The sequence below is a fragment of the Malus domestica genome, chromosome 04 (assembly GCF_042453785.1).
Source record: "Malus domestica chromosome 04, GDT2T_hap1".
NCBI lineage: Eukaryota > Viridiplantae > Streptophyta > Magnoliopsida > Rosales > Rosaceae > Malus > Malus domestica.
In genome coordinates, this window is record NC_091664.1 from 24,069,428 (window position 1) to 24,125,484 (window position 56,057).

General features: G+C 37.5%; 2 protein-coding genes and 2 long non-coding RNA genes across 5 annotated transcripts; 2 read left to right on the forward strand and 2 right to left on the reverse strand.

Annotated features, from left to right (window-relative positions):
• The first annotated feature begins 10,208 nt into the window (after positions 1–10,208).
• LOC139195189 (uncharacterized) lies at positions 10,209–12,049 on the forward strand. The gene is made up of 3 exons (XR_011579823.1): positions 10,209–10,524; positions 10,917–10,983; positions 11,833–12,049. It is a non-coding gene; the product is annotated as an uncharacterized lncRNA (long non-coding RNA).
• A 1,695-nt stretch (positions 12,050–13,744) lies between these two features.
• Positions 13,745–16,376, reverse strand: LOC103408475 (probable LRR receptor-like serine/threonine-protein kinase At3g47570). The gene is made up of 2 exons (XM_008347323.3): positions 14,354–16,376; positions 13,745–14,157 (listed from the first exon to the last, which is right to left on the reverse strand). Exons 1-2 carry the CDS (start codon positions 16,374–16,376, stop codon positions 13,745–13,747), a joined length of 2,436 nt encoding a protein of 811 aa, XP_008345545.3.
• Positions 16,377–38,974: 22,598 nt separating this feature from the next.
• On the reverse strand, positions 38,975–46,271 carry LOC103408478 (probable LRR receptor-like serine/threonine-protein kinase At3g47570). Of its 2 annotated transcripts, XM_070820672.1 has the most exons (4): positions 45,127–46,271; positions 44,894–44,990; positions 39,829–42,551; positions 38,975–39,633 (listed from the first exon to the last, which is right to left on the reverse strand). In XM_070820672.1, exons 3-4 carry the CDS (start codon positions 42,545–42,547, stop codon positions 39,221–39,223), a joined length of 3,132 nt encoding a protein of 1,043 aa, XP_070676773.1. In that variant the 5' UTR covers positions 42,548–42,551; positions 44,894–44,990; positions 45,127–46,271; the 3' UTR covers positions 38,975–39,220. The 2 variants fall into 2 exon arrangements, with proteins under 2 accessions (XP_070676773.1, XP_028957104.1); XM_029101271.2 differs by lacking the exons at positions 44,894–44,990; positions 45,127–46,271 and having other exon boundaries at positions 39,829–42,859.
• On the forward strand, positions 42,859–44,454 carry LOC114824572 (uncharacterized). The gene is made up of 2 exons (XR_003772858.2): positions 42,859–43,204; positions 43,946–44,454. It is a non-coding gene; the product is annotated as an uncharacterized lncRNA (long non-coding RNA).
• Positions 46,272–56,057: the final 9,786 nt, after the last annotated feature.

Sequence of the window (56,057 nt, forward strand, 5' to 3'; positions counted from 1 at the left end):
CAATTTGTCGATTCATCAACCAAAACCATAAGTATTTATATGGTCCGCATTTTGGTTAGATTAGTCCACATATATTCCCTTGAATCCTCTGTGAAAAGGGAATCGTTTCGTATCTTTGCTAGGGATGATTTAGAAATCAAATTTCCCAAAATGAGCGGGTTTTAGTAAAGTGTGCTTGTAGGCACAAGATCCTTACTTCGGGTAAGGAGATGCGTAGTAGCATCATTATTCGACCTAAGTGTCCCAAAAGGTTATGCCAAAACAAGTAAAATGCTCAATCACCTAGCTCTAGGCCGGCCACATGTGGTGTATTCCTAGTTGGGGGATAACCCATTGCCCCCAAATCAAAGCTTCAGGCTTATTTTTAAAGGTGGTGCAAAGATATTTCACTCCATTTTCTTCAATGGTTCATTTATGATCATTGTCATCTCGAATATCCTTAAAAACTCAACGTCAGGGAGAATTTAAGGTCCCTTAAATGGTGATTCAGTACCATTCATACAGCGAGAAGCGTGCCAATGCTCTTAAACAGGTTGGATAGACCTGAAGTGATTGTTAGAGATGTGATTTAGGTGTAAAGTTAGTGTGCGTAGTACGCATTCATCCAGAAAACTAACTTTTCCACATTCCTACCTAATCACTTGTTTAATTGAATCAGTCACATGTATGAAGAAACATGATTCAATTAACTCATATTCGAGGACAATATCAATAAGATTATCCATAAGTAAAACATACACCAAACGTGAATCCAAGAACATGGAAAAATGTTCACAAAGCAAATGGTTTACTAAGGGGATTCGGCCATCAAGGCATCCATGTCAAAATTATGCTCTTCCAACGATGTTCGGTGGAGCAAAATTAGTCTCATATATTGACTACTAGAATGGTACTCCTTAACAACATTGATAGGGGCACGAATGGGTGCATAACCAATGGTCTATTCCATCGAGACGAAAATAGATTCTGCAGAGTTAAGGTTCGGGAATATTTTCCCTTATTCTTGAAGTTTTAGGTCTTAGGTACCAAGGATCATGCTTCGGGCATGATGCCACACCTTAGCAGGCCTTAATTCTACCATATGCTATAAAAACAAACTCGAAATTGGATTGTGAGAGAATTTGTCATTCGGTGTATCTCTGCCGAAGCAGTACATCACCATTCGATAGGCTTTGACCGAACTGGGTCGAGCAATTTGGTAGATTCCAGCCGAACTGGGTCCATACCTTTCTCTCACATTTGTGGTAGTAATCAGATCCGAGAATTTGGTAAACTTCTGCTTTCTACACTGTTGTTCTAGGGGCAAGTTAGAAACAAGGAAGGACGAGAAAAGCATTCTCTAGTCAAAATTCGATCGAATTTATAAACTTCAGAATTGTACTCATTCATGGACAGAATCATAGTGTGCTTCAGGTAATATCTTTCATGATCCATAAAAGCGAGCCAAAGAGCCATGGAATCCTCGATTGGGAGGTATTTCCATTTGTAATGCTTCAGGCATAAGTCTTCGAGTGAAGATCATGGAGGAGGCTTAGTCAACTCTTCCATGACATTGTTGGCTGCAATGGTGTCTTAGCTTCTTGATAGTCAAGTGGAGATTCATGTCTTATACCCCACATAAAGTGGTTTCTATTAGAAATGTACAAATCAGGAAAATCAAACTTGTGATGGTATGACAATCCACTGAATGAAGGGAACAAGATTGTGATTGGTGCTATGGGAAGGAATCATCCATAAGCATCAAAGTTAGAACGTTCGAGTTCTAAGACATGGTTTTCATGAAAAAACGTCGAGTTTTCATGGGCGTATTGTTTTATGAAATCTTCGGGTTTCAAAGGTACTAAATTTGAAACTACAAGTTCAATTTAGTTTATGAACATTTAGTTCATAAAGGAGAGGTTTCTGCAAGAACACAGAATGCAATATACAACTAAGTGTAGTGGATTTTGGTTGCTTCAGGAACTCAAGTGTGAGTGCTTCGGGACTACGAAAGTAAGTCAACGGTTCAAAGAAAAGAAATAAATGATTGAATCGTTAATGTCCAAAAGTGATATTGAGGTCAATAATTTTGGATTCATTATCAGATTAATGGACTACAGGTCACTTTTAATTAATTCAATAGATCGGGACCAAACAGGGTCGATCGTAGAAGCAAAATAATGACTTCGAGTCATATTCACTTTAGATGGCTTCAGGCTAAATAATGAAGAAAATATAGCCTAGTGAGGCTTTAACCAAACAACAACAACAACAACAACAACAAAGCCTTTTCCCACTAAGTGGGGTCGGCTATATGAATCTTAGAACGCCATTGCGCTCGGTTTTGTGTCATGTCCTCCGTTAGATCCAAGTACTCTAAGTCTTTTCTTAGAGTCTCTTCCAAAGTTTTCCTAGGTCTTCCTCTACCCCTTCGGCCCTGAACCTCTGTCCCTTAGTCACATCTTCGAACCGGAGCGTCAGTCGGCCTTCTTTGCACATGTCCAAATCACCGGAGCCGATTTTCTCTCATCTTTCCTACAATTTCGGCTACTCCTACTTTACCTCGGATATCCTCATTCCCAATCTTATCCTTTCTCGTGTGCCCACACATCCCACGAAGCATCCTCATCTCCGCTACACCCATTTTGTGTACGTGTTGATGCTTCACCGCCCAACATTCTGTGCCATACAACATCGCTGGCCTTATTGCCGTCCTATAAAATTTTCCCTTCAGCTTCAGTGGCCTACGACGGTCACACAACACGCCAGATGCATTCTTACACTTCATCCATCCAGCTCGTATTCTATGGTTGAGATCTCTATCTAATTCTCCGTTCTCTTGCAAGATAGATCCTAGGTAGCGAAAACAGTCGCTTTTTGTGATCTTCGCTAGATTGCTCCGGTCATTAGTGTGGATAAGTATATAAATGGATAGAGATAGGAAAGCAAACACAAGATGTACGTGGTTCACCCAGATTGGCTACGTCCACGGAATAGAAGAGTTCTCATTAATTGTGAAGGGTTTACACAAGTACATAGGTTCAAGCTCTCCTTTAGTGAGTACAAGTGAATGATTTAGTACAAATGACATTAGGAAATATTGTGGGAGAATGATCTCGTAATCACGAAACTTCTAAGTATCGGAGTGTGGTGTCGTCTTGACTTGCCTTATCTGTCTCATAGGTAGATGTGGCATCTTCTCTGGAAGTACTCTTCCTCCATCCAGGGGTGGTATCTTTAACTGGTGGAGATGCACAAGGTAATGTATCAATTTCACTTGAAGCTTACTTGTAGTTTCAGGCTTGGTCAAGCGCGATACAAACCATGTAGTAGGAGTCCCCCAAGTCGCCGAGCTAGGGGGTCTGCTGAAAGAGGTGACAGACAAGGTAAGCAATCAGAGCTCCGACTGATTGTTCACCTTCTCCCCATCTTGCAGCAGCATGAAGGATAAAGAGAAGAAAAATGAGAAGAGATGATATGAGATACTTTTGCTTTTGAAGAAGTAACTTTCCACAGGCTTATTCTTGAACTGAGCTGGAGGGTTTTCTGGTTTCCTCCAGAGTATAAGGCCGACTGAAGAATTTGAGGGTCAAAACAAGTCCATCAAATCTAGAGTACGTTCCGCCCTGCTGATATGGGATACTTTTGCTTTTGACAGAGTAATGGATGTATCGGCACGTGTGCTGTTACGCTTGTCTCCACATGCTTCCTTGTATCCTTCGCACTTGCCCTATCTGTTCCTCAAGCAGATGCGGAATCTTCCCTGGAAACATAAGATGTTGAACATGAGTACTCGAGAGCAATGCCAGGTAAGTAATCAGGTAAGGGGTTCCAGGCAGTCAGTTCTTGGCTGGAAGCTTGATTCCAAGTGCTGACTGATTGCTCTCTTTCTCCTTGTCTTGCAGGTAAAAACAAGGCCAAAGGAAAAGACAGGGAAAAAGCATGATATGGGATACTCTTGCTTTTAACCCTGATGATATGAGATATTCTTGCTCTAGTATAGCTTGTTTGCAGAGGTATTATCGGGGGGAAAGAAAGCTGAATATTTCGAAAGGCTTCGTTGGGAGTGCCCTCTCAGATATGATGAAGGGTTGAGCATTTTTGCAGGTCTGCCTGTCCGTTGGGGATGGAGGTCGACATATATAGGAGTCTCCCTAACAACAAGTAGTAATGCTATTCCTTTACCCTGTTTGGTCATAGCACGGTAGTGGGAGCTGCCAGTTTCACATGTTTTAACTCTGTCAGAGCACTTTGAAAAAGTGGTATGTGGTATCTGGCTCTCGAGATTCGGAGAACGATGCCTCATCGATTTTTGAGAAAGCAATCATGTTGGGGGTCTGACTCTCGAGATTCGGAGAGCAGTGTCTCTTCGATTTTGAGGAAGTAATCATGTTGGGAGTCTGGCTCTCGAGATTCGAAGGGCGGTGCCTCTTCGATTTTGGAGCAAGCAATCTTGTTGGGAGTGTTGTCTCGAATGTGAGTAAAGGTTGGGCATGTTTGCTAGTCTACCTTGCCACGAAGCACAAAGGTTGACACACAGGGACTTTCCAATTATCCAGCAATGGTACTGTTCCTTTACCCTCTCTTCGATTTTGAGAAAGTAGTCATGTTGGGAGTCTGGCTTTCGAGATTCGGAGGACGGTGCCTCTTCGATTTTGGAGCAAGCAATCTTGTTGGGAGTGTTTTCTCGAATGTGAGTAAAGGTTGGGCATGTTTGCTAGTCTACCTTGCCACGAAGCACAGAGGTTGACACACAGGGACTTTCCAATTATCCAGCAGTGGTACTGTTCCTTTACCCTTGTGGGTAATAATATGGTAGCTAGACCTTCAAAATTTATGTGTCTAAACTTTGTTAGTGCTGTTTCTTTGCTATTCTTTTACCTTTCTTGGTCAGAGCGATGTAGTGGGAGCTGCAAGCTTCACGTGCTCAACTTTGGCAGAGAACTTTGGCAAAGTTATATGTGGTACCCATGAGCTATTGTTGCGTGTGGGAAGTGGGTGATTGAACAGTAAGATTCATGTGCTTTCTACTTCACCAGAGGTCTTCGACAGAATGCCCATAATTTCTGCAAAGCTGAGTGTGCGTGTGACAGGTGCTGACAAGGCTAGAAAAGTAGGTGCCTCTTCGATTTCTGAGATTGGCCCTCGTGGTCTCTGAGCAGCCCAGCTTTTGAGAAAGCGAGCGCCTCTTCGATTGATTCGGAGAACGATGCGTCATCGATTTTTGAGAAAGCAATCATGCTGGGGGTCTGGCTCTCGAAGATTCGGGGAGCAGTGTCTCTTCGATTTTTGAGAAAGTAATCATGTTGGGAGTCTGGCTCTCGAGATTCGGAGGGCGGTGCCTCTTCGATTTTGGAGCAAGCAATCTTGTTGGGAGTGTTTTCTCGAATGTGAGTAAAGGTTGGGCATGTTTGCTAGTCTACCTTGCCACGAAGCTTCTCTTCGATTTTTAAGAAAGTAGTCATGTTGGGAGTCTGGCTCTCGAGATTCGGAGGACGGTGCCTCTTCGATTTTGGAGCAAGCAATCTTATTGGGAGTGTTTTCTCGAATGTGAGTAAAGGTTGGGCATGTTTGCTAGTCTACCTTGCCACGAAGCACAGAGGTTGACACACAGGGACTTTCCAATTATCCAGCAGTGGTACTGTTCCTTTACCCTTGTGGGTAATAATATGGTAGCTAGACCTTCAAAATTTATGGGTTTAAACTTTGTTAGTGCTGTTTATTTGCTATTCTTTTACCCTTCTTGGTCAGAGCGATGTAGTGGGAGCTGCAAGCTTCATGTGCTCAACTTTGGCAGAGAACTTTGGCAAAGTTTTCTGTGGTACCCATGAGCTATTGTTGCGTGTGGCAAGTGGGTGATTGAACAGTAAGATTCATGTGTTTTCTACTTCCCCAGAAGTCTTCGATAGAATGCCCATAATTTCCGCAAAGCTGAGTGTGCGTGTGACAGGTGCTGACAAGGCTGGAAAAGTAGGTGCCTCTTCGATTTCTGAGATCGGCCCTCGTGGTCTCTGGGGAGCCCAGCTTTTGAGAAAGCGAGCGCCTCTTCGATTTCTGAGATCGGCCTTTGTGGTCTTTGAGCAGCCCAACTTTTGAGAAAGCAAACGCCTCTTCGATTTCTGAGATCAACCCTCGTGATCTCTAAGCAGCCCAGCTTTTGAGAAAGCAAACGCCTCTTCGATTTCTGAGCAGACGCTTCTTCGATTTCTGAAGCTCCGTCGAGTGCAGATTTTTATAGGGGCTGGCATTAAGTTCCAAAGCACACTTGAATCTCCACCAGTAGAAGCTTCATTCTTGCACTTCTAAGATCTTGATTTGTCCGACCTCTTCTCTCTTCAACACCTTTGAAAATGTCTGGCCCCTCCGACCGTCGTTTTGACTTGAACCTTGTTGAAGAGGCAGCCCCGCCTTCTCCAGACAACATATGGCGCCCATCCTTCGTCTCCCCTACTGGTCCTCTTACCGTTGGGGATTCCGTGATGAAGAATGATATGACCGCTGCGGTGGTGGCCAGGAACCTTCTCACTCCCAAAGATAACAGACTACTTTCCAAACGGTCTGATGAGTTAGCTGTTAAGGATTCGCTGGCTCTCAGTGTTCAGTGTGCAGGTTCTGTGTCTAATATGGCCCAACGCCTATTTGCTCGAACCCGCCAAGTTGAATCATTGGCGGCTGAAGTGATGAGTCTCAAACAGGAGATTAGAGGGCTCAAGCATGAGAATAAACAGTTGCACCGGCTCGCACATGACTATGCTACAAACATGAAGAGGAAGCTTGACCAGATGAAGGAAACTGATGGTCAGGTTTTACTTGATCATCAGAGATTTGTGGGTTTGTTCCAAAGGCATTTATTGCCTTCGTCTTCTGGGGCTGTACCGCGTAATGAAGCTCCAAATGATCAACCTCTGATGCCTCCTCCTTCTAGGGTTCTGTCCAGTACTGAGGCTCCAAATGATCCCCCTCCGGTGCCTTCTCTTTCTGGGGCTCTACCGACTGCTGAGACTTCTCCTAAGCAACCTTTGTGAAGGCTCCCTCTTGTGTGTTTATTTTGACTCATGTATATGTACATATTTGTAGCTTATCGGGGATATCAATAAATAAGCTTTCCTTCATTTCAACGTATTGTGTTAAATACACCAAAGCCTTATTCGCTAAGTTCTTTGAATTTTCTTTTGTTGAAGCTTGTATGTTGAAGCTTTCTGAGTGGAGCATGTAGGTTGGGGTAGTGTTCCCTTAATTTTCCGAGTGAGGAAAACTTCTCGGTTGGAGACTTGGAAAATCCAAGTCACTGGGTGGGATCGGCTATATGAATCTTAGAACGCCATTGTGCTCGATCCTGTGTCATGTCCTTCGTTAGATCCAAGTACTCTAAGTCTTTTCTTAGAGTCTCTTCCAAAGTTTTCCTAGGTCTTCCTCTACCCCTTCGGCCCTGAACCTCTGTCCCATAGTCGCATCTTCTAATCGGAGCGTCAGTAGGCCTTCTTTGTACATGTCCAAACCACCGTAACCGATTTTCTCTCATCTTTCCTTCAATTTCGGCTACTCCTACTTTACCCCGGATATCCTCATTCCTAATCTTATCCTTTCTCGTGTGCCCACACATCCAACGAAGCATCCTCATCTCCGCTACACCCATTTTGTGTACGTGCTGATGTTTCACCGCCCAACATTCTGTGCCATACAGCATCGCCGGCCTTATTGCCGTCCTATAAAATTTTCCCTTGAGCTTCAGTGGCATACGACGGTCACATAACACGCCGGATGCACTCTTCCACTTCATCCATCCAGCTTGTATTCTATGGTTGAGATCTCCATCTAATTCTCCGTTCTTTTGCAAGATAGATCCTAGGTAACGAAAACGGTCGCTCTTTGGTATTTCTTGATCTCCGATCCTCACCCCTAACTCGTTTTGGCCTCCATTTGCACTGAACTTGCACTCCATATATTCTGTCTTTGATCGGCTTAGGCGAAGACCTTTAGATTCCAACACTTCTCTCCAAAGGTTAAGCTTTGCATTTACCCCTTCCTGAGTTTCATCTATCAACACTATATCGTCTGCGAAAAGCATACACCAAGGAATATCATCTTGAATATGTCCTGTTAACTCATCCATTACCAACGCAAAAAGGTAAGGACTTAAGGATGAGCCTTGATGTAATCCTACAGTTATGGGAAAGCTTTCGGTTTGTCCTTCATGAGTTCTTACGGCAGTCTTTGCTCCTTCATACATATCCTTTATAGCTTGGATATATGCTACTCGTACTCCTTTCTTCTCTAAAATCCTCCAAAGAATGTCTCTTGGGACCCTATCATACGCTTTTTCCAAATCTATAAAGACCATGTGTAAATCCTTCTTCCCATCTCTATATCTTTCCATCAATCTTCGTAAGAGATAGATTGCCTCCATGGTTGAGCGCCCTGGCATGAACCCGAATTGGTTGTCCGAAACCCGTGTCTCTTGCCTCAATCTATGCTCAATGACTCTCTCCCAGAGCTTCATTGTATGACTCATTAGCTTAATACCCCTATAGTTCATGCAATTTTGTACGTCGCCCTTATTCTTGTAGATAGGCACCAAAGTGCTCGTTCGCCACTCATTTGGCATCTTCTTCGTTTTCAAAATCCTATTGAAAAGGTCAGTGAGCCATGTTATACCTGTCTCTCCCAAAAGTTTCCACACTTCGATTGGTATATCGTCTGGGCCTATTGCTTTTTTATGCTTCATCTTCTTCAACGCTACAACCACTTCTTCCTTCCGGATTCGACGATAAAAAGAGTAGTTTCTACACTCTTCTGAGTTACTCAACTCCCCTAAAGAAGCACTCATTTCATGTCCTTCATTGAAAAGATTATGAAAATAACCTCTCCATCTGTCTTTAACCGCGTTCTCTGTAGCAAGAACCTTTCCATCCTCATCCTTGATGCACCTCACTTGGTTTAGGTCCCTTGTCTTCTTTTCCCTTGCTCTAGATAGTTTATAGATATCCAACTCTCCTTCTTTGGTATCTAGTCGTTTATACATATCGTCGTAAGCCGCTAACTTAGCTTCTCTGACAGCTTTCTTCGCCTCTTGCTTCGCTTTTCTATACCTTTCACCATTTTCATCGGTCCTCTCCTTGTATAAGGCTTTACAACATTCCTTCTTAGCCTTCACCTTTGTTTGTACCTCCTCATTCCACCACCAAGATTCCTTTTGGTGTGGGGCAAAGCCCTTGGACTCTCCTAATACCTCTTTTGCTACTTTTCGGATACAACTAGCCCTTGGACTCTCCAAAAATGTCCAAAAAATATTTCGGTATGGTTAAGAAGCGGGGGATGCCAAAATATGGCATCGGGTCGAAAAATGTATGCAGCCCAACATGTAATTGCGTGCTGCAATGAGTCACGGTCTTGCAACAATATGTAGGCCTTTAGGCTCCCTTATACAGCTGCACAGTAGCCTAACTGGACTGCAAGTCAGCATGCTAGGGAAGGAGGGCCATGCCCAGTAGAGATAGGCTTAAGAAAGGCTGCTAGTGCGCTTGGGAAAAGCACCGAGCTGGGGCGAGCTGAAGCCGAAGCTAGAGTCGAACAAAGTCCAATAGCAGCTGAAAGCGGGCCAAAACATAGAAGCCCAGAGCTTCTACGAGGCAGGCCAAGTCGTGAAAAAACCCAGCACGTTAGCTGGCTTCTTGAACGGTCTGAGGGCTGAAGCCCATGTACCAAGGACCCAAGTAGCAGGCTTGGTCCAATTCGAGCAGTAAACCTAAAAAGGCTATCCAGTTGCTTACCCAAGCTTCAAGCTTGGTGCGTTTCAGCGACAAAATTTTCCCAAAAAAAAAATGTAATTGTTTTTTTTTTTTTTTTTTTCCGACAATCTTAGGGTTTGAAAAACCCTAAATGCTTCTAATTTATTTTGATTATTTGACTCACAAATTCCACATAGCATGTCACAGCCCGTTCCGGGATTTTATATATCGGGGACATGAAATGACGGAATTACCCTTGGCGGGTATTAAGGTATGTGTGTGTGTGACATATTGGACTAAATGCATTCATTCCTAAACTTTTGGAAACATAGTTTTAGTGGGATTAAAATTTGGATTGTATTTTGTGGTTAGGGAGTTAGAAAATTAAATGGATGGTGATGGTTTGAGGTGGACCACACAACACACACACACAGTCAACCCTTCTCTCTCCCTCCCCCGTGCCTCTCTCTCTATCTCTTTTCCGTTCAGTCTCTCTCTCCCTCTCGAATTGTACGGACAAGGGTCAATACCCTCGAACTTTCACGGATCGACGCCATAAAGGTATGGTTTTTCATCCTTTCGACCTCCTGAATCGTTTGGTACTAGTTTTAGGACATGAAACCTTTGAAATCACGTGAAACCCGAACCCCAATTTTATGTCATTGTTCATGCAATCGTGATATGTTGATTTTCATGGAATTCTAAGCTTATAGTGAGCTTAGTGAGGTCCCAAGGAAGCTCGGAGTGCTTCGTTTGAAGGTTTTGGACGTCGGGATCACTGGGTACGAAATTGGCCGGTTTTCTTGGAATTTCTCCGGTGAGATTTCGTAGTTTTTAGAGCTTTAAAGTAGTATAACGTGAAACTACATGTTTAGGGCTTTATTTTGATATAAAATACGAAGAAAATGTTTGAGAAACGACGGAGAACAAGGAGATTGAAAAATCTCTAGTTTTCCAGCCACCGAAAAACTCAGTCCGGCGAACCGAGGTAGGAGACGAGCGTGGGGGGCGCATGAACCCGTGCCTGCCCAGGCGCGTGGAGGCGCGTGCAGCTTCAGAAATTTTTTTCTAAAAATTTCTCGACGTCTGTGACGTCGAGTAGGTCGATGTGGTATATTCGTATACCCAAATTGAGTACCGTATGAGAAGTTATTTCGATTTGTTGGTTATGTGCTTTAATTAACGTTGTTATAGTTGTTTCGCATATAGGTGACACCTATCCCGAGGACGAGCGCATCCAGGGACGTCACGGGGGTTACGACTCATCGACTTACCAGTGAGTGGGCAGTTTTGTTTTCTGTATATACCTATATATTATTGATTTTCCCATAAATTGAATTTATATGAAATTATGTTTTCAAATGCCATGCATGCATATTATGAGTTATAGGAATTGATAATTGATGCATATATATATATATATATATATATATATATATATATGTGAATTGGTGTTGTGGACGCACAGGTGAGTATCAGGTGAGTTTATGTTATTCATGTGAATCATTGATGATGTGAATTGTGTTGAGAGCTCATAACCTGCATCCCTAGTGTTAGTGCTTATATCATTCACTGCACCGCACGCTCACCTTGGATCCAAGTAGGTGCATGTCATACAGATCATGTGAGGTTTCCGACATGCTAGTCGTACAGACCACTAGAGGTGGTTCCGACTAGTAGGTGACCTTAGATTATGTGCACAGATGTTGATGAGAGAAGCACTAGAGCGTATTATTACACCATTCTTATCGTACAGACGACTTTAGGTAGTTCCGATATATGTGCAGAGTAGTGCCGTACAGGTCACCGTGGTGACTCCGGCTGGGTTGGATATTGAGTTATGGAATTAACCGTACAGGACCAACTGCAGGGTCTCTGGTTGATTCATTATGTCACCTGTTATTTTGATGCATCCATGTTTTCTTATTGACATTTATGGCATGGCATATTCCTGGATTTGTGATAGATTGGTGATTGGTGACGTATAAGGTTTTATATACTATTATGTTATTTTCTGGGAAAGTATACATGTTTTACAGTGAGAGGTTAGAAATGTTTTAAATGAAATGTTTTGGAAAACTTTGGTTTTACTGACCCACTCAATTTTGTTTTTGCGCCCCTCCAGGTTCTAGTTAGTAGTTGGTGGCTCACGAGGTTTTTCTTCGGCGTTCTGACAGACTTCCTGCATGTAGGACTCACCTGCAGGTGTTGTAATTTAATTATAGTCCTACTTGACTGCACCTAGTTCTTATGCTCTGAAATTGTGTACTGCACATTTAAACTCTCTTTAGTATGCTAGTTGGTTATTACTGCTAGTAGATTGCTAGTAGTTGTTTTTTTTATTCCTTCGTATTTTTCATATCTTTTGCTTCCGCATCGCACTTTTGGTTACGTCACGCTCACGTGACGGCCAGCACGCCTTGATTCTAGGATCGGGATGTGCCATAGCATATATGCGTAATGCATGAAACAAATATATATATTGACAAAATATTTGAAACATATACAATATATATATATCGGAAGGAAAAGATAAACATAGGAGGTTCACGCTTCATGGTCGTTTCAAATATCTTACTTTATTTTAAGCGTACCTGATTGGCATAAAACAATAAAAGCCTTTGGACTTGTAGAAGATCCTTCTCGGAAAGCCGGAATTGCATCTCCAATGCGTTGTATCATGTTCAACACAGAAAAATTAAATTGAATCAATAGCATGTAGATCAATTCAAAATAATAAATTAATCATAAAAAAATGATTAAAATGTAATACTCCCCTGATTGAAAATCAAACTCTCTTTAGCGCCACGTCAAGAGTGTGCTGATAACGTGTTGTAGGCATAATTTACTGAACAATTATGGAGGCCAGAGAGAGAGGGTAGGTGCGGCATAGATAGAGAGAAAGAGAGAGATATGTAATTGTGGGTGTGTTCTGTTCCACCCTATTGTGCCTTTATTTATAGTAGTAGGATAGGTAAAAACATTTCCCTTTAGGATTACAACATTTAATAGGTATCTATTCCTAATAGGAATAAAAGATACATTCACATATCTACTATGATTTACACAATCACATTCCTAATCTAATAGGACTGCAACACACATGTATAAGTTTACTAAAATAATACTTTGAAATTTGGGCATTATTTTAAATTTTAATATTTATTTAATCAATAATATGTTAAAAATATGGGTAAAATGCATGAATTTTATATGTATTATTGAAAAACGTGTGAAAACAACATGTTTTAAAAATGAAAAATATGTATCGTACATTGGAGTTTTAAAAAACATTTAATTTAACAAATCATTAATACGTGTATAGAAAACAAAACTTGATAAAATACGTACATACATATATAATAAGGATATTATACGCAAATTTACTAACTATGAAGTTAAGTGACAATGCTAAATATTCGAGAATTGTTATTCACACTTCAGAAGAAGAAAAAGAATTCCGTTCTTTTTCAAGTAAAACATATTGTAAGAAATGTTAGCAATTTTCATATTAAATTTATTGTTTTGTTTTATACAAGCGATTTTATGGAGTGACAAATCGATCCTAGAACTTCAACTACAACAAAAAAATGCTCCTAACTTGAGCGTCCCTTTCACTTTAAACCCATTGCACTAAACCTTAATATTAAGCTCTCACCATATCATGAAACTTTCTGCGTCATACTATCCCACATTCTCTCTCATACTCCTAACACCGGTTTCAAATTCTATCAAAGGTGATAACAGTTTGTGACTACTTTTTGCAGAGTTGGCCATTTAACAAAGAACATAAAAAAATTTATCCAACAAAAACCACTAATCATTAAAATTCTAAAAGCAACACACAAATTAAAATTCGAAAGCTTCAAGTCATATAAGTAAAACACACCACAAACGTCAACGAGACAAAATTCAAAGTGATAGCAAGAGAAAGAAACCAAATATAGAAAGAAAATTTTGGTGAGCAGATAGTGGAAAATATTATTGATAAGTAATCATGTCCCTTGAGCAGCATGCTTTGTCCTTCTCAAGTCTTCTTAAACTTTGAGGTACAAGTCTCTGATTGTGCTCATTTTTCTGACAACCACATCCATCAGCATCCGCTCACTTGGTGACATTGCACAGCAAGAGAGTCCTATCTGCATCACTAAAATCAAGCATTCCTTTAATTTCTTTTCTTTCATCGGGCCACCATTATTACGTTTGGATGGAGTTTGTTCCCGCACTATGTAATTGTTGACATCACCATCAGCTTCGAGGTCGAGGATAATTGAATGGTCAACAACGTCCATGACATGGTCAGGCAAAGCAATGGCTACGAATTGGTAAATGCTTAGATTGCCTTTGAACATGTCATCGATAGGTCTTTTTCCTGTGAACATTTCCAACAATAGTATCCCATAGCTATAAACATCTCCAAGTATAGAAACTTGGCCTCCTGTGCCGTACTCTGCCAGGACATACATACAATATGTCGTATGCAATTAACTATTAGAACAATATCTTCTTTAAATTTATAAGTTACTTTTTAACCAAGAAAAAAAGAAGGCAATAATGTGTTTTTCATAAATAGAGATTAATTTGTTGGAATTAGTAATAATGTACTAAGATAATAAAAAGGAAGTTAGAATGATAGAAACTCATACCTGGAGGAATGTAGCCTATAGAACCCTTTAGTTGAGATGACATTGTTTGACTGAATGAGGGATCATTTGATGTTTCAAAGAGGAACCTTGCTAAACCAAAGTCCCCAACATGGGCTACCATATCTTCATCAAGAAGTACATTGCTCGGTTTTAGATCACAATGAACAATTGCCATTTCACAATGGTGGTGGAGATAATCTAACGCAGAAGCAACATCAATGGCAATATTCAATCTTTGCATAAAACTCAATCTCTTGCTTAGAGATTGCTTCTCTTCCATTGGATACAACATTGAGTCAAGACTTCCATTTGCCATGAACTCGAAAACTAGACTTTTGAAGTCTTTACCCTGATTATCAATGCTTGAGCATGCAGTTATGATCTTGAGAAGATTACGGTGTCTTATACTCCTTAAAACTTTGCATTCATCCATGAAACTCTTGGAAGCTCCCTGTTGTTGAAGGTTGAATACCTTAACAGCAACTATTGTTCCATCACTTGGAATTACCCCTTTATAAACAGAACCGAAACTTCCTGAACCAATAAGATTATCCACCAAGAAACCATTAGTTGATTCAACGAGTTGTGAGTAGGAGACACCCAATTTCCAATCCTTATAAGAACGTGAAGTTGCAAGTCTATCTCTTGACTTTTTCAACATTGAACAAACACCAAAGAAGCATGATAGAGCAATTATGATTCCAAGTACACAGGATATGGGGATGACAACTTTTGGGGAATGTAGTCCTTGAGATGAATGGTGTTTTTTTAGGGGGCATGGAGGCAAATGTAATTGTGGGATGCCACCACAGAGTCTATGATTTCCAAGAACAGAGACTCTACTAACATTTGCAAAAATCCCTTCTTTAGGCAACTCGCCTTCAAAATCATTGTACGAAAGATTGAGATACCTGAGAGCACCAAGCTTGCCAATGAATTCAGGAATCTGACCAGACAAATTGTTGCTTGAAATATCAAGTTTTTCCAAACCTTTTAAATATTTAAGAGATTGAGGAATTGTTCCTTCAAACTTATTACCTTGCAAATACAAGCGCTCCAAACTAGCACAACTCCCGATGGTGCTCGGGATTTCACCTGATAAATTGTTTCTTAATACATTTATCTCCGTGAGATGCACTAAATCACCCACCTCAAGGGGCAGCGGACCAGTCAAATAATTATTAGACAGGTCTAAAGAAATTGAAAGGGTTGAAAGCTCCATTAGCATTTTAGGTATGGTGCCCGTAAGGTTGTTACTTGAAAGGTTAAGAAATAATATGTTTCGGTAGTTTCCCAGACTTGGAGGTATACTGCCTTCAAACCTGTTTGACTCCATGTAGAGATTTAACAATGAAGTCATGTTACCAAGGGAAGACGGGATTAACCCAGAAAATTTATTTCCTTCCAAATACAGTTGCTCTAACTTCTCTAGTTTCCCAATTTCATGAGGGACAATGCCGCCCAAATGGTTCCGATCTAATGTTAGAATGGTCAGGTTTATAAGATTTCCAATGTCGTTAGGGAGGCTTCCATATATCACATTACCCCCCATACTAAGAACTTTTAGTTGGGTCGAAAAGTTGGCTACGGATCCTGGGATTCCTCCTCCAAAATTATTATCGCCAAGACCCAAAACCTCCAAACTAGTGCAATTAGCCAAGAAACTGAGAAAATTCAAGTCGCCAACTTTTCTATTTCCTAGTTGATTGCTTTCAACGTTTAGCCAAAATAACCTTCGCAAGCTTCCGAAACTTTCACCAGGGATTGTCCCAGTGAAGCCATTTTGAGAAAGATCAAGTTTCAAAAGCTTAGAAGCATTGGACAACGATATGGGAATATTTCCTCTGAATTTGTTCATACCGCATAAAAGACGTACAAGATTAGGAAGCATAGTGCCGAGATTTCGTGGTAGCTCTCCATGCAACTGGTTCTCAGCAACACTAAAATTGTATATGGAAGAAATATTATAGATTGTGGAAGGGATCATACCAGATAGATGATTGCTCTCAACTACGAATTCCATCAAGCCTGTTATATGCCCCAGCTCATTGGGTATGCTTCCATGAAAATTGTTGTCGCCAAGAAAAAGACTACTCAACAAAGAAAAGTTTCCTATCCACGGTGGGATGGTTCCAGTGAGATTGTTACCATAAAGCCATAAACATTTTAAATTGAACAATGAACTGAGTTGGTTCGGAATGGACCCCTTAATTCGATTGACTTGTAGATTAAGCCATCTTAGTTGTGTGCATTGCGACAAATTAGTTGGAATTTTTCCACGGAAGGAATTATGAGAAAGGTTGAGATATTGTAGGCTTTGTAGACGACCCATTTCTTGAGGAATTTCCCCATGAAAGTTGTTGTCTATCAAATTGATTCCAATAAGATAAGTAAGATTTCCAACGGATGGTGGAATGGAGCCTACCAACTTTTGAGCTTTTAGGTTCAGCATCAAGACTCTTTTGGTGGAACTGTGGCACGAAACTCCAACCCAACTGCAGAAATGGATAGAATGATTCCACGAGCTCATGACATCGAAAGGATCTACTGTTATTCTTTTCTTGAAGTCTAGCAATGTCAAGCGATCAGATTCATTTCCAAGATAAGTAAGGCTGCGAAGTGCTACAGATTTGAGGCATGTGCTCAAGCATAAAAGAATGAACCCATGCATGAATTTGAACAAAACCATCTTATGGTTGGTACGTGAAGGCTCCATCATTGTTCTAAGACAGAGAGCAAAATAGGTTAATTAACTAAGTTGAATTTGCACAAATGCATAAAAGAGAAGAAATGCTATCATATAGAAGAAAAACTTGATTCAATATGTTTACAAAAAATGAGATGGCAACTGTAAGGACCAAAAATCATAGAGCTCCGTCCTAGGGTACATTTTACTAGGAATGGTGGGGATTTTTCAAATTGAAGGGGAACCTTGTCAATTCTTAATTAATATTTTGGCCACACAAGAGTTTAATCAAGGTGATCACTCACAAGTAACATTTAGAAGAAAAAGTTTGTAAGAAATTTGGATTATTAACCAGAGAGTTTTTGACAATTTAAGCCTCACTTGCAATGACTTCTAATTTTACCAAGTCATGAACTTAGACCTAACATTCGTGTCTTGTTTCCCGTGTTCGTATCGTTTTCGTGTCGTACTCAATATCTTAACGGGTCGTGTCCTGTAACACCCGTTAAAATAAAAGGGTAAAATGACCCTATCCGAATTCGACCCGATAATATTAACAGGTAATATGACCCGACCATGGTCTAAAATATTCATAATATCCCGATATTTTCATCGAAATTTCCGTGTTTTTGGACTATTGATATTTTTTTGGACTACCGATATTTCTGATATCATCGATATTTTAGACCTTGCTAAGTCACTCATGTATCTTACCATGCAATGTATAAAGTGTAAAATATTGTACTAATTCATTATATATAAATGATTATGGTGTGTTTAAATTTCTTTCATTATTACTACATATTTTCTACACTCACAATGTTTGCCAGCTTGCTATATAATCAACTTAAATAAGTTATATCTATCATGCAATGCATTTCCTTCCAATTTTTTGTGATAAACTAATAGATAATTAACTAAATAAACATCCTGCAAAGTTTCAATAAAAATTTCCAAGTTTTTCTTACAATTTCAGTTTTTATTCAATTTTTATCGATATCGATAATATTCCGATATTTCTATCGAAATTTTCGTGTTTTTGGACTACCGATATTTCCGATATCATCGATATTTTATACCTTGGACCCGACCCGTTACCCATTAAGGAAAATATATTTTAAACCAATAAATAATCAAATGAAAAACATAATAGTAAATAAGTATACACATTAGAACATTACAAAATATCAAATGTTCAAAAGATTTGAAAAATTAAGGGAATTATGTTTCAAGGTTTGGAACCTTGCACATTTTCTTACAATCAAACTCTTCAATTTTTATCAATCACCATGGGAAACAGTATTGGAACTTTAGCTTGATATATTCTCTTCAAGAGTTATATTGATGATATTTTCAATAAGGCTATCTACATTAGCACTCTCTTCTCATTTATCATATGGCTATTGTTTAAGTAAAGTCTTTAATAGTTTTTTAATTAATGTAGAAGTGTGAAAAATATAGAAAAAAATATATAAACGCTCGTAATGACAAGCTTTACAACTCTCGTGAAGGGCTTAACTTTGAAATGTGCCACTATAATCATATAAATCATAGATCAAAATTTAACCGTCGATTGTTGTTTACATTTATGCTTCATTTTTCTCACCAAATTTTATTTTTTCAGATTTTTTTTTTTGAAAACATGATCTATTAGAGGATACGGGAAGATGAACGGTTCGGATCGTTGCTATTATATTCAGAGTTTTACCGTTAGTGAAAATATTACTTGGTGTTTATAAAGTCTCTGCAAACTATATAACATCGACTCATATTTCAATTAACCGTAAATATCGGGACGTGATATCAAAGATCTGAACCGTTCATCTTCCTACATCCCCCAGAAGATCATGTTTTCAAAAATGAAATTCAATATAAAGAATAAAGCCTAAACGACAATCAGCGGTTAAATACAAATTTAAGGTTTATGGATTATAGTGTCGGATTTTGAAGTTGACCCCTTCATGAAAGTTGTAAAGTTTGTCACTACGAGTGATTGTATATTTTTTTTTTTTTACATTTCTTACACTTCTACAATAATTATTATTAATTTTATTACTCTTACACTCAAATAAAAAACTATTCATGACGGTTTGGAGAGTTTTAAAAATCTAAACGATAATGTAAGTGTAACTATTGTCTATTTGTGGAGGAATGATGAATCACGAGTGTTTATATATTCTTTCACATTTTTCATACTTGTAGGGATGTCTTATTGCCTATACTAATACTATACTGGTTGATTTTAATTTTGGACAACAACATGTTAAGTAAAATTTATCCTATTAATGATAATAAGAAACTCTCATAATAAAAATAAATAAATGAATAAAACTTAATTTTTTTAAACTTATATGGAATAATAATACAAAAATATATATTTAATATAGAATATACCAATATATACAATATGGCTATTGTTTTTTATAATAAATTTTTTAGTAATTAAACTTTAAAATTATAATTTATTTTTCTTAACGGGTCGAAATGAGTTACCCACATGTTACCTGCGTATATACCTGTTATTAACAGTTTCTTAACAAGCCATATTTGCATATATGGTGTTACAGCTGCATGAATTTTAATTTAATAGTGCTAATATTTGCAAAATTTCCAACTAACGTTGGTAGGGGCATTTAGATTTAGGTCAAAAAAAAAAAAAAAAACATGGCTCTTAGGTTAAGTCTAGTATGATATTTTCTTCATTTTTATTTCTTTTATACCCTTTTTATATTTTTTTTTAAATATTAAAGAAATGAAAATCTTCTAATTTCATGCATCTTCTAATTCCAACAATATCATGAACGAGCACTCAATCTGCCTTCAAAAGTTCTTCCAAATCATACATACAAAACAAAAATATCAAACAAATAAATAAAAAAAAACAAGGGAAAATTTGAAATATGTCCAATTTTATAGGCCTACTTTTGAAATAGGTCCAATTTTTAATGATTTTTAACTTTAAAATATGTCTAATTTTTAATTACTTTGAACTTATATCAAAAGATCCCAAAAAACAAAAACAAAACAGGCAGCGGTCACCTTTTTTTTTCTTAACCTTCGGCCGCTACAGTAATGTTTTGGGTGCCTACTCCATGACCAATCGCTTGAGTCACCGTGCGGTCACAAATAAAAGGACGGTAGAACTGCTCCCTCCTTGTCACGAGAAGAAAGGCTTTGAGGGCAAAAGCGAGAAATGGAGGGTGTGTGGACTATAGACTATTAACTAGAAACGGAAAGCAAAAGAAGTACGCAGAGAGGGAGAGAGAGAGAGATGGGGTTTAAATGTGAGGGCAGAGTAAGGAGAGGAAGCAAAAGCAAGAGTAGTAATCGATATATACACTCTAAGACCATCTCCAATCCTGACCTAAAATCTAAAAATATTTAGCCCATAAAATTTAGGTTTTAACCGAGAAATAGTTTTTCTACTCCAACCCTTTTGGCCTAAAATTTTAGCCTCAGATTATCAAAAAATGAATTAAGGCTAATTTTTTTTTAAATTAACTTTAAAAAAAATTATGTAGACTATCCTAAATTAATTTTATGAACATTTTAACCTAAAAATATTTAAATTCCGATAAATTTTGAAAAATCATTAAATCAATACATGAAAATCATGATAAACCACATAAACTTAAAAAAAAATATTATTCTAGCCGTTGGAAAAAAATATTTAAATTTCAATAAATTTTAAGATTATTCTAGCCATTGGATTTAAATTTGGACCATTAGATCTTTTTTTTTATCGTTAGATTTGATTATATTCGATTTAAGCCATTAGATTCAATAAATATATAAATATAAAACAAACAAAAAAAATGAATGTGGACCGTTGGTTAACGGTCCAATTACCACCACCACCCGATGAAGATAAGTAGTCGTTGGCTACATGACAAGGCCCACTTTTCACTCTCATCCGTGGGTTCTAGCAGCTTTTGTGGGCTAAATTTGTGACCTATATTTGCCTTCATTTTAAGTTTTAGTTTTTAGGTTTGGTTTAGGTTTTGGGTTGGAGTGGATTTGTGGGGGGAAAAAAAGGGGAAAATTTAGGTTATAAGCCACCATTGGAGATGGTCTAAGGGGGCAGAATAAATTGGTTGCAGACTTGTTACTTCCGAGATTCGAATCTAAGATCTCTTATAAGAGAAATATCATTAAATAGTATTACCATGTGACAAAATATTTTTCCTTTTAATATACCTTGAGTTTTATGAGTTAACCAACCCAATCTAAGTCTAGCACTAAACGAGTCATATTCAAAGAGGGGTGGCAAAGGACTTGGAATAAAGCGATCATCAACTCGGAAATTTCTATGAGAAAATGGGAATCAAGCAATGGAAACTGTTGAATTAGTAATTACTAAACAAAACAAAACAAAACAAAACAAAAAATCCTTTTTGAGGAAAATTTGAAAGAAAAACAGAACAACATGTTTAAGACTTGTTAAAAATATTAACTAAATTCACTTTCATTTTCATAGACTTGAGAAAGTGAAATTCTAAGGAGACTCTCAAAGTAGTATACTCCATAGATTCTCAGCCATCTCACATTTTAACATTAATTTTCATGCCAACATTATAAAATGTTGTGTAAAAAACATGAGACGGCAAAGAGTCCATGAAAAGTTCTACATTTAAGAGTCTTCTTAGCATTTCTACTTGAGGGAATATATGTTAAAACCAATATTTAAAATCCGTGCTTATGTCACATTGGTGAAATTGGGTTGATGTGTTGACTTTGGAGTCTTTGCCCTACTTGTCGAGAATTGTTGTGTCCTCACTCCTCACTGGAATTTGTGAAATCGGTAATGCGATCATGATCTTCTCTTTCTAATCAATTTAATCTGCAATTTTTTGGTGTATATTGAATTACCCATTGCAACGTGAGATCCACATAATCTCTTATATATATTTTCGCTGGCGTCCGGTGACTCGTCGGGAAAGAAGGGGAATATTCTGTCAGTTTTGACGGAATATGCTAACGGCGTTAGTTAACTTTAACGGATTCCGTTACTATTTGACGGAATATTCCTAACAGGGTTAAGGAATTCTGTTAGGGTCCCTGCGCGTGGGTGGTCGGAAAATTATTCTAAAAATATGGGGATATTCGTGGAGTTGTGTAGATCACATTGGTATATTCAAATACCCCATTTGAGTATTGTATGAGAAGTTATTAGCTAGTTTTGTCTATGTGCTTTAAATAACGTTTTTATAGTTAATTCGCATATAGGTGAGACTTATCCCGAGGACGAGCGCGTTCAAGGACGACTCGGGGGCTACAACCTTTCGACTTACCAGTGAGTGGGCTTTTGGTTTTTAGTATATATTTATATGCTTGATATTTTCCTAGAAAAATAAGTTTAAAATGAAATATGCCTTGAATGCCATGCTTATGAATTTATATTTCGTATATGAATTGGTATTTGATGCATTATATATATAATTGTGGTGCTGTTGACGCTCAGGTAAGTTCAGGTGAGTTATGTTTGGTTATGTGAATTATCTATGATGTGATATGTGATTGAATAACGTTGAGCTCATAAAACTGCACTTAGGGTAATTGTGATTTAGCCAGAGATATGACACAGGCTTGTTTATAATGTCACCTCTCACACCATATGCTCATATTGGATCCAATTTAGGTGCACAGTCTTGTCATACATACCTTATTTATGGTTCCGACTCGTAGGTGACTAGCAATTTATCGCCCAGCTATTATGTGAGAATAATATTGAGCATAATTATATTACACCCAGTATTGTCGTATAGACCTTTTCATTTGGTTCCGACTCTTGTGCAGTATAGTGTCGTATAGGTCATTGTAGTGACTCTGGCTAGATTGACTTTTGAGCTATGAATTCAGCCGTACAGACTACCACAGAGGTTCCGGCTAATATGTTATATTTCTATGAAATTATTCTCACCTGAATTACTTACTTTGTTATATCTTGGCATGACATACATATGAATATGATGATGTGAAGCATGATTTGAATTGATATATTACATATATATTTATTTATATGCTTATATGCTAATTTTGGGAAAAATTATACATGTTTTACAGCGAGGGGTTAGGAATGTTGATAAATGAAATGGTTTTGTAAAACATCTGTTTTTGCCCACTCATGTTTTTTGTTTTGCGCCCCTCCAGGTTTTAGGTAAGTTTGCAGTTGCTGGGTGCGAGGACTTCGGCAGTTCTGACATATCAAAATAATTGTAGGACATCTTATGGTATTGTATAATTAGTACTTGTTCTACTGGACTGCATCTAGACTTTCTATGCTCTGATTAGGAGTATTTACTTTTGTATCTTACTCCTAACACTTCCTGTTTAGTAGTGCACTCTAGTAGTTCCCGTTTTTAATTATTCATATATTTCTTATCTTTATTGCTTTCGCACTGTGCACATGGCTACGTCACCCTCACGTGACGGCCAGCATGCCTTGATCTCGATCGAGGTGTGTCAATTAATTAGGGCGGTAGCCAACCACCTAGCGCCTAGGCGGGGACTTTTAGAACAGTGGAGAAAATGCAAAGTCAAATGAAACATTTACAAGACATCATCAGAGATATGATCAACCCAAGGTGGGTGCCTTGTCAAAACTTCGTTATGTAGCAAAAACCTAGTGGGAAATCGTAGGGAAAAAGAGTACATTAAGATCAAGCAAGTATACTACAGGATACTCCCCCTGAGTTCGACATAATTCCAAGGAGAAAAAGTTTGTATGAAATTTGGATTATTAACCAGAGAGTTTTTGACAGTTTAAGCCTCACTTGTAATGACTTCCAATTTTACCAAGTCATGAACTGCTACTTAATTTGTATGAGTAATGCTATTCATACCATGTTTTTGTACCATATTTTAATACCACCTTAGGTGGCATTTGATGTGGACAACCACATCATTTGAATTAATCAGATTTTAAATGAGAGCTATTAGACCTACCTCGTTGTCTTATTTCCCCACCCACGTTATATTTACACTCACTATAAAAAGTTAAAAAATTAAAATGTTATTTCCCCACCCACTATTATTCCTAAAATAACCCTTTATATATATATATATTTGTTTTTTTCAATTCAGCTTTCTATGTTGCACGTTCACCGTTTCTCAAGTCACTTTTGTTTTATTTTTCTAATTGATTCACGTTTTCGTTGTTTTATCGAACTGAGTTTAGTCAAGTTAATTACAACACCATGCTTCATGTTTCTAGTTCAATTGATCACGATACACTATCCATTATTGCCAAATTGTACGACAACGTAATACGAAATCGTAGATACAACACATTCAAATAAGAATCAATTCAATGAATGATTCAAGTTCGAGTTGCCGTGCTGTTGAATTGTCTGATCGGATGGACATAAAGGTTAATCATAATTTTGACAACTCTTTACCCTATCAACAGGATTACCATCATCAGGAAATACCACAGAACTTGAACAACTTCCAGTCTCTAGGGCATTGAACTACTTAAAAAGTAGGTAAAATCCTATCAATAGATTTGACCATTGCACTTGACGTGAAAGTGATACTTAATGGCATTGAGTTACAAGACCTAATACATTTGTATTTCTCCGAGAATTAAAACTTTCATCAATTGCATGTAAAATAAAAACCCAGAATGGCAAATGTTTAAATCCTAACAAATTGCACACAAAAAAAATATTCTTTTACCTTTTCGATAGAAACATAATCCTCTACTTCTTCTATAAAAACGCCATCTTCTAAGTTCATTCTTTTTGCTTTCTCTGAATGAAAAGAGATGAGAAGGATGAGAGCAATAACGGAGCTAGGAATTTTTTACCGAGTGGGCTAGTTTAAAATTTTAAATCTTTTTAAATAAAGAAACTTGATACCCTATTTCTCATAGTATCAGCTAGCTTAAAAAAATTCACAAGGTGAGCCAAAAACATGTTAAAATTAAACAAATCCAAATTTGTACATGCACAAGAAGCGATGAGAAAAATAATGTAAGAAAAAGATATGGTTTGCAAACTGTATTATATAATTTTATATAGTTAAACCTAGAGAATTCGAATTAACGACTAAATATTTGGTGGGCTATATTCGAAAATCAATCAAAATTACATGTAAAATTTTATTTTTCACCACAAACTACATGGGCTACAGCCCAGGGCAGCCCTTAACTTGGCTCCACCATTGGATGAGAGATGAGAATGATGAGTTAGGGTTTAAGGAAGATAAATAGTCTAAAGAGTTATCAAACCCAAACTTTTCTTTTTCATTTTATATAAAAAAAATAATGCAAAAGAGGGTAACTAAGGTCCTTATTAGTCATTTTACAAATGAGGTGGGTAGGAAGATAAGACATTGAGATGTGAATAAGAGCTCTCTTTTAAATTTAGTTCATTATTTAATAAACTAATAATTAAGAAAAACTAGTTAATTAAATAATGATTGTGGTATGCCACCTAAGAGCAAGTCCACCCCTAAGGACTTTGCGCCAGCACCCAGCGTATTTATCCACTCAAGTGAACAGTAATAGACTGGAGTGAACAGTAATAGCCCAAGGCATCTCCACCCCTAAAAAAATGCGCTGCCATCCAACGCATTTATTTGGTGTGTTTTTTTTTAAGTTTATTTCGGATAAGATTTTTAACCAATTTCGGATAAAATTTCAAATAAACTTAAAAAAAATACACACTAAAATAAAATTACATACTCATCAAATAAACTTAAAAAAAAACACACTAAAATAAAATTACATAAACTCATCAAATAAATTAAGGATGAGCTTTTGGTATTTTTTTTTCACACAAAAAGTATATGAAAGCTTTGGTAGAAGGTGTAGAAAATATTGAAATGTGGTGTAAGGTGGAAGATGAGGGTTAGGTATTTATAGAAAAAATAATAACTTTTTAAAAATTTTACTGTATTTTAAAAAAAAAAATCTGTATTTTTTTATATTTTTAATTAATTTTAATGTAGTTAATTAATCTGGACCGTTGGATTTGAAAAATATTCAAATCCAAGAGCCCAGGATCAGCCACGTGGCCAACGCCAGCAAATGGCCCAGCTTCTTGGTCAGCCTGTTTTGTGCTGGCCCAGAGACCAGCTTGGGCTGGGTGCCAAGTTGTTTTGTGGGCTGGAGTGAATGGACAGGGTCCCAGCCTGTTTTTTGTGCTGGGTGCTGGCCTAATCCACCACCGGTGGACTTGCTCTAAGATGGTATGAAAATATGGTACAAAAACATGGTATGAATAACATTACTCAATTTGTATTGCTTAGTAAATAAAAAAAAATGAAGAGAAAATCTAGAAAGAGAAATTTAATATATACTAAAACTGACTGTACTCTGAAATTACCCTCCCAGTTTTGCACTAATTCCTATTATGTCCTGATACACCAATCATATATGTACTGTATTTATTTTATGTTTTCTTTTTCTTCGTTCTCCCTTCTCACTCTTCTCCTCGACTCAGCTGGCGACGACGACCAACCAACCAAAAAAAGCCCTCGATTGGTGTTTTCGGTTCCTCTTTAAAAGCCCCCCCTCCCTCTCTTTCAAAAATTTCTCGCCGTTGCTCTCTCGATCATGGTGCAATTCTGGTTTGCTTAAATCCTATGACGAGTAAGTACCTCCGATCTGTGATTCTTAGTGTTCTGAAAAGGTTTATCGGCTTGGAATAATTTGAAATTTTGGGAGTTAATGGTTTGAGAAACAGCTCTCAATTTCCGATTTTTGTTTTTTCTGATTGTTAAAGTGGTTGTGAGAACCGGTTCTTTTGAACCAATTTAATCGGTTTTAGTGAGGATTTTTGAATTTGTAGAGTCGATCTCAAAATATGGTGGGATTTTAGGGAATTGAGAGTGTTTACAGACTGTTTGCGCTGAGTTTGAATTTGAATTTTATAGACTGTTTGTTTTCTAAAATTTGGTTTTGGATGAGAAAATTATGATAAACAAAGGGAAGTCATTTTCTCAGAAAGAATCATATTTGGTAATATCCATTTGATTTGGGGACTTCATTTTCTCATAAAGAATCATATTTTATTTAATTACTTACAAAAAAGATTCATATAAAGTTGAAGTTTAGAGGTGTATTCAATTGAGAATGAGAGAGATTTTGATGGATTTATAAATCTATGGATTTTTATGAAATTTAATTGATTTGTAGAGATTCCATATAAAATTTTGATTCAATTCCCTCGAAATCTCATGGGAATAGTTGAGATTTATGGATACTTAAAATACACTACGAAATCTCTCCAACTCCCTTTAAATCCTCAACTTTCTCAAATTCTTTAAAATCAATTTTTAATTGAATGCATCTGGAATGTTATAAACTTCTTTAAAATCTTAATTGAATGTACCTGAATTTTTAAGGATATTAATAAACTATTTTAAAATTATAATTGAAGACACCTAGAATTTCAAATAATCACTTAAAATTGAATACTCTAGATATATTAAAAGAATTAAAATCCTTTAAAACCTCAATTGAATACACCCCTTAATGTGTGAGAAGCAGAGAGGCAGATTACATGTTGAATGGCATCATAAAAATCGTTCAAACAATATCATGAAAGAGCACTCAACCCGTCTTGAGAAGTTCTTCCAAATCATACATGCAAAACAAAAATATCAAACAAACAAAACAAGCAGTAGTAACCTTTTTGTTTCCGTAACCTTTGGCCGCTGCAGTAACGTTTTTGGGTGACCACTTCGTCACTAATCGTTTTTGTGTGTATCGAACTCAGAACCTTTGAAGGTAAGGAAAAAAATCCGGTTGATCAAACAACTTATTTACTGCAATAACTTGTAATATTTTAGTTTTATAGATGAGAAAATTAAAAAAAAATAATAATAAAGAAATATAACATTAATAAAATGAAGAGTCTCCATCTATGTTTTGCGCAGATCCTATATACTCAGGGCCAGCCCTGTTCTCACTTTTCCTCCGCTACTGTTTCTATTCCTTACGTAGAGAGAGAGAGAGAGAGAGAGAGAGAGAGAGAGAGAGAGAGAGAGAGAGAGAGAGAGAGAGAGAGAGAGAGAGAGAGATGGGGTTTAAATGTGAGGGCAGAGTAAGGAGAGTAAGAAAAAAGCAAGATGGCAATTAGTGGAGAGAAAAATGTTATTGTCAAGGTCAAATGCACTCACATTTTCTCTTAATTTGATTGGTTGAAAGTAATAATACTTCTATATTTTGATGCGGATTTTTAACCCATTAAAATTACCGTTTCTCTTAAAAAAAAAAGTATACAACAATATATTTACACACTAAGAAGGGGAGAATAATTTGTTGCAAACTTGTCATCATTGAGATTCGAATTTAAGATCTCTCGTAAGAGAAATATCACTAAACATTATTACTCAGTAGTAAACATCTTTTCCTTTATCACCTCTTATATTTAAGAAAAACATGGAAGAGCCAGACCAAACATCATCCACAACTTATTGGGTCTAGAGTGATAATTAATGGAGATAAAAATGGGAGGTAGATTGTCTGCCCTCCCATTTCCATACTTTCTCATCCCCTTCTGTTTTGTATGGTCACAGTTAAGCCATGTCAACATTTTATATTCCTATTACTTTTTGTTTTATTATTTTATAAAAAATCAATATAAAATATTGACGTGACATAACCGTGATCACACAAACAGAAGGGAATGAGAAGAATATGAAAATAGGAGAACAGACAATCCACCTCTATAAAAATGGCATTGTTTGGCACTAATACACCAGCTGCACCCACTTTTTCTCCAATACTGCTTCAGTGCTTCTTGTCCTTTTAAAATATAAAACTTTTCTTTTCAATGTACCTTAAATTTTATAATAAGTATATAATTCAATAAATTCTAGACACCAAACTAGCAATATGTAGAATGAGGATTCTCTTCGGATCCTCTTGTGAGGATTATTGAGATCCTCAAATTATGTGTGTTCATCGTATATTATATGGTAAGAAATTATTTTAAATTAAATATGAACAGTAACTAACAAAAATTGGCCGAACGATATACGATGAATAAACACAATTTAAAAATTCTCGAAATCCTCGTAAAAAGATCCAGATAGAATCCTCGTTCCAATATGTATGTAATATGTAGAAAAATGGCAGAGAGTTAAAAGCCACTAACTGTCCATCAAACTCGTGGCATTTTAGGTAAGTTAACACTGGAATTATGAGATTGGTTTATGAATTGACTTGTTGACTGGAAGTCTTCCCTGTACATTGTAGAAGAAAGCATGACGATGGGTCACATTCGCAGCCCACTAGATTGTTGAATTTGAAAATAGGAAAAGGGATAAGGTTGTTGCTGACACAGAGAAGCTCTTAATGTAACTATCTCAAATAAATAAGGCCTTCTTTTTTCAAATGTGATAAAAACTTGGGTAAAAGACTGTTTACCACCCTCATGTTTTGTGGTTTTCAACATTTAGTACATCAAATTTTTTTCGTCCCAGAGTCATACCTAAAGTGTAAATTTTGGGACAGTCTCATACATCTGTTAGTCAAACTGTTAGTTCTCCCGTTAAGTGATGACATGACACCCTGATTGGACGCCACGTGTCATTAAAAAAATAAAAATAATATTTAAATAAAAATAATATTAAAAATATTTAAATAATAAAATATTTTTTTTTCCTTCTTCTCTTCTTTTTTTTTTTTTCTTCTTCTTCTGGGTTCGGTTCTCTCTTTTTTTTTTCTTCTTCCTCCTCCTTCTTCTTCTTCTTCCTTCTCCTTCCTCCTCATTCTTCTTCTCCTTCTTCTTCTCCTTCTTCTTCCTTCTTAAGAAGGAAGGAGGAGAAGGAAAAAAACAGAAAAAAAAAAAAAAAAAAACCGAACCCAGAAAAGAAGAGGAAGAAGAAGGAAGAAGAAGGAGAAGAAGAATGAGGAGGAAGGAGAAGGAAGAAGAAGAAGAAGAAAAAGAAGGAGGAGGAAGGAGAAGGAAGAAGAAGGAGAAGGAGGAGGAAGAAGGAAAAAAAAGAAAAAAAAGAAAGAAGAGAAACCGAACCCAGAAGAAGAAGAAGGAGAAGAAGGAGGAGGAGGAAAGAGAAGGAAGAAGAAGGAGAAAGAGGAGGAAGAAGAAGAAGAAGAAAAAAAAAAGAAGAGAGAAACCGAACCCAGAAGAAGAAGAAGGAGAAGAAGAAGGAGGAGGAGGAAGAAGGAAAAAAAAAAAAAAAAAAAAAAAAAAAACCGAACCCAGAAGAAGAAGAAGGAAAAAAAAAAGAAGAAGAAGAAGAGAAGGAGAAAAAAATATATATTTTATTATTATTTAAATATTTTAATATTTATTTAAATATTTTTTAATATTATTTTTATTTAAATAAATTTTTTATTTTTTTAATGACACGTGGCGTCTAATCAGGGTGCCACGTCATCACTTAACGGGAGAACTAACAGTTTGACTAACAGATGTATGAGACTGTCCCAAAATTTACACTTTAGGTATGACTCTGGGACGAAAAAAACTTGATGTACTAAATGTTGAAAACCACGAAACATGAGGGTGATAAACGGTCTTTTACCCTAAAAACTTATACGTCTTTTTTAATTTGTTATATGAACTAAAATTTTACGCAATTTGTTGTATTACGTTCCCACTCGATCCCCTTCAAGATTATTTTGGACATTTTAAGGTTATATCGGACATTTCAACCTTTTTTTTAACCGATATGATTGACCACATTGAATTAATTTTCAAAGCTTGTAATTAGTTAGTGAGCCTAATGTACCTTTTTAGTAGTCCACTAGTGGCATATTTTTTTACTAGCCTAAAATTAGTCACTTATTCTTAATTATGAATTCATGTTCATGTTTTTCTCGGTTAAGTGTGGTTTGGTATGCAACACTTGCGGCAGTGGTAAGTGGAAAAACATAGCGAAGTGGAAGAAACCATAGTCAAAACATTCTCTGGTCGGGACTTTTTTGGGGCTGGTGATTGAACATTCTCTGGTCGCATTAATCTAGCCTCTTTATCTGTGGGTGTTGTTGAAGTTGCTTCTTCCGATTTTTCTTCGCTTTTGGTTTTGATCAGCTTCACTGAGGTTAAATCCATCTTGATGACTAAAATCAGCTAAAATGTACACTACTGAACGACAAACAAACGCACGGAGGCAATTGAAACGCAAAGTACGTTGCCAAGGAAATTAAAGGTGGTTTTGTTGAGAACAATATTAAGGCCTATATTTATACTAGTGTGTTCATCGGCTATTTCTAGCTTTTCTCACTTGCCAGCGGCTGTTTCTAGCTTTTCTCTCCCTTGCCAGCGGCTGTTTTTGGCTTTCCAGTGGTTTTACCTAGCCTTGCCGCACCCTATTTATAAATATAGGGTGTGGTTTACATGCCTATTTTATGATTAAGTTTCATGTTCTTATGGAATAAGAAAGTACACTTTCATTCCTTTTCCAATATATGTTATAGGATTCCCAATCTAACTGTACAAGGAAACTTTGATTCTTTCCTAGTCCTTTTAGGAGAAGAATCGGTGCTCCTTTAATTTCCCTAATACAATCCTAAACAAAATAGGACATATTAACTTTGACGAGCCAAAATCCTAACACATGATTGGTTGGCCCTACCTATATTACAGAGATGATACAAATGTGGTAAGTGTAACATTACTCTATTAAGTTTTGAAAATCATGAATTTGTCATCTCATCCTAACTTCGTTAAAGTTTTCTATCCAAAATAAGTCATGTGCTTCAAGTTTATTTCTGATATTTCAACTTCCCAGTCGATCCCCTTCAAGATTATTTTGGACATTTTAAGGTTATTTCTGGACATTTCAACACTTTCTTTTAATTGATATGATTGACCACATTGAAATTCAAAGCTTGTAATTAGTTAAACTCTATGTTAGTGGAGCCTAATGTACCTCTTTAGTAGTTCACTATAAGTTTTTCAAACAAGCGTGGCATATTTTTTTACTAGCTAACTCACTCTTGAGATTCGAAAACATAAGACCTCTTGTAAAAGAAATATCTTTAAACAATATTACTAAGTAACAAAAGACTTTTCCTCTAATATACCTTTAGTTTTACGAGTTAACTAACCCAATCTAAGTCTAGGCACTAAGCGAGCCATTTTCAAAGAGGGGTGGCCGAGGACTTGGAATAAAGCAATCATCAACTCGGAAATTTTCATGAGAAGTAGTGGAAGTGGATGCGTAATAAAATTAGTCACTTATTCTTCTTTAATTATGAATTCATGTTCATGTTTTTCTCGGTTAAGTGGAAGAAAGCAGAAACGATGGGTCGCATTCACTCGCACCCTACTAGGCCACTACCTTAGTGCTATGAGATATATAATACTTGGTTAGGAAGTGTTATTGACCTCTAGCACTCACATAACTTTGCACAGAACACTCGGGTAACTTACACTAATGGTTGCCAGTATTACACTAATGGCTTTATATAATTTAATAAAAAAACGCTTAATGAATTACTATAATAATAACAAAAACAAGATAGCGGTGGTCAGGGCCAGCCCAGGCCCAGTGCGGGGAGGGCGACCGTCCAGGTGATAGGATTAAAAGCACACCACAAAGTAGCACACAAATGTCCTATTGATTTTCCTTATTAACACTAAGATTTGTCAATTGTAGCATATGAAAATAAGGGTCTTTCCCGCAGAAGATTGTTTTATCTAACTACCTAAAATGTCACAAAAACTGGGTTGCTATCCCTACTGATCAGCCACCGAAAAATAATTATTAGACTGACTTATACATATCTAAAGTCTACGAAATTTTATATGTAGATACTAGACACACAAAGCTACACTCACACAAATATTTGGGATTTTTGGAGTTGATTTAATATTTAAATTAAATCGAACAAAAACAGGATAGAAACAAATTTTAAGTAGTTCACAAATTAAGAAAAACGAGTTAGGGGTATTGCTATCCACCACCAAATAATCATGCAAACATGTTATGTTTCATTCAAATTTCTTTTATTTCCGGATGAAGATGCTCAAGTTGGCTCAATGTTAGAACTCAACCTATTACTCTTTCTTACGTAGTATGTTAAGAGAATGACGTTTTCAACTTAACTTAGTCCCTAGCATGCAATCTAGAATGACGTGTTCATAGATTTAACAAGTAGAAATCATTAAGAACGAAAAGAGTTTGAGTCATCACAAGGCATCGTAAGTACTGGCGTTGTCTTACTTATCCTAGAAATTGGTTCACATGTTAATCGCAATTAACAAGTACTACTTTAGAACATATGTAGGTCCTCATTCGACAAGGGCAGGCACACACATACTCATAGCATTAGAATCATATATATGCTTACTACGTATGCATCCATAGAAAACAAATAAAGAATTCATCAATGAGACAAGTAGTGAACCAAGTTTCATCCATTCATAAAAATAATTTAACGAAATGTCATAACAAAATTGCAATCATATTCGGGGCTTCAAAACAGCCCCTAACCTCTAAAAAATTAGTTACACATAGTTCTCAAAATAAACCAAAAGAAAGACATGAGTTTGAGAAGATAAAACCGAGATAAGAGAATGCCAAGATTTCCTCCTTCCTTTCCTTCCTTTCTCAACGCAGCAGCCTTGCTTTTTTTTTTTCCTTCCTTTCCTTCCTTTTTTTTCTATCTTTTTTTTCTCTAAAGAACTCTCCTTTGCTGCTGCAACCTGCAGCCTTTATGCCCATGCTTGCTGCCCCATTTCTGCTCCATAACTCATCCCACTAACAGCCATTTAGTGATGACAATAAGTGAGAGGAAATTGTAAAACAATTGTAACTCTTTGGGCAACCTTTATGCCAATTACTCCCACTTAATCCTCATCTTTAATTCCATTTCATCTGATATTTGAGGAGATGTCAGCTGGCTTGTTCTTGGCTGCAAGTTTTATTGGATTTATTGCCTTCAATGCAGTTACAAACTGCACAGCGTCTTGGAAACCTTTCAGTGTTAAAACGACCATAACTTCTTCTACAAAAATGCTCTTAACAATCCGCGAAATGCTCCAGCAAATAGACATCCGTAGCTTTCTAAGCATATAAGACTCATTCTCTAATTCATTCTGAGCTGTTCACAACTTGCTTTCAAAGTCAGCTGACCTGCACAGGCAGTTTTGACGAATTTGTCACTTAATATCCAACTTGTGCTATTTTTCTTTTCTTTGGTTGACAAATCCTACTAAATACAAAAACAAAGTAAATAGCTCAAAAATATAAGGAACTAACTAAGAAAAGACAAGTGAATTTAATGTAAAATATATATAAATATGAGCTTATCACCAGGGCCCAAAAAAATTAGGGGCACTAAAATTATTAGGGTGATATATTTATATATGTTTTATAAGAGTATAAATTTATAAAATTTGGTTCAATGACATAGAAATTTAACTGAAGTGGTGGTTTGTCATTTGAAAATAACGAGGAGGTCTTGTCTTGGGTTCAAAACACCATGGCCTCGTTTGGCAGCTCGGACTGTACTGACTATTTCTGTCGGATAGGATAAATAGCCATCGGATAGTACTGACTAAATTAGTCGGGTGTTTGGTGCAGTATCAGACTAATAACCGTATTATTTATACTATGTTTGGTATTATACCGAATATGAGGAATCAAACTTAAAATAAAATTAAAAAAAAAACAGAAATCCTCTCTTTTGTTCCCAGATCTCTCCGCCGCAAACCCCCCAAAATCCCTCCCTCACTATCCTTTCTTCTTCTTCCCTGTCTGCTCCCTGAACGAAACTCCACCACAAAGGCAGCAACAAGAAACCCAGCAAAACCCACCTTTCAAATTCTCATCGTTTTTTTTCCCAATCCTTCTTTTTTTTTTTTTAGCTACAAATCAGCCCAGTAAAAGTGTTGAGGAGGACTGGGCTCGCTGGAAGAACTGAGGAGGAGGAAGAAGAAGAAGAATACGATGGAATTTGAACCATAACCATTTAGTACAATGATATAGTATTATTTTGAATTCAACGAACCATAACCATTTAGCTACAACCGGTTTCTTCTTCTTCTTTCTTCCCTGTATTCTTTTTCTTGTTCTTCAAATCTTTGAATTTCCCAATCATTCTCTTTCTTCCCCGTATTCTTCTTCTTCTTCTTCAAATTCCATCGTTTTTTTTTTTTAGTTTCTGCTTTGCAGGTTCGCCGGCAAAGGAATTGGGCTTTGGGATTTGTGGGAATGAGGGGGAAGAACAAAGGGAGGGGAAATGAAGAAGAAGATGTTCACCTCTATTGACTGCGTGGTGGTGGGCGGTGGAATCAGTGGGCTCTGCATCGCTCAGGTGCTGGCTACCAAGCACGGCGACGTTGTTCCGATTGTCATAGTCACGAAGGCTAAGGACCAGGTGGGAGGCAACATCATCATTGTTGAGAAGGACGGCTATGCTGGAGCAGAGACACGGCTGCGTTTGGAGAGGAAGGACCCGACTAAACTGTCATGTGGTTTTGGAGAGGATAAACAAGCGGGTGTTTACCGTATAAAGTAGGTGGGATCGGATTGTTTAATCTGGTGGCTATTTAATACAACTGGACACCAAACACCATACTCCGTATTATTAGTACTATCTGATGTCTTATACGGTGTGCCAAACGGGGCCCATGTGTGCTTATTTACTTTCCAATTTTTACAAATTTCTTTTCATAAGAGTATAAATTTATAAAATTTGGTTAAATGATCAAGAAGTTTAATTAGAAACAATGGTTTTTATTGTTTAAAATTAACAAGAGGTCCTAAGTTCGAAATGCTATGTGCCTGTTTATTCTTTTCAATTTTTACAAATTTTTGTTTGGTTGTTAATTTATTTTTAGTTTCTATGTAGTAGCTATGTGGGTTGTTATTTTTAAATATTCGTTTTAATTCAAGTCTAATCTTCGACAAAGAATAATACGTAGACCAAATTTTTAGAGCAAATTTGCAAATTAGTTAATAAGAAAAAAAAACACCTCACGATTTATTCAAAAACACATTCAAAGTTCAGATGGAAAACAAAACTCATCATCTATCTACTTGTAAGCCCGAAGTTTTTTTGTTTCCTTCTCTCAATACAAAATAAATTAGTCTTTCTGTGTTTCTAAATTATTGAGTTTGAAGTGTTTTTCTAAGTATAATTTTATCGATATTTTACGTGTGAAAATAAATAAATTTCTTACATGAAGTTATGACACTTTTTTTTAAGTCACCCCGGGCCTCAAAAATCTATGGAAATAAGTTATTTCTTCATAAAATTTGTAATTGTCCTTACGAATAAAAAAAACGTTCATTAGATATTTTTGGATAAAATAAGTTGGTGAGGCATTTTTCATTAGTCTTATAATTTTTTATTTTTGTGGTGGGAGGGTAAATTGGCACGTTTAAATAGGACTCAAAACTAAAGTGAAAGTTGTTAGATCCCACATCGTCCAGGGGAGTGGATCCTCTATACATTATATGTACATGCCCACCTCTTTTAGCACGAGGCCTTTTGGGAGCTCACTGGCTTCGGGTTCCGTAGGAACTCCGAAGTTAAGCGAGTTCTCCCAGGATGGGTGACCCACTGAGAAATTCTCGTGTGAATTCTTAGAAACAAAACTGTGAGGGCGAGGTCGGGACCCAAAGTGGACAATATCGTGCTAGGGCGGAGTCGAGCCCGAGATGTGGTGGAGCCTGGGTCGGGATGTAACAAAAGTGGTAAAAATAAAAAGGTCAAAAGTTAAGCATAATTAGTAAAAGGTATAGTAAGTGAAGCACGTGTATAACTTTACTAAAATAATAGGGGAAAAGACTGTTTACTACCCTCATGTTTCGTGGTTTTCAACATTTAGTACATCAAGTTTTTTTCGTCTCAGATTCATACCTAAAGTGTAAATTTTGGGACAGTCTCATACATCTGTTAGTCAAACTGTTAAGTCTCCCGTTAACTGTGACGTGACGCACTGACTGGACACCACGTGTCATCCAGGTTTTTTTTTTCCTTCTTCTTCTTCTTCTTCTTCTTCCTTCGACTGCAACTTTTTTATTTTTTTTTCTTCCTCATTCTCCTTCTTCCTTCCTCCTTCTTCCTTCCCCTTCTTCCCCTTCTTCCTTCTTCTTCCTTCTCATTCTCCTTCTTCTTCTTCTTCCTCCGAATCTGGGGAAGTTTTTTTTTTCTTCCTCCTTCTTCCTCCTTCTTCATTCTCCTTCCTCCTTCTTCCTTCATATTCTTCTTCTTCTTCTTCTTCTTCTTCCTCCGAATTTGCCCAGATTCATTTTTTGTTCTTCTTTCTTCTTCTTCCTTCTTCTTCCTTCTCCTTCCTCCTTCTTCCTTCCTCTTCTTCTTCTTATTCTTCTTCTTCTTCTTCTTTTTCTTCTTCTTCTTCTTCCTCCGAATCTGCCCAGATTCATTTTTTTTTTCTTCTTTCTTCTTCTTCCTCCTTCTTCCTTCTCCTTCCTTCTTCTTCCTTCCTCTTCTTCTTCTTCTTCTTCTTCTTCCTCCGAATCTGCCCAGATTCAGTTTTTTTTTTCTTTTTTCTTTTTTCTTCTTCTTCCTCCTTCCTTCTTCTTCTTCCTTCTTCTTCTTCTTCTTCCTCCGACTGCAACTTTTTTTTTCTTCCTACTTCTCCTTCTTCCTTCCCCTTCTTCCTTCTTCTTCTTCCTCTTCCTCCGAATCTGGGGAAGATGAAGGTTTTTTTTTTTTTTTTTTTTTTTTTTTTTTTTTTTGTGAGGAAGATGAAGAAGAAGAAGGAAGAAGGAAGAAGGGGAAGAAGGAGAAGAAGGAGGGGAAAAAAAGTTGCAGTCGGAGGAAGAAGAAGAAAGAAGAAAAAAAAAACTGAATCTGGGCAGATTCGGAGGAAGAAGAAGGAGAAGGAGAAGAAGAAGAAGAAGAGGAAGAGGAAGAAGAAGAAGAGGAAGAAGAAGAAGAAAAAAAGAAAAAAAACTTCCCCAGATTCGGAGGAAGAAGAAGAAGAAGGTGAAGGAGAAGGAAGAAGAAGAAGGTGAAGGAGAAGGAAGAAGAAGAAGAAGAAGAAGAAGAAGAAGAAGAAGAAGAAGAGGAAGAAGGAGGAAGAAGAAGAAGAACAAAAAAAAAACTTCCCCAGATTCGGAGGAAGAAGAAGAAGAAGGTGAAGGAGAAGGAAGAAGAAGGAAGAAGGGGAACGAAGAAGGAGGAAGGAAGAAGGAGAAGGAGGAAGGAAAAAAAAAAGTTGCAGTCGGAGGAAGAAGAAGAAGAAGGAAGAAGAAAAAAAAACCTGGATGACACGTGGCACCCAGTAAGTGCGCCACATCACAGTTAACGAGAGACTTAACAGTTTGACTAACGGATGTATGAGACTGTCCCAAAATTTACACTTTAGGTATGAATCTGAGACGAAAAAAACTTGATGTACTAAATGTTGAAAACCACGAAACATGAGAGTAGTAAACAATCTTTTACCCAAAATAATACTTTGAAAATTTAGGCATTTTTTTAATTTTAATATTTATTTATTCGATAATATGTTAAAAATATGAGTAAAATCCATGAATTTTATATGTATTATTGAAAGAGATGTGAAAATAACGTGTTTTAAACGTGAAAAAAATATGTATTATGCATTGGAGTTTTAGGGGGGTGTATTCAATTGAGAATTTGAGAGACTTTAATGGATTTATAGGGGGTGTATTCAATTAGGGCTTCAAGTACAATGAAAAAAATGCTACTAACATGAGCATCCCCTTCACTCCAAACCTTTTGCTCTCACCATCACTTAACTTTCTGCTTCTTGGTATCTGTAGAATTATCAGAGAGACAGGCCAAGGGTTCACTTTCAACAACACCGATATTGTCCCCAACTTGGTAATTACCACATGCACAATCTGTCAGGTGTATGGTTTTATCACAAAATGCCTCGGTGTGGGACATTTCAACATTATCCACCTTCTCTCTCACACTCCAAACACCATTTGCAAATTCTATCAAAGCTAATAGCATTTTGTGACTACATTTTCCAGAGTTAGCCATTCAACAAAGAACATAAAAAATATTTATCCAACAAAAACCACTAATCATTAAAATTCTAAAAACACCACACAAATTAAAATTCAAAAGCTTCAAGTCATATAAGTAAAACACACCACAAACATCAACGAGAAAAAATTCAAAGCGATAGCAAGAGAAAGAAAGCAAAAATAGAAAGAAAATTTTGGTGAGTAGATAGTGGAAAATATTATTGATGAGTGATCATGTCCTTTCTCCTTTGGGTAGCATGCTTTGTCCTTGTCAAGTCTTCTTAAACTTTGAGGTACGTGTCTCTGATTGCGCTCATTTTTCTGACAACCGCGTCCATCAGCATCCGCTCCCTTGGTGACGTTGCACAACAAGAGAGTCCTATCTGCATCACTGAAACCAAGCATTCCTTTAATTTCTTTGCTTTCACCGAGCCACCATTGTTACATCTGGATGGAGTTCGTTCTCGCACTATGTCATTGTTGACATCAGCATCTGTTTCGAGGTCGAGGATAATTGAATGGTCAACAACGTCCATGACATGGTCAGGCAAAGCCATGGCTACAAATTGGTAAATGCTTAGACCGCCTTTAAACACGTCATCGGTAGGTCTTTTTCCTGTGAACATTTCCAGCAATAGTATCCCATAGCTGTAAACATCTCCAAGTATGGAAACTTGGCCTCCTGTGCCGTACTCTGCTAGGATAGACATACAATATGTTGTATGCAATTGACTATTAGAACAATATATTCTTTAGATTTATATGTTACTTATTTTCCAAGAAAAAAAAGAGGCAGTAATGTATTTTTCATCAATAGAGATTAATTAGTTGTTTTTTTTTTTGTAATAATTTACTAAGAACATAAAGTTAGAATGACAGAAACTCATACCTGGAGGAATGTAGCCTATAGAACCCTTTAGCTGAGATGACATTGTTTGACTGAAGGAGGGATCATTTGATGTTTCGAAGAGGAACCTTGCCAAACCAAAATCCCCAACATGGGCTACCATATCTTCATCAAGTAGTACGTTGCTCGGCTTTAGATCACAATGAACAATGGCCGTTTCACAATGGTGGTGGAGATAATCTAACGCAGAAGCAACATCAATGGCGATGTTCAATGTTTGCATAAAACTCATTCTTTTGCTTGGAGATTCCTCTTCATATAATGGATACAACATTGAGTCTAGACTTCCATTTGCCATGAACTCGAAAACTAGACTTTTGAAGTCCTTGCCCTGGTTATCAATGCTCGAGCATGCAGTTATGATCTTGAGAAGATTACGGTGCCTTATACTCCTTAAAGCTTTGCATTCATCTATGAAACTCTTGGAAGCTCCTTGTTGTTGAAGGTTTAGTACCTTAACAGCAACTATTGTTCCATCACTAGGAATTACCCCTTTATAAACAGAACCAAAACTTCCCAAACCAATAAGATTATCCGCAGAGAATCCGTTAGTTGATTCAACGAGTTGTGAGTAGGAGACACCTGATTTCCAATCCTTATATGAACGTGAAGTTGCAAGTCTATCTCTTGACTTTTTCAGCATTGAACAAGCGACACAGAAGAATGATAGAGCAATTATGATTCCAAATACACAGGCTATGGGGATGACTACTTTTGAGGAATGTAGTCCTCGAGATGAATGGTGTTTTTTTGGGGGGCATGAAGGTAGATGTAATTGTGGGATGCCACCACAGAGCCTATGATTTCCAAGAATAGAAACACCACTAGCATTTGCAAAAATACCATCTTTAGGCAGCTCTCCCTCAAAATCATTATACGAAAGATTGAGATACTTGAGAGCACCAAGCTTGCCTATGAATTCAGGAATCGGCCCAGACAAGTTGTTGCTTGAAATATCAAGTTTTTCCAAGCCTTTCAAATTCTTAAGAGATTGAGGAATCGTTCCTTCAAACTTATTACCTTGCAAAGACAAGCGCTCCAAACTAGTACAACTGCCGAGGGTGCTCGGGATTTCACCTAATAAATTGTTTCTTGATACATTTAGCTCTGTGAGATGCACTAAATCACCCACCTCAAAGGGCATCAGACCCGTCAAATAATTATCAGACAGGTCTAAAGAAATTGAAACAGTTGAAAGCTCCATAAGCATTTTAGGTATGGTGCCCGTAAGGTTGTTACTGGAAAGGGAAAGATCTAATAGGTTTTGGTAATTTCCCAGACTTGGAGGTATATTGCCCTCAAACCTATTGAACTCCATGTAAAGGTTTAACAATGAAGTCATGTTACCAAGGGAAGACGGGATTGACCCAGAAAATTCATTAGCATCCAAATACAGTTGCTCTAACTTCTTTAGCTTCCCAATTTCAAGCGGGACACTACCACCCAAATGGTTATTGTCTAATGCTAGAATATTCAAGTTTATAAGGTTTCCAATGCCGTTAGGGAGCCTTCCATGTATCAAATTTAACCCTAGACCAAGAATATTAAGTTGGGTCGACAAGTTGGCTATGGATCCCGGGATTCCTCCTCCAAAATTATTACTGTCAAGAGCCAAAATCTCCAATCTAGTGCAATTAGCCAAGAAACTAAGAAAATTCAAGTCACCAACTTTTCTATTTCCTAACTGATTGCCATAAATGTTTAGCCAAACTAAGCTTTGCAAGTTTCCTAGACTCTCACCAGGGATTGTCCCAGAGAAGCCATTTTGAGAAAGATCAAGCAACTGAAGTCTAGAAGCATTTGACAATGATATAGGAATATTTCCTTTGAATTTGTTCATAGCGCACTGAAATTTTATGAGATTAGGAAGCATAGTGCCGAGATTTGGTGGTAGCTCTCCATGCAACTGGTTGAAAGCAACACTAAAAGTGGATATGGAAGAAATATTATAGATTGGGGATGGGATCATACCAGATAGATCATTAAGGTGAACTAAGAACTCCTCCAAGCCTGTTATATGCCCAAGCTCATTGGGTATGCTTCCTTGAAAATTGTTCCGACCAAGATGAAGACCACTCAACAAAGAAAAGTTTCCTATCCAAGGTGGGATGGTTCCAGTGAGATTATTACCATAAAGCCATAGATATTTTAAATTCAACAATGAACTGAGTTGGTTCGGAATGGACCCCATAATCCGATTGGCTTTTAGATCAAGCAATCTTAGTTGCGTGCATTGCGACAAATTGGTTGGAATTTTCCCATGGAAGGAATTATGAGAAAGGTTGAGATATTGTAGGCTTTGTAGACGACCCATTTCTGGAGGAATTTCCCCATGAAAGTTGTTGTCACTCAAATTGATTCCAGTAAGATAAGTAAGATTTCCAATAGAAGATGGAATGGAGCCTACCAACTTTTTTGATTTCAGGTTCAACATCAAGACTCTTTTGGTGGAACGGTGGCATGAAACTCCAACCCAACTACAGAAATGGATGGAATGATTCCATGAGCTCATGGCATTGAAAGGATCAACTGTTATTCTTTTCTTGAAGTCTAGCAGTGCCAAGCGATCAGATTCATTTCCAAGGAGAGTAAGGTTGCGAAGTGTTGTAGATTCGAGGCAAGTGCTCATGCATAAAAGAATGAACCCATGCAGGAATTTGAACAAAACCAGCTTACAGTTGGTACGTGAATGCTCCATCATTGTTCTAAGACAGTGAGCAACATAGGTTAATTAATTTGCACAAATGCATAAAAGAGAAGAAATGCTATCACATGGTAGAAAACTTGATTCAATATGTTTACAAAAAATGAGATGGCAAATGTAAGGACCACTAATAATAGATCTCTGTCCTCTCGTACATCTTACAAAGAATGGAGGAGATTTTTTCAAATGGGAGGGAAACCTTGTCAATTCTTAATTAATCTTTTGGCCACACAAAAGTCCGATCGATGATATTGCTCACAAGTAATATGTAGAGAGAAAAGTTTAAAGGATATTTGGATTATTAACTAAAGAGTTTTTGACAGTTTAAGTCTCACTTCCATTGGTTTCTACTTTTGCCCAAGGCATGAACTGCTGCTTAATTTGTAGTGCTCGGTAAAAAAAATAAAAAAAGAGAAAATCTTGATAGACCCATCATATACGTACTGTATTTATTTTATATTTTCTTTTTTCTTCGTTCTCCCTTCTCACTCTTCTCCTCAACTCAGCTGGCGACGACGACCAACCAACAAAAAAAAGCCCTCGATTGGTGTTTTTGGTTCCTCTCTAAAATCCCCCCTCTATCTCTTTCGAAAATTCCTCGCCGCTGCTCTCTCCATGATGGTTCAATTCGGGTTTGCTTAAATCCTATGACGAGTAAGTACCTCCGATCTGTGATTCTTAGTGTTCTGGAATGGTTTATCGGCTCAGAATAATTTGAAATTTTGGGAGTTAATGTTTTGAGAAACAGCTCTCAATTTCTGGATTTTGTTTTTGTTGATTTTTGAAGTGGTTGTGAGAACCGGTTCTTTTGAACCAATTTAATCGGTTTTAGTTATTGCATGTGGAGGGTTTTTGAATTTGTAGAGTCGATCTGAAAATATGGTGGGATTTTAGGGGATTGAGAGTGTTTACAAACTGTTTGTGCCGGGTTTGAATTTAAATTTTACAGACGGTTTGTTTTCTAAAATTTGGTTTTATAACAATATGTTGGGCATAATACAAATTTTCCTTGAAATTCTGAGAGGAGATACATTTTGTGTCCACAAAATTCTGACAGCACTATTCCTTTTCTTTTTATACCTACCTTTTTTGTTAAGATATCATTTAACCTCCCTTTTGGACATGCTCACACTATAGTAAAATGAAGTTAAGTTATAAGCTTTCTTGGGATATTCAGAAAGTATGAAAATATGAATATTATCAAAGGAAATTGTATTAAATTCAAAGGTTTTATTTGCACTCATTTTTTTTTCTTTTTCTTTTTTTTTTCGTATGTTTGTGAGGAGATTAGAAACAAGCTCAAAGGTTTTGCACTTTTTTCTTTTCTCAATATCTTTGATTCTATATCAAATTTTCATCATAATTAATTATCCTTTGTGAATGTTGATACTGTAGTGAACAATCACAAGAAGGTAAAATAAGTGAAGAAGAAAGTTATTGAAGACAAGTATGCTTAAGCAAATCAAACAATTTGTGCTTTTTTTACTGTAGCTCTATATATGGAATTGGAATTATTTTCATTCATGACTTCTCCTTGCCCCAGTTACTGCTATAAGATTATGAGTCCGAGGTTAAACATTAAGGTCAGCTATACAAGATTCAATTGATATAGAAATGTCTTATTAAAAGAGGAATGTTGGTCCTTGATATATTAGCATTGTATTATGACATCTGAAATTGATTTCCCACTGGACAAGGAAACATATTCGGTTTCCTATATGGATTTTAACAGGGATTCCTCATTACTTTTGGCTAGGATTATGTTAGATATATTACTTTTGGCTAGGATTATGTTAGATATATAGTGGCCTCTCTACTGTTACAGATACTAAGCTCATTATTGGACTTAAATCTATTATGAGTCGAGCATATTGTTTTCTGCAAGAGAGGAAAGGTTCACTGAGTTTTGTTGGGAGTTTTTGACTATGGCATCATCTTCTGGAGCTTCTACATCTTAATCTCTTGCCATTCTAGCTATATAAACCATATATTTGCATATATGGTGTTACAACTGCATGAATTTTAATTTAATAGTGCTAATATTTGCAAAATTTCCAACTAACGTTGGTAGGGGCATTTAGATTTAGGTCAAAAAAAAAATGGCTCTTAGGTTAAGTCTAGTATTATATTTCCTCCATTTTTATTTCTTTTATACCCTTTTATATATATATATATATATATTTTTTTTTTTAATATTAGAGATGAAGTTCTTCTAATTTCATGCATCTTCTAATTCCAACAATATCATGAACGGGCACTCAATCTGTATTCAAAAGTTCATCCAAATCATACATAAAAAACAAAAATATTAAACAAAAAAACAAAGCAAGCAGTGGTGGTCACCTATTTTTTCGTAACCTTTGGCCGCTACAGTGACGTTTTGGGTGCCTACTTCGTGACCAATCGCTTTAGTATTTGAGAAAGAGACGCAGATTACGTGCTGAATGGCATCATGAAAATTGTTCAAACAATATCATGAAAGAGCACTCAATCTGTCTTCAAAAGTTCTTCCAAATCATACATACAAAACAAAAATATCAAACAAATAAAACAAAAACAAAACAAGCAGCGGTTACCTTTTTTTTTCATAACCTTTGGCCACTACAGTGATGTTTGGAGTGCCTACTCCATGACCAATCGCTTGAGTCACCGTGCAGTCACGACTCACGAATAAAAGGATGGTGACATAACTGCTCCCTCCTTGTCACGAGAAGAAAGGCTTTGAAGGCAAAAGCTAGAAATGGAGGGTGTGTGGACTGTAGACTATTAACTAGAAACGGAAAGCAAAAGAAGTATGCAGAAAGAGAGAGAGAGAGAGATGGGGTTTAAATGTGAGGGCAGAGTAAGGAGAGGAAGCAAAAGCAAGAGTGGTAATCAATATATACACACTCTAAGGGGCTGAATAAATTGCTTGCGGACTCGTCAATTCTGAGATTCGAATCTAAGATATCTTGTAATAGAAATATCATTAAATAGTATTACTAAGTGACAAAAGACTTTTCCTTTTAATATGTTGAGTTTTATGAGTTAACCAACCCAATCAACTCGGAAATTTCAAAGAGAAAAGGGGAATCATGTAATGGAAACTGTTGAATTAGTAATTACCGAACAAAAAAAAAATCCTTTTTTGAGGAAAATTTGAAAGAATAACAGAAAATAGGTTTAAGACTTGTTAAAAATATTAGGGTAAAAGACTGTTTACTACCCTCATGTTTCGTGGTTTTCAACATTTAGTACATCAAGTTTTTTTCGTCTCAGAGTCATACCTAAAGTGTAAATTTTGGGACAGTCTCATACATCCATTAGTCAAACTGTTAAATCTGCCGTTAATTGTGACGTGGCGCCCATGTGGACAATGACTGGGCGCCACGTGTCAGCCACGTTTTTTTTTTTTTTTTTTCATCTTTCTTCTTTCTTCTTCTTCTTCTTCTTCTTCCTCCGACTGCAACTTTGTTTTTTTTTTCTTTTTTTTTCTTCCTCCTTCTCCTTCTTCCTTCCTTCTTCTCCTTCTTCCTTCTTCTTCCTTCTCCCTTCTCCTTCTCCTTCTTCTTCCTCCGAATTTGGGGAAATTTTTTATTTTTTATTTTTCTTCTTCTTCCTTCTTCCTTCTCCTTCCTCCTTCTTCCTTCTTCTTCTTCTTCTTCCTCCGAATCTGCCCATATTCGGTTTTTTTTTCTTTCTTCCTTCTCCTTCTTCCTTCTTCCTTCTTCCTTCCTTCTTCCACTTCTTCTCCTTCTTCCTTCTTCTTCCTCCGAATTTGGGGAAGATGAAGTTTTTTTTTTTTTTTGAGGAAGATGAAGAAGAAGGAAGAAGGAAGAAGGAGAAGAAGGGGAAGGAAGAAGGAAGAAGGAAGAAGGAGAAGAAGAAGGAGGAAGAAGGAGGAAGGAGGAAGAAGAAGAAAGAAGAAAAAAAAAACAAAAAGCCGAATTTGGGCAGATTCGGAAGAAGAAGAAGAAGAAGAAGGAAGAAGGAGGAAGAAGGAGAGAAAAAAAAAAAAAAAAAGAAGACTTCCCCAGATTTGGAGGAAGAAGAAGAAGAAGAAGGAGAAGAAGAAGAAGGGGAAGGAAGAAGGAAGAAGGAGGAAGAAGAAGAAAGAAGAAAAAGGGAAAAAAAAAAATCGAATCTAGGCAGATTTGGAAGGAGGAAGGAAGAAGGAGAAGGAGGAAGAAAAAAAAAAAAAAGTTGCAATCGGAGGAAGAAGAAGAGGGAGAAGAAGAAGAAGAAAAAGAAGAAAGAAGAAAGAAGAAAAAAAAAACGTGGCTGACACGTGGCGCCCAGTCATTGTCCACATGGGCGCCACGTCACAATTAACGACAGATTTAACAGTTTGACTAACGGATATATGAGACTGTCCCAAAATTTACACTTTAGGTATGACTCTGAAACGAAAAAAACTTGATGTACTAAATGTTGAAAACCATGAAACATGAGGGTAGTAAACACTCTTTTACCCAAAATATTAACCAAAGTCACTTTCATTTTCATAGACTTGAGAAAGTGAAATTTTAAAGAGACTCTCAAAGTAGTATTTTTCATGTATTCTCAGCTACCTTATAGTTTAACGTTAATTTCCGTACTAACATTATAAAATATTATGTCAAAAACATAAAATAGCAAAATATTCATGAAGAGTTCTACATTTAAGAATCCCTTTAGCATTCTTGAGAGAATATATGTTAAAACCGATAATTAAAAACCTTGCTTATGTCACATTGTGGAAATTGGAATTGTGCAATTACTTTTTGGGTTGATTGATTGACGTGTTGACTTTAGAGTCTTTGCCATGGATTGTCTGCCCTCCCGTTTCGGTGCCATCCTCGTGCCATCCTGTTTGTGTGGTCACGGTTAAGCCACGTCAGCATTTTATATTACTATTTCTTTTTGTTTTATTATTTTTATAAAAAAATATATATAATGTTGACGTGGTTTAACCGTGACCACACAAAACAGGAGGGCACGGAGAGGACACCGAAATGGAAGGGCAGACAGTCCAAGTCCCTTTGCCATACTTATCGAGAAATTGTCGTGTCCTCACTCCTCATTGGAATTTGTGAAGTCGGTAATGAGATCATGATCTCCTCTTTCTTCTAATCAATTTAATCCGGAATTTTTGGGTGTATATTGAATTAGAGTATGATTCTCTCTCATCTTTTTTTCTCTCCTCTTCCATTCTCTCTTATGTGAACGATTACGGTTAAGCTACGTCGTCTTATATTAATTTTTTATAGAAAGAGAAAGACAAAATCAAGAATATGAAAGGAGGGGATGAAAAGAGAAGAAAAGAGAATTCTAATCCTATTGAATTACGCATTGCAACGTGAGATCCGCATAATTTAAATTTTAAATGTGTTAACAAATGTAGAGCAATCAAGAATGAAAATAATTCCAAAACAAATTCCAACTCATTTAAGGAAGTAAACATGCTATAAATAATTTAGTGGCCACATTTAGGAAGCAGAAATAAATACAATTTTAAGTAAAATTTAAATGTTTAATCCTCAGTAGTTTTTAAGTAAATACAACTAAGGAATCACGGAAGAGTAAGTCCAATGTTAATCCACAACTGGGGTCTAGAGGCTAGAGCGATTTCTTTTTTATTTTCTGTTTTTGGGAAAAACGCTATACCTACACTAATCTTTGCTATTGTTTCTAATCTCTTCAAAATGAAAAATCATTCCCATAACGTACCGTGAGTTTTATAAACATATATGTAGAAAATGACACATAATTAAAGGTTACAAATTTACACCAACTTTGCATTAAATTCCTCTTTATGCTTCAATTGGTCAACGTAACAGTGTGAGATGAGTCACATTGTGTTATTATGAGATTGCTTTATGGATTGATTTGTTGACTTTAAGTCTTCCCTGCTGCACTTTGTCCAGTGGAAAGTGGAGGAAAGTGGAAGAAAGTGGCGGAACTAAGAAAAGGGAATTTGAAACCTGTCTACCCCTAACTCAACGCTTAAACAGTATTAACTTTTTGAAAAATAATTAAAAAATAAATAAACCGTTATAAACTTTCCTAGTTTAAGTGTGTTGATGCACAAAACCGGATGGTCTTGGTACAACGTAAATCCGACCGTGAATCTGCAAGTAATGTAAATGACACAAGATGTATCGTGGTTCACCCCAAGGTTTGGGCTACGTCCACACTGATTATGTATTTATTTCTCTGAGAAGTGAGGGAGAGAGAGAGCTCTAAGAGTGAGAGCGTTGAGAGAAGCTTCAGAAATGGCCTCTGAGGATGAGAATGAGCCTCTCCTAGAATGAGGGTAGGAGTCCCCTTTTATAGAATAAGGGGCTCCTCCTCTTTTACAAAGTATGGGTTTTAGTGTGAGGCCCAAATACAAGGCCCAAGGCCCAAATATACGAGGCCCTAAATATGGTATAAACAGTAGTCCCCTAAGTCTTCAGTCAAGAGAGTCTTTTGGCTGGAGACTTGAAATTCAGTCCATGTGTGGGCCGAAGTAACTGATGCTCGATATGAGGCGGTGCCCAATCTGAAATGATGCTCAACTGTCACATGTTGCGAGGTTGCTCGGCTTGTGGCTTATATTGCCTTGGTTGGCTCGGCTTGTGGTGTTGAAGGTGAGGGAGTCCCTTTTATAGAATAAGGGCTCGTTCCTCAATACATAAATGATGGGCTAGAGTTGATGCTCGCGGCGAGGCGGTTGCTCAGCTGGCGGCGTTTCTCTCTAATGAAGGTGAGGGAGTCCCTTTTATAGAATAAAGGCTCGCTCCTCAATACATAAGTGATGGGCTAGAGTCTCCCACGTATTTTTTATGAGGCCCAGTTGAGGCCCAATATATGGTACATAATGTAGTCCCCCAAGTCTTCGGTCAATAGAGTCTGTTGGCTGGAGACTTCAAATTGAATCCATGTATGGGCCGAAGTGGTGGTTGTTCGGATGTGGTATTTGTATACCCTGCACTGAAGCTTTGTAGGTGAAGCTTTGCAAGTGAAGCTTTGAAGCTAGAGCTCTGTAAATGACGCTTTTAACGCTAGAGCTTTGTAAATCAAGCTTTTGAAGCTGATTGGCATGAGTGATGCTCATGAATGTTTATGTTGAGTGACATGAGTGATGCTCATGGATGTTGTCATGAGTGATGCTCATGAATGTTAACATGAGTGATGCTCATGAATGTGGACATGAATGATGGTCATGGATGTTTATGTATGATTGTCATGACTGATGCTCATGAATGTTTATGTATGAATGACATGAGTAATGCTCATGTATAATTTGGAGTACTGGGCGTAATTTTGATCACCTGGTTGGTGCCATTTCAGGCCTATGGGCCTTTGCCCTCCACAACATGTCAGCCCATTTGTTTTGGGCTTTTCCTTTTTTTTTTTTTTTTTTTTTTTTTTTTTTGACCCTCTGATGGGGTTTATATATATTACCCTCTGATGGGGTTTATACAGATATCTCCGAAAGATAATAAAAATAAATTACATCATTCTGGTGGGGTGTTTATTTCTTGCTTTTGCAGTGTTTTTCTGCTGGCAGACAGAAGGAATCATAATAATAGGAAAATCTTTTGCTTTTCTTCTTTTCTCTTTTCCTCTTTTCCTTTTGCTTTTGTTTCTGTTTTCCACTGCTTTTCTCTGTCCACCCATGTTGCTTTGCAAGGTATCTTTTGATTTTCTTGATTTCTTTCCACTGCGTCTTTGTCTCTCCACCTCCACCCTCTCTGGCAGACTTGCGTTGCAGACTTCCTTTACTTTTTCTTTTCATTTTCTGCTTTCTTCTTTTGGCATGGCAGACAACGTCAAAGTGGAATAATAATGGAAACATTGTAAGAAAACTTATCTTCTTCCTGTTTTCCATCAGTGCTCGTGGTATTCGCAGGAGATGGGATCTGAGTAGCAACCCGGCCAAAAAGAAAACTCGTAGTACAAACAGGGCAAGCCCAGGCAGGCATTGAGAGCGATTATAGCGAACTTAATCAGCTGTAGATGAACGATTCCTGAGTCATTTGTCGAGTCGGCGAGTGAGCTCGCTCGGAGGTGTGGAATCAACGGTAGCAGACAAAATTGAAGGCTCTGATATAGCGAACTTAATCAGCTTGTTCGCAGCGGGGAAAGAACTGGGCTCGCCATTGTGTTTCATTTCCGTACGCTTCTGGGTGAGAAAGTCAGAGCAGTTTTAGTGAGCGGGGACGGCGTCGGTGGGGGGTTTGGTTCAGAATTTCTGAATCAGAGCTTTTGACTTTCTTGAGGAGGATGGCCTTGAGCTTGCGAGCAAAGTCTTGAGACCGGAGCTTCTGCTCGAGATTCTTGCAAGCCGAGATTAGTTTCTCAGAGTTTTTGAGGTGGTGGGTTTGCTCTTGCTTTATCATCCTTTCAATCCCCCTCGATGTCATCTTCCTTTGCATAACCGTCAGGGCCCACTCTAAGTTCCCGTTCATCGCCTTCACCCAAATCCCTATCAATTGCTCATGACGATGGTACTCCAACTGAGTCACTGACTCCACGCCCTGACTGGACCATTTCAACACCTTCCACGCGCTTCTTGCTACCGCATTCATTGCTTCTTTTCCTCCGTGCTTTCTGAGAATTTGACTGACCTCTAATAACACTACCAGCTAATAATATTGGCTTGAATTAGGCTGGAGGTGGAGTCGATTTACGCTTCAGGAAAGGTCCAATTTCGAGGTGGACTGTGGAAGTGGGACCCGTGTTGAGTGGATGTGGAAGATGTAGGAGAGAGAGTTATGATGGTGGTCGTCGGCGAGATGAATTTGGAGGTGGTGGCGGGAAGTGCGAATTTTTGCAATGGCAGGAGCGTAGGAAGATCAGAGAGAGCAGAATGGGAAAACCACCGCAAGCCTAAACGTGAGAATTCTTTTTTTGCTAAAAGATTCTCTGAATTTCTACCACACAGTAGAGAAAGAGAGAGCTGATGAGTGTTTGAGATTTGGATCTTTTCTGTTTCTGGGTTTTTTGTGATTTTGCAGATTCAGGTGAAAAAATGAAAGAGAACCGACATAACTTTTTGTGTCGTTTCCCACAGACGACGCCAAATGTTGATGCACAAAACCGGGGCGGTCTTAGAACAACGTAAATCCGACCGTAAATCTGCACAAACGCTCAAGAACACGAAGAACACAAAGATTTTATCGTGGTTCACCCCAAGGTTTGGGCTACGTCCACACTGTAGTTGATTCTGTTTCTCTGTAATTGTATGGATACAAGTGTTTGGGGGAAGTCCCCCGGAGGAGAAAGAAGAGAAGGGAGAGGAGAGCCTCGGTGGTGTGAGGTCTCTCCTGAATGTAATGATAGCTTCTCTTAGCCTTCTTAGGCTTGGTTATTTTGCCCTCCCCTAGAATGAGGGTAGGAGTCCCCTTTTATAGAATAAGGGGCTCCTCCTCTTTTACAAAGTATGGGCTTTAGTGTGAGGCCTAAATACAAGGCCCAAGGCCCAAATATACGAGGCCCTAAATATGGTATAAACAAAGTGTGATTGTGTAAATCTTAAATTAGATTGGATTCTAGTTATCATTTCCTATTACAACTTGTATTCCTTGGGGATGAAGCATTTTATTACTATAAATAAAGGCACAATGTAGGAGGGATAACACACACACATTCCCCTACAATTCTACAAACGCATCTCTCACTCTCTCTCTACCCTTGCCGCCGGCCACCCTAACCTTGTCAGATAAAATTGGCTACAACACGTTATCAGCACGCTCCTACCGCTGCGCTTAGGAATTTGACGTTGAAGAATTTTTCTACATCAAACCAGTTCATCCATATCATCACGCAATTAAGTTCTTTCAAAACAACGGTTTTTATCTCAATATTTTGCAGCATTGATAGCATGAACATTCACCATGATACATGATCCAATTTTATGTTTTACGAATTTTAGATTCTACATAAATTGTATATGCATCATAATCATAATTGTTGAATTATGTGAATTTGATATTTGCCATGAATTGCATCAAATATATGTACATGCATTGAAATTATTGAATTGCAAATGCATCAAATTGAATTACAATATGAATTGAATTTTTTTTTTTTTTGAAATCGGGAAACAAACCTGGTGCCGCTAGGGTTCTTCGAACTCGCGACCCTCGCCCAGGCCTGTAGCCTATGAACTAAGCCACGCCACGGCGCAAGCCGGAGCCATGGGCTCCTCGGCTTGACACCCGAGCCACTGGGCTTGGCCCTTCTACTAGAATCCTGCTCTAGCCCATTGGCCTTTGGAGCTTTCCCGACCCGAATATGACCCGAGACCCAAGCCCAATTTTTAGGCCTGGAATGCTCAGACCAATTTTTTTAAGCCACCCGTGGGCTTATATTTTTATTTTGGGCCTCGAATTTTATTCGCCTAATTATTTTAGGCCCAAATGGGTTTTATATTTTTTCACTCACACTTTAATTTGGCCCGAAGTCCAAATAATTAATTCAATTATAATTAAAACACCTAAAAATCCTATCTTTACATATTCTTGTTGCATATTTCTGTGTATATATTTATGTTTGCTTGCAGGAATATATGAACTTAAAGTTCATAATTATTTTGAAACCGAAGTTTCTTATAAATATGCCTTGTTTGAAAACCTGAAGTTTTCACTTAAAAACATCACCCATGAAAACCCGAAGTTTTTTCATGCAAAAGTACACCAATACATGTCTATTAGAACCTGTATGTTCTACTCATATGTGAATGGATTGATTATTTCTCCATTACACTAACCACATCTTGTTCATCTATTTTGTGATAGGAACACGTCGAATTTGAACAAACTCGACTTCTCCACTTTGGAGGTCTCTGGAAGAAACTACCTCAAGTGGGTCTAAGATGTGAAACTCCACCTCACTGCAAAGAACTTGCGTCCTACTATTGAAGAAGAGATGGACGATTCCATTGGCGAAGCTTAAAAAGCCCCTGCTATGATCTTCATCCGAAGACATATCCATGACGCTTTGCAAATTAAGTATCTTGCTGAGGAAGATCTATGTGCACTATGGGTCGCTTTGGCTGATCGTTTTGATCACCAAAAGGACATATTCTTGCCTAAAGCAAGATATGACTGGCAGCACTTAAGCTTCCAAGACTTTAAATATGAGAATGATTATAATTATGAAGTTTGTCGAATCCGATCATTTCTCAAGTTTTACAATGAAACTTTGACCCAAGAGGATCTCCTGGAGAAAACCTATTCGACATTCTCTGCTTCTAATATTGTCCTGCAACAACAATATAGAGCTCAGTAGTTCACTAAGTTCTCATATTTGATCTCTCTTTTACTTCTTGTTAAAAAGCAGAACCAACTGTTGATGAAGAATCATCAAGCTCAACCTACTGGGGCAACTGTTGTGCTTGAAGCACATTATAGCACAAATCAACGCCCAAAACGCCAAAAGAGGCGTGGTAGGGGCAACCAGAAGCCATCCCACCAAGGTCAATAGAGTCAAGGCCCATCCAAGGGAGGCAACAAAGCCTAGCATCGCTCAAACCTTGCTCTCAAGGCCCCGAACTTCAAGAATGAAGGCAAAGCACCTGAAACCATGGATGCAGACATGTGCTATCGCTGTGGTTCAAAGGACTATTGATCATGCGTTTACTGAGCTCCTAAAAAGGTTGTAGATGAATATCATTCTCGTCGTAAGAAGTTTGAATCAAACTTCATGCAAGTAGACGAACCGGAAACTACAAAAATAGAGGTTTCTGACTTTCAAGAGGATACCACCCCTATGGAGATTACAATCTTAGACAATAGACTTATTTTTTTCGTTGAAATAAGACAATAGGGGCCGAATTCCACCTAGGGGCCGAATTCCACCTAGTGGCCGAACCCCTCCTTTGTTTTTGGTTGATTTTTGAACAATTTTTCCTTTATATTTGGATTATTTGTTGGTGATTTGTTTTTGGATATTAAGTTTTAATTCATTACCATCCTTGAATAAATGAAATTATTTTGAATTGATATTTGTTTTAAGAACTTTTATGCCTGTAACCGATTCAAATTATTTTTTCATTCTAGGTATGACTAGTGGGAAAGTTAGTTGTTTGGCAGATAGTGCAACCATGCACACTGTTTTGCGTGAATGCATCTATTTCACTAACTTCATACCTAAGAATGCACCTCTGACAACCCTCTCAGGGCCATCCAACCTAATAGATGGATACGGTAAGGCACGTATAATGTTGTCCAATGGTACAATCTTAACCATTACTGAGGCACTCTATTCTCCACGTTTCGGAAGAACGTTGCTAAGTTTCAAGGACATTAGAGATAACAATTACCACGCTGAAACCCACGTACAAAACGGAGTTGAATTTCTGTGCATAACTTCCTACGAATATGGCCAGAAGCGTATTCTAGAGAAGATGAAGCGTATCCCGAGTGGTTTGTATACTACGACCATACGCCCCATAGAATGCCACTATGTGGCCGGCCCTACTACTGGGACCGCGCATGAAATTACACTTTGGCATGACCATTTAGGACATCCTAGACGAATAGCGATGCGCCGAATCCTCAAATCATCACATGGGCATCTACTAACTTGAAGTTTAGGTTTAATCCAAGGAATCCCATGTCAAACATGTTCCATGAGAAAGCTTATTACTAAGCCTTCTTATGACAAGATTTGTTTGAATCCTCCCATTTTTCTACAACGGATTCAGGGGGACATTTGTGGACCGATTCACCCTCCATGCGGACCATTTAGATATTTTATGGTTTTGGTTGACGCTTCCACACATTGGTCACACATGTGCTTGTTGTCCACAAGGAACGCTGCATTATCTAAACTGTTGGCTCAGGTTATCAAGCTCAGGGCTCACCACCCTGATTATCCGATCAAATCTATTCGATTGGATAATGCTGGAGAATTCACATCTAAAACTTTTGATGACTATTGCATGTCGGTTGGGGTTGAAGTTGAACATCATGTACCTCATGTTCACACCCAGAACAGCTCGGCAGAGGCTTTTATTAAGCACTTACAAATGATTGCTTGATCGTTGGTTATACATACCAAGCTCCCGATCGCTGCTTGGAGCCATGCAATATTGCACGCAACAAAGTTGGTCCGCCTGAGGCCTGTTGCGACATAACCATTTAGTGCCTTTCAGTTGGTTACCGAATACGAACCCGACATATTGCGTATGTGTGTTTTTGGTTGTGCAGTATATGTGCCGATTTCACCGCCTTTAAGTAAAAAAATAGGGCCTCAGCGAAGGATGAGAATCTATATCGAATACGATTCTCCTTCGATTATTCGTTACTTAGAACCTTTGACAGGCGATCTGTTTACTGCTCGTTTTATGGATTGACACTTCTATGAGACAGTCTTCCCAGTCGTGAGAGGGAGATAAAAACATCAACGTTCCTGAAGAACGATGCGAATTATCATGGATGACTCTCACTTTGTCTCATTTAGATCCCCGCACCGCTCGGTCTGAAACTAAAGTGCAGGGCATATTAGATCTCCAGAGCATGCCAGATGCTTTCATCGATTTAGCGCGCGTGACAAG

What these genes read in the sequence shown, in the direction of transcription:
- LOC103408478 (XM_070820672.1), bottom strand. Translation starts at nt 42,547, where the DNA reads ATGATGGAGCATTCACGTACCAACTGTAAGCTGGTTTTGTTCAAATTC. An exon ending in TATAGGCTACATTCCTCCAG is followed by an intron (nt 39,634 to 39,828) that starts GTATGAGTTTCT and finishes CTATCCTAGCAG; the next exon opens with AGTACGGCACAGGAGGCCAA.
- LOC103408475 (XM_008347323.3), bottom strand. Translation starts at nt 16,376, where the DNA reads ATGGAATTCGTAGTTGAGAGCAATCATCTATCTGGTATGATCCCTTCC. An exon ending in TATAGGCTACATTCCTCCAG is followed by an intron (nt 14,158 to 14,353) that starts GTATGAGTTTCT and finishes ATGTCCTGGCAG; the next exon opens with AGTACGGCACAGGAGGCCAA.